The sequence below is a fragment of the Aegilops tauschii genome, chromosome 2, assembly GCF_002575655.3.
Source record: "Aegilops tauschii subsp. strangulata cultivar AL8/78 chromosome 2, Aet v6.0, whole genome shotgun sequence".
In the NCBI taxonomy this organism is placed as follows: Eukaryota; Viridiplantae; Streptophyta; class Magnoliopsida; order Poales; family Poaceae; genus Aegilops; species Aegilops tauschii.
The window spans coordinates 530,204,175-530,276,263 of NC_053036.3; the positions used below are offsets into that span (position 1 = coordinate 530,204,175).

Consider the following 72,089-nt stretch of genomic DNA (forward strand, 5'->3'; position numbering starts at 1 on the left):
CAACTTTCATGTACAAAGTATTTTCATCCGAGTAACGAATTATTTTATATTAATTTTTAAAGTTTTAAATCATTTTCTAGAATTAACAGATTATTTCAATTCGAAATTGCATTTATGACGTCATCATGACATCAGCAGTTAACTCTGACCGTTAACTGGTCAAGCTAACACGTGGGTCCCACTATCATTAACTGAGATTATCTAAAATAGCTTAATTAGTTTAATTAGTGATTAGGTTAATCTAATCAGGATTAATTAAGTTAATTAATTTAGTTAACTAATTAATTAATTAATTAATTTTTATTTTATTTATTTTTTAATCTTTTTTAATGTTCTAGGGGCGGGGCCCCACTGTCATTGACCCAGAGGGGGGGCCTTAACGGGCGCCGGGTACGGGGCGCAGCCCGAGCGGGCGCACGCCCAGGGGCGGGCGAACCCGGCCGGCGGCGAGCGGGCGCAAGGGCAGCGGTGGCTGGAGCGATGATAGGGGAAGGCGGCACCGGCGCGGGGCGCGCGAGGGGATGCTGTGGGAGGCGGGAGCGGCGGCAGCAAGGATGGTCGAGCGGCGGTAGGGGCGTAGTGGGCGCGCGGGTCGCGGACAAGGCGGGGAGCACGCGAGCGAGCGCGGGCCGGCCACGACAGGCGGGCGTGGGGCGAGGGGCGGGGTGCGGCCACTAGCGGCAGGAGCGCGGGTCGGCGCGGTTCGGTTCTCCCGATCCCGATCTGGATCGGGGAGGGGAGAGAGTCGTTGGGGAGTGGGGGAGCGAGGTGGGTCGTGGGTTAGGGTTTCGGGTGTGGGGGATAAGGGAGTGGGGGGCGACCGGTTGGGCCTGGCCTGGCTAGCAGCTGGGCCGACTGGCCCAGTGGGGGGAGGGTTCTCTTTTTCATTTTTTTGTTAGTTTTGGTTTTCCCTTTTGTTTATTTTTATTTTCTATTTATTTGTTTTCTTTTAGTCTTTAATGTATTTTTGTTTAACTGAAATACAAAACAAACTTCTAAATTAGTATTATCTTTAAACCCACTGCCACAAAAAGTTTGACCCCTAATTAAGATGTTTTAATATTTTATAATTTATAAAAGGCATTTAATTAATGTTTTAGCTGTTGTTTAATTACCTGAGTGCATTTAACTATCTTATAAAAATGTGGTTTCTCCACCAATATTACTTATGAATTATTTGTCACATTTAGAACATTTTAGTTTTGTCTTTTGAAAACTTTAACTGTTTGACTTGATTTTAAATTTGAAATTTGAACGGGATTTGAATCATCGCAAGATTAACAACAGTAATCGTGGTGACATGGCATCATTAGCGGAGGGTTACTGTAGCTTGAATATTCGGGCGTCACACTTTCAGTATTAAATCATCATACAATGTATGAATCTTGTTCTCCTCATCAACTAATAACTCAAGTGTCTTGGCTTCTCTGCTGACCCTCACCATAGCAGCTATAGCATCTGCATTGTCCACACATACTAGGCCATCCCCTATGTCTTTCCCTAGCAAAATCCAATACACTGATTTGAGGATCTGTGGGGTGATAGTCCATCCTTGTCAGCCACAAACCTAGGGACGCCCCCGAGCTTGTGGCGCCCCTGGCGGGCCTTCGGGGCCCATCTTCTCCTATATATGATGCCATTTGCCCAAGAAAAAAATTAGAAGCAAGGTTTCGGGACGAAGCGCCGCCGTCTCGAGGCGGAACCTGGGTAGGAGCACTTTTGCTCTCTGGCGGAGAGATTCTACTAGGGAAACTTCCCTTCGGGAGGGGGAAATCGAAGCCATCGTCATCACTAACGATCCTCTCATCATGGGAGGGCCAATTTTCATCAACATCTTCACCAGCATCATTTCACCTAAAACCCTAGTTCATCTCTTGTATTCAATCTTAGTCTCAAAACATCAGATTGGTACATGTGGGTTGCTAGTAGTGTTCATTACATCTCGTAGTTGATGCTTGTCGGTTTATTTGGTGGAAAATCATATGTTCAGATCCTTGATGTTATTCAATACCCCTCCGATCTTGAGAATGAATATGATTTGTGAGTAGTTACGTTTGTTCTTGAGGACATGGGAGAAGTCTTGTCATAAGTAATCATGTGAATTTGGCATTCATTCGATATTTTGATGATATGTATGTTGTTGTTTCCCTTAGTGGTGTTATGTGAACGTCGACTACATGACACTTCACCATCTTTGGGCATAAGGGAAGGCATTGTGGAGTAGTTATTAAATGATGGGTTGCTAGAGTGACAAAAGCTTAAACCCTAGTTTATGCTCTATTCCGTAAGGGGCTGATTTGGATCCATATTTTCCATGCTATGTTTAGATTTATCTTAATTCTTCTTTCATAGTTGCAGATGCTTGCGAGAGGGGGTAATCATAAGTGGGAGGCTTGTTCAAGTAAGAACATCGCCCAAGCACCGGTCCACCCACATATCAAATTATCAAAGTAACGAACGCGAATCAAACAAACATGATGAAAGTGACTAGATGAAATTCCCATGTGTTCTCAAGAACGCTTTGCTTATTATAAGAAACCGTTCCGGTCTGGCCTTCGCTACAAAAAGGATTGAGCTACCTTGCTGCACCTCTGTTACCATTACTACTGTTTGCTCGTTACAAATTACCTTGCTATCAAACTATCTGTTACCGACAATTTCAGTGCCTGCAGATAATACCTTGCTGAAAACCACTTGGCATTTCCTTCTGCTCCTTGTTGGGTTCGACACTCTTACTTACCGAAAGGACTACAATTGATCCCCTATACTTGTGGGTCATCAACTACTCATGAACTACACAATCCAATTAAAGACATGAAGTGCAAATATTCATAACTGACAATATGCACATCATATTCAGTCTAATATTCAAACTAAAGTATGCACTGAATATCACCTAAAAGACCACCCTTTCATCACATAGCAATAGTAAAATTTCATACTTTCAGCATATTACAGTGGGAATAAAACTACAATCCATTCACCAACATACATAATGATCCCAGCATTACCTCTGAAACTTATATATGCAGTCCCCAACAATGACATCTCTAAAACTCCCCCTCCCCATAATCTCTAAAACTTTCCCAACATAATCACATCAACACATGGCATCTTATTCCCCTCGATTTGATGCCTTCTAAATATCATGTTGTTCCCCTCCATCATCACATCTAAGAATCCCCTCCCATTGCCCTGGACTGACTGCGCCTTTACACCCCAAATCCCCAAATCGGCATCATAGAAACCCTAGCCTAACTCATGCAAACAAGTTCCTCCTTCCTACTACTAGGGATGTGCACAAGATACCCTAGCCTAACTCATTCAGTCAATCCAAAATTGTGCAGAATTGCTACATGATCATCACAACCTCAAAACCTAACCGGAAGGGGGGGGACAGGGGAAACAGAGGAGCGGGCCAGACCAGATGCTTACCATATTCAGGAGGGAACTCGTCGGGTTCCCTAAGCCGCGGCTCCATGGCGCCCTCTGTTGCCGTCGATCAGGTCCACGATGGCGTCGCCCTGGTTCGCCTTGGCAACATCGAGGAGGAGGACAGAAAGAAAGGAAGGTTTTGGAAGGGGTTTGCATCGGGGGCGTCGACGGGGGGTTATCTACAAAGCTACCGTACGAACAGCTCTCGACGGGTGACCTAAAATGCCACAAACACAAAGGGGGATTCTGCAAAAGCAACATCGAGGAGGAGGACAGAAAGAAATGAAGGTTTTGGAAGGGGTTTGCATCGGGGCGTCGACGGGGGGTTATCTACAAAGCTACCGTACGAACAACGCTCAAGGGGTGACCTAAAATGCCCAAACACAAAGGGGGTTTCTGCAAAAGCGCACTTCGGGCCCGACACTGTGCACCTGGCGCGCCACGTGGTCAGTTAGAACTGGTTTATATGAAATTGTTACAACAGTATAGTTGGAGGGGCACTTTTGTGGGGTTTTTTAGTTCTTGTATCAATCTGTTCCCACCACCACAAGTTTGTGTACCAATAGTTGTATTATTATTTTTGTGGGGAAAATGGAGATTTCATTAACTCAAGAAGACTTCTCGGCCTCAGATATGTTTATAATGCAGTCTAAACCCGATCGCAACCAGACAACCGTGCGCGGGGTACTACGTCCATATGCGGCGAGCGCGTGATTATCCTGTGACCTATTAATAAGAGAAAAGGAAATCTCTCTTGAATCAGCAGCCGCTATTATATGTATCTCCTCTACTAGCGCTCGGACCTCTACTTGTGCTTGGACTTGTGAGCCATTCACTGACCGCGCCAATAGCATCGAGACCTGCTGCACCCGTTGACTGGACAAAGCTCCGGTCAGTATTAAGCTTTGCCAATAGTGGCATTAACTCAAGAAAAAAATACCACCGCATGCAAAGATTGCCCACTTTCCTTCTCTTTCATCTATGACTTTAAAAAATTGAATTTTCAAAGTTTCAGAATATATTAAACTTTCAAAAAGTACAATCTCTCAGTAATTCAACTTCTATAAATTTTATAACTTTTGGGAACATCAAATTTCTAGCAATTTCAAACTTGCAGAAGTTATGAGTTTTCGAATTTTCATATTTTAGAAATTGAGGATCTGCTTTCAAAAACTAAAAGCATATTTTAAGAAAGTCGCCTCTTAGAACTTGGAGATTTTTGAATAATCTAAATTTTCAGACGGGATATGAGGGATGGATAAGAACAAGGAAACGCCCCTAAAGAAAAGAATAAGGAATGAATAAATTTCCCCTTTAAAAAAGAGTGGATGGGAGGTATTCACGGAGAGAGAAAAGGAGGGGATGGTGGTGCACGCACTGATCAGGCGAGAGAAAAGCTGAGAGAGGATGGAGAAACCACATGCGCGAGTGGGGCGCTACCACCGTCCCGACTGCAGCATGCCTCCTCAGGCCCCAAGGATCAAATTCGCCTGACCACTGATCATCATGACAATGCGAATTTCTTCATCCACTCACAGGATTTGCCGCATCTGGTACCTCGGCCACCTTGCCATGTTGAGGCAGTAGCCGGTAGGTGCAACCAGCCAATGTGAACGACAGTGCACAGACGCCCTTCAGCCCTTGACAGCAGCGTTCGCCAAATCAAGTCGCAAGAAGATCGTCGCCACTCGCCACCACCCACCTCATCTAGCCTCCCCCGGTGAGACCAGTTAAACTAAACCACCAGCCGGGCACCTAGCCGTCGGAAGGAGAGAGCCATGTCAGAGCTTGCGGCGGGCGCCGTGAGCTCACTGCTGTCCGTCATCCGCAGCGAGGCCCTGCTACTGGGTGGCGTCCGAGATGACGTGCAGTTTATCAAGGAGGAGATGGAGAGCATGAAGAGCTTCCTGGCGCACCTGGCCAGGTGGGCACCCCCCGGCGGCGAGCATGACGAGCAGGTGCGCACCTGGATGAACCAGGTGCGGCTGCTTGCCCAGGACTGCAACAACTGCATCGACCTCTACCTCTACCGGGGGAACCCGGATGTCCACCGCGCCAGAGGCGGACTCCGGCGCTACCTCTGGTGGGCAACCTGGTTCCTGCACAAGTTGGTTGCGCAGCACCGTGCTGCCGAGCAGCTGCGCCGGCTCAAGGAGCGGGCACGTGACGTCGGTGAGCGGCGGTTGAGGTATGGTGTGGAGGTCCCCGCGAAGTCAGGGGAGGGGCAATCGTCTCGGACGGCAGCAGCGACGACAAAGCAGACTGCTACACAAGGTAGCTATGCTGCTGGGGACGGCGACGAGGACGAAGATGGTGACTATCAACTCGTGGGGGCAATGGCGACCAACGGTCATTCTGGTCGAAGAGCCTTCATTGAGCCTCGCACTTTGGACGACTACGCGAAGGCAAAGCTATGGGAGTGGATACATGGAATCCCTTTAGGCGCCGGCGAAACTTTGTCCATGGTGATTGTGGCACCGTACACACATCAGGACCTCCTCGCTCTTGTACAAGAAATGTGGGTTTTGCCGCCGCCGGACGTCGTCTACCATCGCATTCTCTTGGTTGACATCCCGGCCGTGCACCCGGATTTTGTGCGGCTACGCCCCAAGGAAGTTCTCTTCTACATTCTGCGTGAACTCAAGCATGCTAAATCCCACCAGCCCAAACCCCAGGAGCAACGCACAGAAGGCGAAGTGGAGGAGAAGAATCTTGACCCCTGGGAAGTTTACATAAGAAGATTGCAAATTTATAGTGAAAAGAAGAGGGCTATTGCGCTTCTTAAAATCAAGGAGAATATCAAAGAGATGAAGGTTTACGAAAAACTTGAGAAAATCAAAAGTGATATTCAAGGTCGAGTGCTGAGGGGCGACAGACTTTCAAAGGGCGACAAGCTGCAGGGGGAGTTTGACCAGCTGGACCTAGATGTACTCCTTGAGCTGATGCTCCACGCAGCTGTTGATGCGTCTCAACAAGGCCAAGGGAAGAAGAAAGACATGCATAGATTACCACCATGGGACAACAACAATATCATCGTCAAGAAGCTTAAGGAGCATATGGAAGTAGAGGAAAATGACAAGGTAGAAGAGGAAGAAGCAGTCAAGCACATGGGGGTGGAACAAGGAGAAGAAGACACAGCCAAGCATAGGGAAGAGGAAGGAGGAGAAGTAACATGCACGCATATGGAGGAGGGGGGAGAAGTAACCATACATACAGAGGAAGGGAAAGGAGAAGTAACCATACATAGGGAGGAGGGGGAGGAAGGAGGTGGTGGAGGAGAAACAACAAAGCATCTGGAGGAGGGGGAAGGAGAAGTAACCATACACAGGGAGAAAGAGGAAGGGGGAGGAGGACAAACATCTAAGCATATGGAGGGGAAAGGAGGAGGAATCGAAAGTCAGCAAACGCCATGGATTCACCTCGACGAGGCACAATATGCACAGATCTTGCGGAAGTTGTTCCCCAAGAGCAGCGGCAGCAAGCCCCTGCAGGCTCAAGACGGATCGTTGGGCAAACAAGCTACAAAGACCACAACAGCTATACTGGGTGAGGATCAAATCAAACAAATGATCCATGATGCAAAGGAAGACATCTTACGGGAGCTGCAGGAAGGCAAAAATGACAATAGTGAAGCGACAGCCGAACCTGGTGTTCCGGATCAAAGCCCAGAAACTATTTCTGAAAAAATCGGTCAGATGATGGACAAAATAAAACATGAATTCAAAGAGCAGCTCAAGATCAAAGGACTTGTGGATGAGATTAAACGTAACTTGAATTATGTTCCGGAGTGGAATAATTATGAAGGTCCTCTGTTTATCCTCAAAGTTGATGAGCTGATGGATGTTTCCACATGGGAGGATACCAGAAAGGCTTTGAGCCTGCTAAACTGCAGCGCCGATCTAATGATCGTCAACCCCACAAAGGACATCCAGCTGGCTAAAGAATATTGCTATCCACCGCGGGAACCTATAGACTATTCTCTTGAAGGCCTCTATCATGATACAGTGCTCGAGCTTACTAGCCAACAGAAGAATGAAGACAACTACAACCCCCAAATTTTTCGTGATATCTTGTACGAGTGTGAGCCACATGAATTCTGCATGAAGATCTTCACTCATGCTTTGTATGCAAACCCCAAGAGGAGCAATGAGGAGTTACTCAAGCTGCACAGCACCCTGCGGGCTTTGCCAACATCATTCCACAACATCGCTAAGGTGATGTTCAAGTTCTCTTACAATGATCTGCCGAAAGAATACAAGTCATGCTTGTTATACCTAGCTATCTTCCCTCCGGGATACAAGATTAGACGGTCAACCTTGATCACACGGTGGGTTGCAGAAGGGCTGACATCCAAGGAAGATTGGCCCAGTTCTGTGTGTCAGGCCAACCGATGTTTTGACGCACTTGTTGACCGGTGCCTTGTTTATCCTGCTGATATTGGTGCCACGGGAAATGTAAAGAGCTGCGTCGTAGGTGATCCAGTTCATGGATTCATTACCGCCATCGCCAGAAAACAACACATGGTGGAGACACGCCTGTCACATCACTTGGCTCGCCACTTCTCCATTTTCAATGAAATACAACTCCGCAGCTCTGATAAAATTGACAAATTCTTCCAGGGGATCTCTAAATCACCTCGAGTATCCCTGCTCAAGGTGCTAGATCTAGAAGGTTGTCCTTACCTTGTTGGGAAGAACCAGCGGTACCTCAAGGACATCTGCAGCAAGATGTTACTGCTCAAGTATCTCAGCCTCAGGAGAACATGTATTACCCAGCTACCTCGTGAAATCAACAACCTCCATGAGCTAGAGGTATTGGATATCCGAGAAACTAAGGTGCCTCCACATGCAACAACAAATATCCTGTTGTTGAAGCTGAAGCGTCTGCTTGCGGGTCACATTGACCAGAATACAAGCAATTTTGGCTCTAGTGGTCAGATTCCTCGTAGGATCGACAAAATGGTTAACATGGAGGTACTATCTAATGTCAAGGCCCAGCAGAGTCATGATTTAAAAGAAGTTGGAAAGCTATGGCAACTGAGGAAGCTAGGTGTGGTTATCGATGATAAGGATAGTCACCTCAGGAATTTTCTTCAGACGATCAGTGACCTACATGAGTGCCTCTGTTCTCTGTCAGTCACTACTATTCCGGCAGCCACACCACACGAGGGTACTCCTTCCAGTGCAGAGTTACCAGGTGGCATTGCCTCTCTCTTAGAAAACCATCCCAAGATTCTTGAGAGTCTAAGCATCAGGGGAGCCACACAGAAGGGGCGTCTTCTTCCATTATTCATAAAAGGTGATAAAAACAAACTTGCCAAGGTAACTCTGGGTAGCACCCTGCTGAGCCAAGATGATCTGGTAGACCTTGCCAAGCTGCCCAAGTTACAGTTTATCAGGCTCCAACACATTGCATGCACCGAGCCCATGCTCAACTTCAAGAAGGGTGAATTCAGTTGCCTCAAGTACCTTGTTGTTGAGGGCTCGGACTTGACTGATATCACTTTTGAGGATGGAGCAGCCCCTGAGATCGAGAAGATGGTTTTGTCTTTCACCACCACAGGTTCTATTTCTGGAATTGACCGGCTTCCAAAACTGAAAGAGCTTGAGTTGAACGACAGCTTCTGCGGCAGTTTGCTATCTTCATTTGACAAGGCCGCACACATAGCCAAGCTGACTCTCCGTGGTACATTGCTAGAGCAAGATGCTCTACAAATACTCGCCAAGAAACCAAGTATACGCACTCTGGTGCTCTTGGATAAGTCTTTTAGCGGAGGACAGAACGAGATTACATTAAAAAAAGATGAGTTTTTATGGCTCAACGTTCTTGTTGTTGACTGCTCAGCGATCACCAAGATCGTCTTCATCTGTGGTTCTGCTCCTAGGCTCGAGAAGATTGTCTGGTCATCTTTCACAACTCTCTCCGGCATTGACAAACTTCCTAGATTGAAGGAGCTCGAGTTAAACGGTGGCCAGGTTCCTGATGAGGTGAGAGAGGCCATTGAAAAACATAAAAACAAGCCTAGTCTTAAACTCAATGGCCCAGAAACCCAAGACTAAGCAAAAGGAGATGAACAAGAGGATGACGACGATGCTGCAACATTCTCTTTCTGCTGGAAGAAACAGGTTTGACACCGGAAGGGCCTCTACTTTGGTCCCATGTGTGGTTTGCGTGTGCTCGTGTAGTGTGGATTGCTGTTCTGCTTGTCTGTTAATTTTTCTTTGTGCTGGACATGAACTTAAAACTGAGTATGTCCATTTACTTGCTCTACATGAGTGCCTTGTGACTCTGATCGAGCATAAATGGTTGTATCTTTGCTTGGATTTAAATGTGTTTGGCTTTCCTCTGTATCGAACATCATATGCATTCGTGTACGGTCTCATGTAATAAGTGTGATGTTTGTGCACACATTTGACTTCTTATTAATGTAAACTTGTAAAGTGTGATATCAATATGCTATGATTTGGGTTGTGCAACTCAAAGATGAACTGGTGCGTGTCATGATACAGTTACCTGTAATGCAGGCATTGGTCGCTTCAAACCAGCTGAGTAGCCGCTGCACTAATGCCTGCCTAGGTACTCGACGCAGAACTTTATGCAGATTAAGCATGTGTTATCCACCATCTGTCTGCATCTTCCGATTGCCGGGCAAGCATTAGCACCCCAGGAAGAATGGAAATTGTTTTCAGCTTGTAGTCAGCCGGCTACTGCAATTCCAGAAAAAAAAACATCTTGTAAAACGATGTACAGCGGTGGAAAGGAGGAGCACCAGCACTTACCAATCCACTTGAGAAGTGCAAACGCATGGAGCAACCACGGTTCTTATTCATTTCCTCATGTAAGAAATCAAATGGAAGCATGTCGCCTGCAGGAACAGAAGCACCCATATCAGGCTGCTGCCCTTATCCCTCTTGAGATCAGCAGATCGGAAGGAGTTGGCGGAGGCGCAGTGCGCCCCCATCTTGCCTTGAATCCGTCCGCGAACGACGACGAGCAGAAAAACACGATCGACGTCACCGACGGCTTGTCCTTCCCCTTCTTCGTCGGTACTGGGCGATCTCGTCGATTCCGATCTAGGCCACGACGAAGGAGAGGCAGGACCAGCAATGGCGAAGGGAATCGGAGGGCACGGCGAGGGTGCAGCCGCGTCTGGCGGCAGCCGCCGAGCATGGAACAGGGAGAGAGAGGAGAGTGGGGGAATTTATTTCATTTTGCCCCTTGCTTACAAACATGGCTGTGTTTCTGCCGCTGGATCGAGGGCTCGAGGCTGAACGGCGACCAGCTTTTATTATTATTATTATTAGAAAAGGAGGAAGACCTCTCTTTTTTTTGCGGGTGGAGAAGAAAACCTCCGGCCTCTGCATCTGGATGATGCATGCAGCCACTTTATTAATTATTTTAAAAAAACTTACAAAGTCTGAAGCCACCGTCTAAACAACATCTATCGCTATTCCTATCCAGTTGATGAAGAGATGCTGATAGTCCGAGCCTAATACCAAACAGACCTCGCAGCCAAGCCTAACATCTAAAACTTGAGGTCCCAACCAAGCCACTTGCCGGGTATGGGACACACACCGGTTCGAAGCGCTCTCAGAGGCTGCCGCCGCCAACTGCCACCACTTCATCTTCAGAATTATACTGAAACATCAACCTTATCCGGTCTAGCTGTCGTCGACGCCACCATGACGCTAGACAACGCCACCGTCCTGCGCTCGTCCATCAACACACGCCTAGCAACGAGACCCCATTGCTCCATGTCGCTGAGACCCGCCGTTGTCGACGTGTCATATGCAACACCGCTCCTCCTTCGTGAACACCACCTGCTGCCACTGGTCCCATCCCCTCCACCTGTAGTTTCTCTGCACTCCCAACCGAGCCCCAGTGCCCCGGACGACACCTCCAGGAAGGTCATGACGCAAACAGCGCCTCTGCCGCCAGATCCGAAGAGGATTGAAGGTTCTCACCCGGTCATGGATCGGGGTGGGTAGATTGGGCCCTTAGCTGTGCCTTCATGAAGGATAAGCGGCGCCCATGGGCGCCGCCGCTGCCGGGCCGGCCAGACCGGCCAAGGTTTTCCCCGGACCCAAAGTACACCACCAGGGCTCACCATCATCGGAGCCTGCAGCCGCAAACCACTGGGACGACAAGAGAGGCAGCAGGAGAAAGAGGAACCTCCAGATCTGACGCAACGGAGCACCGCGCCACGGCCGGACTCCACCAACGGCCCGCCGCCCACGCGGTCGAGCACGCAGACGTCGCCAGCTGCCAGACGACGCGGCGTCAAGGTCGCCGCCCAAGGATCTGCACGCCACCGATGCGATACTCCGGCCCGCAGGCCGACGGGATCGATCCGGGCGCCGAGATCCCCAACGCCATCGTCCTTGGCGCCCGCGTGGGCTTTGTCGGCGGCCGTCTTCGGTGGCGGCGAGGGAGGGAAGGGGGGCGAGGGGAAGCGACACAGCAAAAGATCTGATCACCCTCGAGTCGACCAGCAACTAGCTAGTACTAGATGGGAATACGCGTTTTGCCAAGTACTAGGCCGAACCCCTCAGCAAAAGGCACAAATTTGACCTCGAGGCGAAACTATTTCACAAAGTGAAATGTTTTTGAAAATATTTCACCCAGTTGACCTTTAATGTGTAGCGCCTGACAGCTAGGCGATGCACTCTACTATGCAGCGCCTAACACTCAGGCGCCACACCTGTGCAGCGCGCAACAGGAGTGCAGCGCCTAGCTGTCAGGCTTTGCACAAAAGGGTCAGTGGTGTGAAATATTTTCAGAAACAGTTCAGTTTGTGAAATACTTTCGCTTTGAGGTTAAATTTGTCAATTTTGCCGAACCCCTCCCCCGCTCTGCATCTTCGTTGAAGGAATGCGCCCAAGCTGAACTTTCTCTAAGAGCATCTTCAACAGCCGCCGAACGCGCCGCGCGCTAAAACCTACTTTGCCGTGCGCCCATTGCCTGGTTTGGCGCGGCGGGCAGCGCTGGCTCCAGCGGCCGCGCTAAAATGCAGCACGAGAGCGCAGCTCCAGCAGCGCGCGTGACTCGCACAAACAACACATGCATTTCAAATAGAAGCAAAAATGATCAAACTATAACAAAATAAATCAACAATAAATAGTTCAAATTCGTTATTACAACCCAAACAAATAGTTTATCATTCAGTACAACAAATAGTGCAATAAACACAACAAATAGTTCATGAACAATACAATGTCGAACGCACAAATCATGCTCTTTGTCGTCTATGCCATGCCCACCACTCCTCAATGAGATCCTTCTGAAGATCATTGTGCGTTGCGGGACGCCGAATGGCATGATAGGAGGCAACAAAACGGGCCACCCTTTCAGCCCTCCGTCGCACTCGCACGGGATGTCCCAAGAGCTCATACTGTGAGTAGTTTAAATCTTGGCCACACTCATTCTCGATGATCATGTTGTGCATGATCACACAAGCGTGCATGATGTACCAAAGCATTTTTTGATCCCAAAATCTAGCCGGTCCTCTCACAATAGCAAATTAGGCTTGCAAAATCCCAAAAGCTCTCTCCACATCTTTTCTAGCCGCCGCCTGAGCACTGTAGAAATCAAGATTTTTCTTACCTTCCGGCTTTTCCAACAGCTTCACGAAGGTTTGCCACTTTGGATAGATGCCATCCGCTAGATAATAGCCATAGTTGTATGTACGGCCATTTGCTACAAACTGCACCGGTGGCAACTCATCATTTGCAATCTTACTCATCAGTGGTGACCAGTTGACAACTTGATGTCATTCAAAGATCCAGGCATTCCAAAGAATGCATGCCAAATCCAAGTCTCTTGATCAGCCACCGCTTCAAGGATTATAGTGGAACCCTTTTTTGCCCGTGGAATTGCCCATGCCATGCCTTTGGACAATTTTTCCAACTCCAATGCATGCAATCTATTGAACCAAGCATGCCAGGAAAGCCGCGAGCTTTGTTCATCGCCAATAGCCTTGCGGCGCCTTCAGCATTGGGAGATCTCAAATACTCCTCGCCAAACACTTGCACAATTCCGACTGCGAAGCGCTTGACACACATGATGGCTTGGCTCTCACCCATAGCCAAGTGATCATCAACTAGATCAGCCGGGATACCGTATGCCAACATACGCAAAGCGACTGTCACCTTCTGAAAGGTGCTATGCCCGAGCTCTCCGGCGGCATTCCTCCTTTGCTGAAAAAACCGGTCATGGCTCGCTAGTTTCTCTGCAATGCGCCTAAACAACTCGGTGCTCATCCTAAACCGGCGAAGAAAGTACGACTCCGGGTATGTGGAATTCTCCACAAAATAGTGCCTCATCAATCTGTTATGGGCATCGATCCTATCCCTCCAAATTTTCTGCCGACCCATAACCGAACCACCGTGCTTCGGTTTTTTATTGATATGCATAGCTAGGACCATTGCAAGATCCTCCTCCTCTTCCATATCAAATTCTTCTTTGGAAGAATCATACGACGAACTCATCTACAATGTTCAATACTATGCTAAAAACTAGAATCAACATGCACCAAATTCATGACGTTTGAGCAATACATACCTTGCAGGCGTTTTGTCGAACACCTTGCGGGCGCTGAGCGGCAGCGAGCGCTGTTCGTCGGAGACGGACGCGCGTGAGGGGCGACGGGACTAGAAGGGGGGCGGAGAAGCCGCTGTGGCGCGGGGATAGGCCGGGGAAGCACCGGAACGGTCGCTGGGTGGTGCGGGCAGCGGCGGCGGTGCGGCTGGATGGTGGGTTAGAAGTTGCGAGTGGGCGCGCGAGAGTCCAGCGCGCGAGAGCTGACGCAGCAAGTAAGCGGCGTGTGATCCCGTTTCGGCCCGCGCGCTGAACTAGATATGCCGCGCGCGCTGTTTTTGCGGGCCCGCTGGAGCCACTATACTGGTTGCGCGCGCTAAAACGGGCAATTTTACGGCACGACGCTAGTTTGGCGTGGCTGTTGGAGATGCTCTAACAGGCACAATACACTGAAACTGAAAGAAAATATTTCTTATACTATATCATTGCCACTTTCTTCTAGTACTAGATAATTGCCACCACCCATACCCATCAAGCCGGTCCACTGAAGAATAGGAGTAGTACATATTGCTACACGACAGAGCTAATCCGTCCCACCCATGTCTAATTACAGTCTTCTACACATATATACAGAGGCTTGCCTTGATGCTAGTAGAACTTTGTACCGCGGAATTCCTAAACGGTAGAGGTCCCAGAGCAAAAAGAATCCGGCGACCCGTCAGGCGGCGTCGCAGTTGACGTCCTCGGGCTCGCCCACGTTGTAGTAGAGGGTGGACTGCCTGCCGTCGAACTTGGAGACGACGTTGTGCGCCGTGAGGCCGCAGTAGCACTTCCTCAGCCGCTGGATGCAGATGTCCATGATCTTCTGGAACATGTGGTCCTCCTGGATGAAGGGCTGCTTCACGAACTCCTCCAGCGGCATCCACTGCACCAATTAAAGGCACGATATATATAGACGCTTCAGTAAAGCAAAGATACTCCGGACCAAAGATTGTATCGATGAACTTCTTTTCAGGTGTAGTTTTGAAGATGGTGGTGTACCTTTGCTGCCTGAATCTCTGTTTCGTCGATCTTGATCGCGCTCGACAGAGGCCTCAGCATGCAGATGAAGAACAGGTCCGACTTCTGAAACGCCACGTTGTGCGCGTGCCTGTCATTGTTTTACGGTTTCAGTGGTGAGTGAGACAACATTCAGGGTATCATAACAGTTTCAGAGTTACTGCGGTCAGGTGGATGAGTGTTTACCTGAAGGCGACCACATCCACGAATTCAGTGTCAACCTGCACCGATCACCAGAAGAACAACACATTCAGAACCAATCCTCGCGAAAAAGTATATCCAAGTGCTCGGTTTCTTTCTTACCCCTGTTTCTTCCTGGACCTCCCTGATGGCTCCCGTATATATTTCTTCTGACTGCAAGAGGAAGAAGAACAATTGCTTCAGTAACAGCGACATACCATGAATTACCGCCGTTGTATCGCCAACGATCTTCAGTGCGTCCTTACCTCCTGAATAAACCCCGTGGGGAGTTTCCAGACGCCATCCAACGCCCAGCCCCGATACTTCTCTTGCACCACTAGGACCTGTCAGGTTGTTCAGGGAGATGCCATTAGACACACGAACTTCCTCAGTTATTATCCCTTCTGACCGAAACCATTACTAGCACTGCGCGCGCGAGACCTACCTCCATTTGATCGTTGATCACGAAGCCCCCGACGCCGACCTGATGAGAAGCGTTCGCTGGGAGCAGAGACGGCTCGTCGGGGATCCAGTACGTCAGCATCAAGTAGGCCTCCTCCGCGTGGTGGTACTTGAATCCTTCCTGCACAAAGATTTAGGGAAATAGCATCAGTTCAGTGAAGTACGGATATTTTATCACCAGGTTCAGACAACTGATTTCAGTGGCTAGTAAAGAGGAAGAGCAATACAACTACAGAAGTATTCTTACCTTGACTGCTATGGGAACAAACTCAGATCGGTCCACTGGCAATTTCAGCCACACCCCTTTCTTTCCCTGCAGCAAGAATCACGGCGCATGTAAATAACAGAACCAAGTGACAGTGAGTTGCTGATGCATTTCAGTATCGCAGTGAACAGTTCATAAATTACTGAACTGGAGTATTTCAAACCCCCATTTTTTGTCCCTCTCGATGTGTGCACGTACCACGGACTGCCAGTAGGAGAGGGACGCCGCGAGCGACCGGGCGAAGGCGGCCTCGTCGGACGGCAGCCTGTCGGCGTCGACGACGACCCCGCCGTACTCGTCCTCGGAGGCCTCCAGCACGAAGTTGTTCTCCAGGGTGGTCCACCAATGGTGGCCGGTGGAGTCGGGCAAGTTGACGCCCATCCACTCGGGCTCGCTCCGGAACAGCTTCCTCCGCGCCGCCGACCTCACCCCGCTCAGCATCCGGCCGATGGAGTAGGACGCGCTCACCCCGTGCTCTGCACAGCAGCAACACAGCGAGTGAGCTCACGCGATTCAGGCATAAAACTACGCACATAGGCGGTGACTGGCTGACGGAGTGACAGATAGGAGCCGGCCGTACCTCTGGATGAGCTGGAGCAGTTGAAGAACCTCATGGTGTTTCCGGCGCTGCCGCGGCGGCGCCCGCCCGCCGTCGAGCAGAGGGCGGCGGCGGCCGTGTCGACCAAGCTGCAGCTCTCCATCGCTGGCAAGTGGTGGCTCGACCAATCCCTTCCCTCCGGACTGAGATCAAAGACAAAGCGCCACCCAAGTTGCAGTGCTATCACGAGCGATGCTACCGTTGCGCGTGTGAGTATGAACTGATACGGCGTGCGTGCCTTGCGATGTCCGAGGGCGAATGGCTGAGCTCCACAGAGCGGCCGAGGAGCTTATAAAAATATCGGCCCAGGGGGGTCCACGTCACTGTCACGGGGATAAGGGGCCACGCCGATGGCATGGGGATATTCGCGCGCCGGCTCAGAGTTACCGCCCTGCGGCACAAGGCAGATAGATGGCCTCACTCTAATCCGATTGTTATCATTAGGAGTAGTTCCTTCGCAGTTACAACTACGGAAGAGAACAAAAGCACGGTGTACTAAACTAACTTGACGACAGTGTGCAGGAGAAAAGACATGGAGAAGCAGAACCCAGAGTGCCAGACGCATGTGGGTGCTGAAAATGCTGTCTGGCCGGTGGTGGACGGGTGGGTGTGACGAGGACCCGCAATGCGGGACGCATCAACTAACATAAGCAATGCCGTGATCACTGGCTAATCGCTCGTCACGCCTGTGGTGTCAGCTTTATTGATTGATTTATTTTAGTGGTCGCAATTAGTTAGGTCTCCGTGGGACGCGCGCCCCGTTCCTGTCTGCCTCTGTCTGTGCCGCGTGACTGGGCTCCGCGTCGGAGGGATTGAACTCGAGCTGAACGAACTAGTGCAAATTTCCTCATCCAGATATCCTCATCATGATTGTCTCGGTCATGATGGTGTCCTCCTTGGCTCGCAACTCGTCAGAGACAACTGATTTTTTAGATATTTTATTTTCTTCAAGCAACAGTCTGAAGAAAAGCAGCAGAAGATTTTTCTCCCTTCGTAGCGATATAGAGTGCAACCGGTTTGGCTGGTTCGCGCGTTCCGCACGTGACGGATAGCGCCGTGGCCGTGTGTTCGGGCGGGGAACTCGTTGGGTTTGGATTGGGCGGATTACGTGGAGACAGGTGGTGCCGCGCGGCCTGCGGGGCACACGAAAGGTACGGAAACTCTGGACGGGTCTAGAAGGCGACGCCGGCGCCGTGAACGCGCGCTCGCCAACGCGGCAACACGTGGGAACGGCCCGGGCTGCTCCGGGAACGGAGGAGCAGGCCGCCGCCTTAGACGCGTCGCCCGCGCGCGTCTCCGGCGGCCATGCGCGCGACGTGCCGAGCGCTGCTGGACCGTCGGGTCCGGGTCGGCTCAGTCTACTAGTGGGCGCTGTGTGCGTTGCGGGCTCCGAGTTCCCATGCATGCATGAGCCGAGGTGGCTGCGCTGCGAGCCACAGACCTCGGTGGTGTTCTGTTTCAGCCCGTCGTTGCTGCATGCCGCCTGCAGGGGCCACCGTGTTCTTATGGATCACGAGCATGCTTTTTTGCTTTTTTTCTTTTCTTTTACGGTTTCTACTTTCCTGTTTTGTTAATGCCACAATGCCATGCTCCCTGCCTCCCTCCATTCCGTTCTGTTTACTATCTGGACGGTTGTATGGATATTACTTTATCTATAAAGCGGGGTAAAAGACTAATTCAAGGAGATGAATAGAGCGGGGACTTCTTCTGCCCCTCAGGTTAAAACGATGAACATGATATACGTTACCCATATCCCTAAGAGGGAGCACAAACGCGCACTCAGGGACGTCTACACGATAGAGCCAGTCGCCCCAAAATTCAACCCATGGTCGTCCTGTCCGATCATCTTCGATCGCAGGGACCATCCAACCAGTATCCGTCATGGCGGTTCAGCCGCATTGGTCCTCGACCCAATCATTGATGGATTCCACCTTACGCGCGTCCTCATGGACGGTGGCAGCAGCCTCAACCTGCTCTATCAGGACACAGTCCGCAAAATGGGCATCGATCCATCAAGGATCAAGCCCACAAAACTACCTTTAAAGGAGTAATACCAGGCGTAGAGGCCCGCTGCACGGGTTCAATCACATTGGAAGTTGTCTTCGGATCCCCGGACAACTTCCGAAGTGAAGACTTGATCTTCGACATCATCCCCTCCCTCAGTGGCTATCACGCACTGCTCGGACGAACTGCATTCGCTCGATTCAATGCGGTGCCACACTATGCTTATCTCAAACCTAAGATGCCCGGACCACGCGGTGTCATAACAGTCAATGGAAACATGGAGCGCTCCCTCCGTACTGAGGAGCACACCGCGGCCCTGGCAGCAGAAGTACAGAGCAGCCTTATCAAGTAGAACCTTAATTCGGCGGCCAAGCTCCCGGACACTGTCAAACGAGTCCGGACTACTCTGCAGTAGGACAGTCCAGCTCGTCAGGAGCTCGACTAGCAATTCGGCCTCCGTCTCAGTCCCGACCAAATGGCGGCGTACGTACCGCGCGTACATAACTACACACTCAAAATACCATGGGCATAGACAGAGGCGTAACTTGATTGTGGTCCATCATACGGCTCCCACACATACTTTTCCTTTTCCTTTTTACTAATTTTTAGTCTTTTCTTTCACAGGCCCCTCCCAACGGCCTGATAATCAGTCCTTTGGAAGGATAGATATACCAAGGCAGCAAGCAGTACAGACGTGTGGGAGAATCTCTAGATGTCCTTCTTGACGATCATTCTACCTGTTTTCAGGACCCGCACGCAGCTCCCCCTTGGTCCTGGCATGTTAAATAGCCAGGTGGCTTATCGCTCTATTTGTAAAAATACGCTTGGACGTATTAATCAAACTATAATGGAAACAGTTTGCGGCCCAACTTACGTGGCATTAGCTTACTACTTGATTTTATTTTGCTATTCTTATCGATTGCACCCGTACACTTTGGTACGCTTTAATTCGCCAGGGGCTTCATTTATGCTCCATACTACGGCAACAAAGTCCGAACACTTTTTATAGTACAGTTCGGCACCCCGAATTATAGCATTATATGCATTGGCTCCGAATCATGTCTTTGGTCAATAGTTGGGTTGCCCGGCTCCTGTGCTTGCTATCTTACGTTCCGTCCTATCGGCTAGGGTAGTAAAGGGAGAACTACTGCGATTGTGTTTCTGGTTTATCCAAGCAAACACCTCAGTAGAGAAAGCCGAAAACTGACTTTCATGATATGGCAAGAGTTGGTCAGCTATTCGGAGGTTCAAAATCTTTTGCGATTTTTTTCGCATTACGCGATGAATCGGCCTCCATCCTGTCAGGTGGTTACAGCACCCTAGTTCAGATTAAATACTAACTAGGAGCTGCGTCTACATTTTTATTGTCAAACTCCTATGGCTAAGTGAGGGTGATAAAGCCACATAGTCCAATTGCCTGGTTCGTTGCGCTACACACCCCCTTCAAGGACCAAACTATTGGATCAAGAGTGTTTAGATTCCATCCTGAACACCCCCGTACTATCTACGTGGGGGTTGAAGCCGACGACTGGCCAACCCTCAAATTTAACAAAATGGCCGCACAGGAGGTAAAATTTTCAAACAACAAACATTATATTACATAATAGCTTTGTTTCATAATATAGGAAGGGATAACATGAATGACTTCATTCAAAGATAATGTCTTTTGAACACTGGCCCTCTACAATGCGGGATCCCTTGAGGACATCATCAAAATACCGCTCGGGCGTGCGGTGCTCCTTACCCGCGGGCGGTCCCTTGTTCGCGAGCTTCACAGCGTCCATCTTCACCCAATCCGTCTTGACACGGGCGAAGGCCATCCGCGCACCTTCGATGCAGACCGACCGCTTGATGGCATCAAGCCGAGGGCAGGCATTGACCAGCCGCTTCACGAGCCCGAAGTAGCTGCCGGGTATGGCTTTGGCAGGCCACAAACGGATTATCAAATCCTTCATGGCCAGTTCAGCCACCCTATGCAGTTCGGTCAGCTGTTTCAGCTGATCGCTAAAGGGCACCGGATGCTCTGGCGCAAGGTATTGCGACCAGAACAGCTTCTCCTTTGAGCTCCCCTCTTCGGCTTGGAAGAATTCCGCAGCGTCGACAACACTACGCGGCAGATCCGCAAACGCCCCTAGAGAACTCCAAATCCGGGTCAGTAAGAGGAACCTTTTCTTCACATACTTGCTCTGCATAATAAAGGCCTTACCCGCCGTGATTTTTCTGGCCTCCTGGATTTCCTGGAGGGTGCCCTGGGCTTCAACCCGGGCATCGTGTGCGCTTTGGTGGGCCTTGGCAAGTTCGGACTCTTGATCCGCAATATTGCGCTCCAAGGACTCGCATTTCTTTACGGCGTCCTGGAGCTCCTGCTGGACCACACCAACCCTGGCCTCGTGTTTCTCGCGAGCGGCTTGTTCCTTTGCCGCTCTCTCCTGGGCTTCGGCCATCGCCTTCTTGAGGGTCTCCACCTCGGCCGCCGCTCCTATAAAATATCATGGCACTATGGTCAACACACATCATTCATCCTTTCTGAATCTACACAAGGTCATTGCATACCTTGGTGGTCCTCCAGCTGCCTTTTTACATGGCCGAGCTCTTCCTCGGTCCGCTCCAGACTCCGCTTCAGTCCGGAGACCTCAGCAACATGAGAGGTCACAGCCAGCAAAGACGCCTGCTTATCCACATAGACACATATGGTTAGTCTCCTGCGAAACTTATTTGGTCCTCTGTCTGGATTTTCTTTTCGAACACCGGACAGTGTCTCAGGGGCTACTGTCTATACTATGACATTCCTTTTGCATAAATTGCGTTTCATACCTCAAAGCCTGTTAGAAGGCTTGTGCAGGCTTCGGCCAGTCCACTCTTCGCGGACTGAATCCTCTCAATCACCGTACCCATAAGGATACGGTGTTCCTCGACAATGGAAGCACTTCGCAGCGCTTCCAGTAGAGTGTCCGGTGCCTCTGTATGGACAGAGGTGACCGGTGGATTCGGTGCACCTCCTTCTTTCGAAGAAGGCTGCTTGCCTGATTCCGGAGCCGTATAGGTCTCCGGAATTGTATTCGGCTGGGGGCCGAATTGGATCCCATCACCAGTCTCCATGGGGATTTGCTCCACCATGTGTCCGGCGACTGAGGTTTCACCCTCTGGCGCCACCCTGACGGCCTCCTGCGCCTCTCCCTGGCCGGGGGAGGTCCTTCGGGACAGCACCTCGGCGTCGCCTGTGGCCTTGGGAGAGGAGGCCACTGGCAGTGACCCGCTGTCCATTACCTTCGGATCCAGCGAACCCCCCGAAGATGAGGATCGCTGGGAGCTGTCATGGGCCGGACTGCAGCGCATGATTCAACATGTTAAAACTATGAAGTAAAGGAGCTGGATATGTGTGTGCGTCTTTGAGTACTTACGATTCGGCCAGGGGCTTATCCCTGGGGCGCCACTCGGAGCTGTTGTCGATGTCCCACGCGGAGTTGTCCGCAAGGGAAACCTTCCCCTTCTTGGACGCCTCTGCCTCCAGATGCGTGGAGGCCGCCCTTTTCATCCTTTCCCCCTCAGGGGGAGAGTTGCTTTATTCCTCCTCCTCCTCGTCCTCGGCGGCAGAGGAGTGGGTCTCGGCGTCTTCGGACGTCGCGTCCGAAGTGCCCTTAGGGCGGAGGCCACTTCTGGTCTCCTTGACCTTCTTATTGGCCTTCTTCTCCGACGCTTGGTAGGGCGCCGAAACCAGCATCTACGTCAGAAGTGGGATTGCTGGGTTTTCGGGTAGCGGAGCCGGACACTGAATCCGCTCCGCCTTCTTTTGTTGGAAATATGCCCTAGAGGCAATAATAAAAGGTTATTATTATATTTCTTTGTTCATGATAATTGTCTATTATTCATGCTATAATTGTATTGTCCGGAAATCGTAATACATGTGTGAATACATAGACCACAACGTGTCCCTAGTAAGCCTCTAGTTGACTAGCTCGTTGATCAACAGATAGTCATGGTTTCCTGACTATGGACATTTGATGTCATTGATAACGGGATCACATCATTAGGAGAATGATGTGATGGACAAGACCCAATCCTAAGCATAGCATAAAAGATCGTGTAGTTTCGTTTGCTAGAGCTTTCCCAATGTCAAGTATCTTTTCCTTAGACCATGAGATCGTGCAACTCCCGGATACCGTAGGAGTGCTTTGGGTGTGCCAAACATCACAACGTAACTGGGTGACTATAAACGTGCACTACGGGTATCTCCGAAAGTGTCTGTTGGGTTGGCACGGATCGAGACTGGGATTTGTCACTCCGTGTGACGGAGAGGTATCTCTGGGCCCACTCGGTAATGCATCATCATAATGAGCTCAATGTGACTAAGGCGTTAGTCACGGGATCATGCATTGCGGTACGAGTAAAGAGACTTGCCGGTAACGAGATTGAACAAGGTATTGGGATACCGACGATCGAATCTCGGGCAAGTAGCATACCGATTGACAAAGGGAATTGCATACGGATTGATTGAATCCTCGACACCGTGGTTCATCCGATGAGATCATCGTGGAACATGTGGGAGCCAACATGGGTATCCAGATCCCGCTGTTGGTTATTGACCGGAGAGGCGTCTCGGTCATGTTTGCATGTCTCCCGAACCCGTAGGGTCTACACACTTAAGGTCCGGTGACGCTAGGGTTGTAGAGATATATGTATGCGGAAACCCGAAAGTTGTTCGGAGTCCCGGATGAGATCCCGGACGTCACGAGAGGTTCCGGAATGGTCCGGAGGTGGAGAATTATATATAGGAAGTCAAGTTTCGGCCACCGGGAAAGTTTCGGGGGTTACCGGTATTGTACCGGGACCACCGGAAGGGTCCCGGGGGTCCACCGGGTGGGGCCACCTATCCCGGAGGGCCCCATGGGCTGAAAGTGGAAGGGAACCAGCCCCTAGTGGGCTGGGCGCCCCCCCCATGGGCCTCCCCCCATGCGCCTAGGGTTGGGAACCCTAGGGTGGGGGGACTTTCCCCTTGCCTTGGGGGGCAAGCAACCCCTTTCCACCCCTTGGCCGCCGCCCCCCCAACCCTAGATGGGTTTTGTCCGGCCCCCCTCCCAAGGGGGCCTATATAAAGGGGGGGAGGGGGGCAGCAACCTACAGCCTTGGGCGCCTCCCTCCTCCCCTGCAACACCTCTCTCTCTCTCTCGCAGAAGCTCGGCGAAGCCCTGCCGGAGACCCGCTACATCCACCACCATGCCGTCGTGCTGTTGGATCTCCATCAACCTCTCCTTCCCCCTTGCTGGATCAAGAAGGAGGAGACGTCGCTGCACCGTACGTGTGTTGAACGTGGAGGTGCCGTCCGTTCGGCACTCGGTCATCGGTGATTTGGATCACGGCGAGTACGACTCCGTCATCCACGTTCATTGGAACGCTTCCGCTCGCGATCTACAAGGGTATGTAGATGCACTCCTTTCCCCTCGTTGCTAGTAGACTCCATAGATGCATCTTGGTGAGCGTAGGAAAATTTTAAAATTATGCTACGATTCCCAACAGTGGCATCATGAGCCAGGTCTATGCGTAGTTACTATGCACGAGAAGAACACAAAGAAGTTGTGGGCGTTGAGTTTGCCAATTCTTCTTGCCGCTACTAGTCTTTTCTTGTTTCGGCGGTATTGTAGGATGAAGTGGCCCGGACCGACCTTACACGTACACTTACGTGAGACAGGTTCCACCGACCGACATGCACTAGATGCATAAGGTGGCTAGCGGGTGTCTGTCTCTCCTACTTTAGTCGGAACGGATTCGATGAAAAGGGTCCTTATGAAGGGTAAATAGAAATTGGCAAATCACGTTGTGGTCATACGTAGGTAAGAAACGTTCTTGCTAGAAACCTACAAACCACGTAAAAACTTGCAACAACAATTAGAGGACGTCTAACTTGTTTTTGCAGCAAGTGCTATGTGATGTGATATGGCCAGAAGATGTGATGAATGATATATGTGATGTATGAGATTGATCATATTCTTGTAATAGGAATCACGACTTGCATGTCGATGAGTATGACAACCGGCAGGAGCCATAGGAGTTGTCTTTATCATTTTGCATGACCTGCGTGTCATTGAATAACGCCATGTAAATTACTTTACTTTGTTGCTAAATGCGTTAGCCATAGAAGTAGAAGTAATCGTTGGTGTGACGACTTCATGAAGACACAATGATGGAGATCATGATGATGGAGATCATGGTGTCATGCCGGTGACGAAGATGATCATGGTGCCCCGAAGATGGAGATCAAAGGAGCATAATGATATTGTCCATATCATGTCACTATTTGATTGCATGTGATGTTTATCATGTTTTTGCATCTTATTTGCTTAGAACGACGGTAGTAAGTACGATGATCCCTTATAATAATTTCAAGAAAGTGTTCACCCTAACTGTGCACCGTTGCGAAGGTTCGTTGTTTCGAAGCACCACGTGATGATCGGGTGTGATAGATTCTAACGTTCGAATACAACGGGTGTTGACGAGCCTAGCATGTACAGACATGGCCTCGGAACACACGCAATACACTTAGGTTGACTTGACGAGCCTAGCATGTACAGACATGGCCTCGGAACACGAAGGACCGAAAGGTCGAGCATGAGTCGTATAGAAGATACGATCAACATGGAGATGTTCACCGATCTTGACTAGTCCGTCTCACGTGATGATCGGACACGGCCTAGTTAAACTCGGATCATGTTTCACTTAGATGACTAGAGGGATGTCTATCTGAGTGGGAGTTCATTAAATAATTTGATTAGATGAACTCAATTATCATGAACTTAGTCTAAAATCTTTACACTATGTCTTGTAGATCAAATGGCCAACGTTGTCCTCAATTTCAACGCGTTCCTAGAGAAAACCAAGCTGAAAGATGATGGCAGCAACTATACGGACTGGGTCCGGAACCTGAGGCTCATCCTCATAGTAGCCAAGAAAGATTATGTCTTAGAAGCACCGCTAGGTGATGCACCAATCCCACAGAACCAAGACGTTATGAACGCTTGGCAATCACGTGCTGATGATTACTCCCTCGTTCAGTGCGGCATGCTTTACAGCTTAGAACCGGGTCTCCAAAAGCGTTTTGAGAAACATGGAGCATATGAGATGTTCGAGGAGCTGAAACTAGTTTTTCAAGCTCATGCCCGGGTCGAGAGATATGATGTCTCCGACAAGTTCTTCAGCTGTAAAATGGAGGAGAACAGTTCTGTTAGTGAGCACATACTCAGAATGTCTGGGTTGCACAACCGCTTGTCTCAGCTGGGAGTTAATCTCCCGGATGACGCGGTCATTGACAGAATCCTCCAGTCGCTTCCACCAAGCTACAAGAGCTTTGTGATGAACTACAATATGCAGGGGATGGAAAAGACCATTCCTGAAGTATATTCAATGCTGAAATCAGCGGAAGGGGAGATCAAAAAAGAACATCAAGTGTTGATGGTGAATAAAACCACTAAGTTCAAGAAGGGCAAGGGTAAGAAGAACTTCAAAAAGGACGGCAAGGGAGTTGCCGCGCCCGGTAAACCAGTTACTGGGAAGAAGTCAAAGAATGGACCCAAGCCCGGGACTGAGTGCTTTTATTGCAAGGGAAGTGGTCACTGGAAGCGGAACTGCCCCAAATATTTAGCGGACAAGAAGAAGGCCGGCAACACCCAAGGTATATGTGATATACAAGTAATTGATGTGTACCTTACCAGTACTCGTAGTAGCTCCTGGGTATTTGATACCGGTGCGGTTGCTCATATTTGTAACTCAAAGCAGGAACTACGGAATAAACGGAGACTGGCAAAGGACGAGGTGACGATGCGCGTCGGGAATGGTTCCAAGGTCGATGTGATCGCCGTCGGCACGCTACCTCTGCATCTACCCACGGGATTAGTTTTAAACCTCAATAATTGTTATTTAGTGCCAGCTTTGAGCATGAACATTGTGTCTGGATCTCGTTTAATTCGAGATGGCTACTCATTTAAATCCGAGAATAATGGTTGTTCTATTTATTTGAGAGATATGTTTTATGGTCATGCCCCGCTGGTCAATGGTTTATTTTTGATGAATCTCGAACGTGATGTTACACATGTTCATAGTGTGAATACCAAAAGATGTAAAGTTGATAACAATAGTCCCACATACTTGTGGCACTGCCGCCTTGGTCACATTGGTGTCAAGCGCATGAAGAAGCTCCATGCAGATGGACTTTTGGAGTCTCTTGATTACGAATCATTTGACACGTGCGAATCATGCCTCATGGGTAAGATGACCAAGACTCTGTTCTCCGGAACAATGGAGCGAGCAACCAACTTATTGGAAATCATACATACCGATGTGTGTGGTCCAATGAGTGTTGAGGCTCGCGGAGGATATCGTTATGTTCTCACTCTCACTGATGATTTAAGTAGATATGGATATGTCTACCTGATGAAACACAAGTCTGAAACCTTTGAAAAGTTCAAAGAATTTCAGAGTGAGGTTGAGAATCAACGTGACAGGAGAATAAAATTCCTACGATCAGATCGTGGTGGAGAATATTTAAGTCACGAGTTTGGTGCACACTTAAGGAAATATGGAATAGTTTCACAACTCACGCCGCCTGGAACACCTCAGAGAAATGGTGTGTCCGAACGTCGTAATCGCACTCTATTGGATATGGTGCGATCTATGATGTCTCTTACCGATTTACCGCTCTCATTTTGGGGCTATGCTTTAGAGACTGCCGCATTCACTTTAAATAGGGCTCCGTCGAAATCCGTTGAGACGACACCGTATGAATTATGGTTTGGTAAGAAACCTAAGCTGTCGTTTCTAAAAGTTTGGGGATGCGATGGTTATGTCAAGAAACTTCAACCTGAAAAGCTCGAACCCAAGTCGGAAAAATGCGTCTTCATAGGATACCCTAAGGAAACTATTGGGTATACCTTCTACCTCAGATCCGAAGGCAAGATCTTCGTTGCCAAGAACGGGTCCTTTCTGGAGAAGGAGTTTCTCTCGAAAGAATTGAGTGGGAGGAAAGTGGAACTTGATGAGGTGATAGTCACCCCTTCCGAACCGGAAAGTAGCGCAGCGCGGGAAAATGTTCCTGTGGTGCCTACACCGACTGGGGAGGAAGTTAATGATGATGATCATGAAGCTTCAGATCAAGTTACTGAACTTCGTAGGTCCACAAGGACACGTTCCGCACCAGAGTGGTACGGCAACCCTGTCCTGGAAATCATGTTGTTAGACAACGGTGAACCTTCGAACTATGAAGAAGCGATGGCGGGCCCGGATTCCGACAAATGGCTAGAAGCCATGAAATCCGAGATAGAATCCATGTATGAAAACAAAGTATGGACTTTGACTGACTTGCCCGATGAGCGGCGAGCCATAGAAAACAAATGGATCTTTAAGAAGAAGACGGACGCGGATGGTAATGTGACCATCTACAAAGCTCGACTTGTCGCTAAGGGTTATCGACAAGTTCAAGGGGTTGACTACGATGAGACTTTCTCACCCGTAGCGAAGCTGAAGTCCGTCCGAATCATGTTAGCAATTGCCGCATACTATGATTATGAGATATGGCAGATGGACGTCAAAACGGCATTCCTTAACGGCTTCCTTAAGGAAGAGTTGTATATGATGCAACCGGAAGGTTTTGTCGATCCTAAGAATGCTAACAAAGTGTGCAAGCTCCAGCGCTCAATCTATGGGCTGGTGCAAGCATCTCGGAGTTGGAACATTCGCTTTGATGAGATGATCAAAGCGTTTGGGTTTACACAGACTTATGGAGAAGCCTGTGTTTACAAGAAAGTGAGTGGGAGCTCCGTAGCATTTCTCATATTATATGTGGATGACATACTATTGATGGGAAATGATATAGAATTCTTGGAAAGTATAAAGGCCTATTTGAATAAGTGTTTTTCAATGAAGGACCTTGGAGAAGCTGCTTATATATTAGGCATCAAGATCTATAGAGATAGATCAAGACGCCTCATTGGTCTTTCACAGAGTACATACCTTGACAAGATATTGAAGAAGTTCAGTATGGATCAGTCCAAGAAGGGGTTCTTGCCTGTATTGCAAGGTGTGCAATTGAGCACGGCTCAATGCCCGACCACGGCAGAAGATATAGAAGAGATGAGTGTCATCCCCTATGCCTCGGCCATAGGGTCTATTATGTATGCCATGTTGTGTACCAGACCTGATGTAAACCTTGCCGTAAGTTTGGTAGGAAGGTACCAAAGTAATCCCGGCAAGGAACACTGGACAGCGGTCAAGAATATCCTGAAGTACCTGAAGAGGACTAAGGATATGTTTCTCGTTTATGGAGGTGACGAAGAGCTCGTCGTAAAGGGTTACGTCGACGCTAGCTTCGACACAGATCTGGATGACTCGAAGTCACAGACCGGATACGTGTATATTTTGAATGGAGGAGCAGTAAGCTGGTGCAGTTGCAAGCAAAGCGTTGTGGCGGGATCTACATGTGAAGCGGAGTACATGGCAGCCTCGGAGGCAGCACAGGAAGCAGTCTGGATGAAGGAGTTCATTACCGACCTAGGGGTGATTCCCAATGCGTCGGGCCCAATGACTCTCTTCTGTGACAACACTGGAGCTATTGCCCTTGCGAAGGAGCCCAGGTTTCACAGGAAGACCAGGCATATCAAGCGTCGCTTCAACTCCATTCGTGAAAGTGTTCAAAATGGAGACATAGATATTTGTAAAGTACATACGGACCTGAATGTAGCAGATCCGGTTACTAAACCTCTCCCTAGGGCAAAACATGATCAACACCAGGATGCAATGGGTGTTCGATTCATCACAATGTAACTAGATTATTGACTCTAGTGCAAGTGGGGACTGTTGGAAATATGCCCTAGAGGCAATAATAAAAGGTTATTATTATATTTCTTTGTTCATGATAATTGTCTATTATTCATGCTATAATTGTATCGTCCGGAAATCGTAATACATGTGTGAATACATAGACCACAACGTGTCCCTAGTAAGCCTCTAGTTGACTAGCTCGTTGATCAACAGATAGTCATGGTTTCCTGACTATGGACATTGGATGTCATTGATAACGGGATCACATCATTAGGAGAATGATGTGATGGACAAGACCCAATCCTAAGCATAGCATAAAAGATCGTGTAGTTTCGTTTGCTGGAGCTTTTCCAATGTCAAGTATCTTTTCCTTAGACCATGAGATCGTGCAACTCCCGGATACCGTAGGAGTGCTTTGGGTGTGCCAAACGTCACAACGTAACTGGGTGACTATAAAGGTGCACTACGGGTATCTCCGAAAGTGTCTGTTGGGTTGGCACGGATCGAGACTGGGATTTGTCACTCCGTGTGACGGAGAGGTATCTCTGGGCCCACTTGGTAATGCATCATCATAATGAGCTCAATGTGACTAAGGCGTTAGTCACGGGATCATGCATTGTGGTACGAGTAAAGAGACTTGCCGGTAACGAGATTGAACAAGGTATTGGGATACCGACGATCGAATCTCGGGCAAGTAACATACCGATTGACAAAGGGAATTGCATACGGATTGATTGAATCCTCGACACCGTGGTTCATCCAATGAGATCATCGTGGAACATGTGGGAGCCAACATGGGTATCCAAATCCCGCTGTTGGTTATTGACCGGAGAGGCGTCTCGGTCATGTCTGCATGTCTCCCGAACCCGTAGGGTCTACACACCTAAGGTCCGGTGACGCTAGGGTTGTAGAGATATATTTATGCGGAAACCCGAAAGTTGTTCGGAGTCCCGGATGAGATCCCGGACGTCACGAGAGGTTCCGGAATGGTCCGGAGGTGAAGAATTATATATAGGAAGTCAAGTTTCGGCCACCGGGAAAGTTTCGGGGGTTACCGGTATTGTACCGGGACCACCGGAAGGGTCCCGGGGGTCCACCGGGTGGGGCCACCTATCCCGGAGGGCCCCATGGGCTGAAAGTGGAAGGGAACCAGCCCCTAGTGGGCTGGGCGCCCCCCCCATGGGCCTCCCCCCATGCGCCTAGGGTTGGGAACCCTAGGGTGGGGGGACTTTCCCCTTGCCTTGGGGGGGCAAGCAACCCCTTTCCACCCCTTGGCCGCCGCCCCCCCCAACCCTACATGGGTTTTGGCCGGCCCCCCCTCCCAAGGGGGCCTATATAAAGGGGGGAGGGAGGGCATCAACCTACAGCCTTGGGCGCCTCCCTCCTCCCCTGCAACACCTCTCTCTCTCTCGCAGAAGCTCGGCGAAGCCCTGCCGGAGACCCGCTACATCCACCACCACGCCGTCGTGCTGTTGGATCTCCATCAACCTCTCCTTCCCCCTTGCTGAATCAAGAAGGAGGAGACATCGCTGCACCGTACGTGTGTTGAACGCGGAGGTGCCGTCCGTTCGGCACTCGGTCATCGGTGATTTGGATCACGGCGAGTACGACTCCGTCATCCACGTTCATTGGAACGCTTCCGCTCGCGATCTACAAGGGTATGTAGATGCACTCCTTTCCCCTCGTTGCTAGTAGACTCCATAGATGCATCTTGGTGAGCGTAGGAAAATTTTAAAATTATGCTACGATTCCCAACATCTTTGTCCAGCCCTGAAAAAACAAATAGGGAAGCTTAGGCGTCTCCCTTGAGTATGTAAGTAAAGGATACACCTTGAAATACGAAAAACTTACCAGACTGGCGAGATGGGCCAGGTTGTGCCCACGGTCCTCGGTCATCGCCGGCCACGTCTCGTTGGCCTTAAAGAGAACCTTCCAGATGTCTTCGTGCGTAGTGCCTAAGAACTGCTGCAAGGTCTGGTGCTCGGCCGGATCGAACTCCCACAAATGGCAAGTCCGGCTTTGACATGGAAGGATCCGGCGAACAAGCATCACCTGGATCACATTGACAAGCTTGATGTTCTTATCTATCATAATCCTGATGCGCGTCTGAAGCGCTGTCAGCTCGTTCGACGAGGACCAGTCCAGGCCCTTCTCTAGCCAGGAGGTGAGCCGCATCGGGGCTCCGGACTGGAATTCGGGAACCGCATCCCAGGTGGCGTCGCGAGGCTCTGTGACGTAGAACCACTGTTGTTGCCACCTTTTGACGATCTCCACGAAGGTACCTTTGGGCCATGTGACGTTGGGCATCTTGCTCACCATGGCGCCTCCGCACTCTACATGTTGACCACCCACCACCTTCGGCTTCACATTGAAGATCTTTAACCACAATCCGAAGTGGGGTGGGATGCGGAGGAAGGCCTCGCACACGATAATAAATGCCGAGATATTGAGGAAGGAGTTGGGGGCCAGATCGTGGAAATCCAGCCCGTAGTAGAACATGAGTCCGCGGACGAATGGGTGGAGAGGGAATCCCAATCCATGGACAAAGTGGGGGATGAATACCACCCTCTCATGGGGCTCCAGGGTGGGGATGATCTGCCCCTTTGCTAGAAGCCGGTGGGCGATTTCTTGGGCTAAGTACCCGGCCTCCCGAAGCTTGGTGATGTCCTTCTCCTTGACGGAGGAAACCATCCACTTGCCCTGTGCTCCAGATCTGGACATGGATGGAGTGCTTTTTTGAGGCGGAAAGGATGAGAGCTTGGGCGCTGGAGCTCGAGAATGGATGGGCAGAGAGAAAGAAGGCCTGGGTGAAAAGGTGAAATCCTTATCCCTTTATAAAGGCTGCGAATATCAAGCGCCTCCCCACTCGCCTTAAAACTCGCCTATTCCCCAAGGCCCGTGCAGACGGCGCGGTTGGATCACCCACGCCCATATTGATGAGAATCCCGCAATAAGGGGACATGATCTCTGCTTCGACAAGACGTGCCAATAAAACCGCATCTTAAAACGTGGACTGGGAGGCTAAAAAACAAACGGTTCGAAATAATGACCGGGCGGCGACGTGATGTCACGCTACAAAAGTTGTTAGTAGATTGAACTCGTGAAATATTATACTCTCTACGAGTGTGTGTGGAACTTGTTTTGCAGAGCCGGACACGTTTGCTGTATTCGAAGGCTGTTTTGGAGTATCCGGAGGAGGAACCCGCCTTGCAATGCCGAAGACAATCTGCGCGTCGGACACATCTTCATTGAAGCCTGGTTCAGGGGCTACTGAGGGAGTCCAGGATTAAGGGGTGCTCGGGCATATGGCCTATATGACGTGGGCCGGACTGATGGGCTATGAAGATACAAGACATAAGACTTCTTCCCGTGTCCGGATGGGACTCTCCTTTGCGTGGATGGCAAGCTTTGCGTTCGGATATGTAGATTCCTTCCTCTGTAAACTGACTTTGTACAACCCTAGTCCCCTCCGGTGTCTATATAAACCGGAGAGTTTAGTCCGTAGAGGCAATCATAATCATATTAGCTAGACTTCTAGGGTTTAGCCATTACGATCTCGTGGTAGATCAACTCTTGTAATCCTCATATTCATCAAGATCAATCAAGCAGGAAGTAGGGTATTACCTCCATTAAGAGGGCCCGAACTTGGGTAAACATCGTGTCCCCCGCCTCCTCTTACCATCAACCTTAGACGCACAGTTCGGGAGCCCCTACCCGAGATCCGCCGGTTTTGACACCGACACCCGTGCCGCTGAGCAAGTGAATACAATGTGGGTACTCGTCTCCGGGACATTACAAAGTGCTCACAAGCCATTGCCCGGTCTGTGTCGCTTAAGTACCTCTGTCCCAGAGGGTAAGCTGTCACGCAACAGCTGCCACACGAAGATTTTGATTTTTAACGGCACTGGTGCCTTACACAGTGGGGATGGCCAATGTATTGCCGGCGATCGGCATAGCGCTTGGTATGCCTGATACGTCTCCAACGTATCTATAATTTTTTATTGTTCCATGCTATATTATATTCTGTTTTGAATGTTTAATGGGCTTTATTATGCACTTTTATATTATTTTTGGGACTAACCTATTAACCGGAGGCCCAGCCCAAATTGCTGTTTTTTTGCCTATTTCAGTGTTTCGCAGAAAAAGAATATCAAAAGGAGTCCAAACGGAATGAAACCTTCGGGAACGTGATTTTCGGAACAAACGTGATCCAGAGGACTTGGAGTCTACGCCAAGAAATCACCGAGGAGAGCACGAGGCAGGGGGGCGCGCCTAGCCCCCAGGCGCGCCCTCCACCCTCGTGGGGCCCATGTTGCTCCACCGACGTACTTCTTCCTCCTATATATACCTACGTACCCCCAAACCATCAGAGGCAACCACGAAAACCTAATTCCACCGCCGTGTAACGCCCGGATAGTTATGCTACAGTAATCCCAAGCTATGATGCCATGTCACCGCATTTACTGTTGTTAACCTTGCGTTGATTCAATCACTTTCGGTTTCGATTTTCAAAATTAAATCAAATGGCAAAAGTAAATAAAAGAAAAGGAGAAATGAAACAAAAAATAGAAGGGGCCGCAAGCCCCCTGCCCACTGGGGCCTCGGCCAACCGGCCCAACCCAGCTGGCCGGCCCAGCCGCCTCCCCTTAACCCTCTCCCGATCCACACCGAACCCTAGCCCTATCCCCTCGTCCACCCCACAACCCCCACTCCCCCGCACGATCCCCCACTCCCCTCGATCTCTCCCACGCCTCTCTCCCCTTCCCCCATCTAGATCGGGGAAGAGGAGCCAGATCCCGCGCCGCTCTGCGCCCCTGACGCCGCTGCCCTTCCCCGGCGCCACCTCGCCGAGCGCCGCCCCGCTCCGCGTCGCCTCGCCTCCTCACCTCTCCCTCGTCGGCTCCGTCGAGCCTCGCCAACCCGTTCGACTACAACGGGGGTGAGCCCCATCCGCCCTCCTCTCTCTGCCCCCTACGCATCGCCGTCGCCGCCGTTCACGCTCACTGCCCGATGGCCACGCCCGCACCTCGCCCGCGCGTCCCGCATGCCCCGGCCAGCTGCCGCCCCGCGCTCTGACCGAGCCCGCCTCGTCGCGCGCACAGCTCCCCACCGTCTGCTCCGGCCATGCTCCCGGTCGATCCGGCCTTCCCCGCGCGCGCCCGCAAGTGCCTCCCCCCACTCGCGTCTGCCGTTGCTGGCACCGCCCGCTGTGACCGCAAGTCGCGCCCGCCGCCGGCGAACGCCCTCGCCGGCCACGCGCCCCGCTCACCTGCCGCAGCTCCCGCGGCCGGCCGCGCCCCCTAGCTGCGCGCCAGGCCCTAGGCCGCGCCGCGCCAGTGCCTCTGCTGCCTCGTCGAGGCCATGGCCTCCCCCGTGCCCGGGTTCGCCCCTCTTCGGGTGCACGCACGCCCGCACCCGTGCGCCCGCTAAGCCACTGGGCCTATGAAAGAAGGGGCCCACGCCCCAGTAGTTAACAAAAAAACAAGAAAACAAATTAAAATTAGTTAAAATAATTAAATATTAATTAATTAATTAATTAACGAGTTATTTAACTTAATTAATCATGACAATTAAACCTGCTTAATTAAACTAGACAATGACAATTGGGCCCCACTGCCCCTTTGAACAGTCAACCCGGTCAGAGTGGACTGTTGACCCTGCTGACGTCATGCTGATGTAGTAAACTTATTTTCGTTTTAAATTTAAATTGCAGAATGTCTTTAAAACTTCGGAAAATCATAGGAATTAAACCGTAGCTCGGGTCGAAAAAACTTTCTACATCAAAGTTGCTCAGATCGACGAGACGAATCCGAATACGCGATCCGTTCATCCGCCACACGTCCCTAGCATAGCGAACATGCAACTTTCCCCCTCCGTTTCATCTGTCCGAAAAATGCAAACTTCGGGAAAACTTTCCCGGATGTTTCCCCCCTTCCACGGTACCGCGTAGCACCGCGGTAGAACACCTCTAGCACCGCTTATTGTCTTGTCATGCATCTGTTTGCTCTGTATTTACTATTTCTTCCCCCTCTTCTCTCCGGTAGACCCCGAGACTGCCGCTGATGCCGCTGTGATCGACTACGTCGACGACGATCCCTTCTTCTTGTCTGAGCAACCAGGCAAGCCCCCCCCCCTTTGATCATCCCGATATCGTCCATTCCATTCTCTCATGCTTGCATTAGATTTTGCTACTGTTATTGATTGCTCCTATTCTGATGCATAGCCTGCTTTTGTAACCTGCTTATTGTTACCTACCTGCTTGTCCTAAATTGCTTAGTATAGGTTGGATAGTGATCCATCAGTGATCTCCACCTTGTCCATATTGCCCCTGCTTCATCATCGACGACTCGAGCTACATGATCGACGACCAGAACCCGACACCGCACATCACATCACGCCCCTTTTGTTGCTCGACTCTGCAGAGCTACTATCGAGTGCCGAGGGTGATCCCTCATAACGCACTCCTGATGATAATTCTGTAGTGTAGCTATTCGGTCGTGGTCATCGAGGGTGATTTCCTCTTTCACCATTCCCGATACGGCTCTGTCGTGCAACACCTCAAGTGTGAACCTCGAGGGTGGTCCCTCTTACGTTCACCTTGATGATTACATTGAGTGGAATCCTCCGGGGGTGATTCCTCAGGTTTTCCCCTTGATGTCTGGACACACGGTTACCTTGACTTTACTTGAGACCTTGGTGGAAGTCGGGCGGGCCCAGAGAGCACCCGCAAGATGGTTACGAGGCGCGGCCGGGAAGTCAGGTAGCCCTCGAGTGGGCTGGGCTTGCCCTTGCCGTATTTCCTCGAGACGGGGCGACGGGGTCACATTATCGTGAGTATCTGCTCGTCTCCGCAAGCTAATAATACACTATGGTTTGGGTATTTGTTCTGAGTTGGCCTCTGGCCTTTACGCACTAACCACCACGCGAGAATAGTTATGGGCCTCGACATCGCAGTATCAGCCAAAGCTTTGTCAGACATCCAGTTCAGCATTGCGGCACGGCTGGGCTAGCACCCCAGAGGTGGTGCCTAGGTCCGCCCTGCACGTAACGACCCGGAGTGCTACGGGCGATGGGCCCAGACCCCAGAGTGCTTAGGATGTAGACCGGCGGGGACCTCTCTGCTGAGCCTAGGTAGGGCTACGATGTGTTGATCTTCCGAGGCCGGGCATTGACCCCAGAAAGGTGTGTCCAGCCAGAGTGATCGAGCGTGTTGGAAAACGTGGTGCACCCCTGCAGGGAAGATCTTTATTCGAATACCATGTCCACGGTAATGGACGTTCAGACTTATATCTTGATCTAATACAACTAGAAATGGATACTTAAGTTATGTGGCTCCGGGATTGCTTTCTCGCAGGGAGTCGAGGAAGGATCTCTGGGCATTATTGTTACAACATGCTTGTTAATTAAACTGCTATTCTTTACTCTTCTTTATGCTGCAAGATGCTTAGAGCTGCTTGAAGATGCTAGTCTTCGATAGGCTAGGACTCCCCCCTATTCTGGCATTCTGCAGTTCAGTCAACAGATACAGCCCTTTCATTTGATACCAATGCATACTTAGTTTAGATCTGATGCTTGCGAGTACTTTGGATGAGTACTCACGGTTGCCTTCCTTCCCCCTTTCCCCTTCTTTCTTCTTTCTGGTTGTTGCAACCAGATGGTGGATCCCTGAAGCCAGATGCCACCGCCGACAGATACTACTACATGGAGGCCACCGAAGACCAGGAGTAGTTAGGAGGTCCCAGGTAGGAGGCCTTGTCTCTTCGATCGTGTTGCTTTTGTGCTAGCCTTCTTAAGGCATCCTTGTCTAACTTATGTCTGTACTCAGATATTGTTGCTTCCGTTGACTCTTGTGTATCGAGCTTGTATTCGAGCCCTCGAGGCCCCTCGCTTGTAATATGAAGCTTGTATTATTTCATTTTGTGTCTAGAGTTGTGTTGTGATATCTTCCCGTGAGTCCCTGATCTTGATCGTACACATTTGCGTGTATGATTAGTGTATGGTCGAATCGGGGGCGTCACAACTTGGTATCAGAGCCGACTGCCTGTAGGAATCCCCTTTCCAACTCCTTGGCCGAAGTTGAGTCTAGTCTTTGAAAACTATTTTACTAACATGGCTGTGCGGCTTACGGGCCCACGTCGCCATTGGGTGGTATTAGGATATTTTACTCCTCGTCTATACTCTGAGACTCTCATCTCTCTTCTATTCGGGTTAAATGATTTTACTAACTCTAACAATAGGATCTCGTGATCACATCCATCCGGAGATTCGTCTTACGCCTTTCTTGAATTGTGGGCCAGGATCTGCTTCACATTTTTCACGGGCCGCGGGATCCTTTTATCGAGGGCACCTTGCGTCGTCCCCTGCAGATTCCTCGCTCTAGTGGTTTTCTCCGACGTTGATGTAGCCTTTGCTATGTCCCGTTGTTGTATCCTTCCATCGCGTGCCAGCGTGCCGCCTAGTACGTCTAGGATGATTCTCTTGTCCGAACTCATACTAACAACGTGTAAATGGCTCTGTAGATGTATATGTATGTCTTTAATGACTACTGCTTTGTACATACTACGCCTTTGCTCATTGTTCAAGTTACATCATGAATGACTCCATACACCTGCTCCACCCCTTGTTAAACTGCTCCCTGATGTTTTTAGCACGATGGCTGACGATCCTCCACCTCCACCCTATATTGCCGCAATGATGCAGCAGTTTGAGCTGAATCGTCAGTTTATGACTGGGGTAATGGCCCAGTTTCCAAACCAGAATGTTCATCAACAACCTGCCCCAATAACACTGCCAGAATTTGTGCGCCTCAATCCGTCCATTTTCCGCAACTCCACCAATCCTATGGATGCTGATGATTGGCTTCGTGACATCATGTTTGAGATGGAGTCACCTAATGTTGCCCCTGCTAGTTATGTCACCTTTGCAACATTTCACCTGAAGGGTTCAGCTGCTCAATGGTGGGAAAGCCACAGGGGTATGCTGCCTGCAGAGACTGTAACCACTTGGCAGGAATTTCAGTTAGCCTTTCGTGCACGGCACATTCCTCGAGGTCAGATGGACCAGAAGAAGAAGGAGTTCCGCAAACTCTCACAGGGCACAATGACTGTGGATAAATATCAGAGGAAATTCCTTGAATTATCTCGCTATGCTACAAATGACGTCTGCACTGACGCTCGCAAGCAGGAGAAATTCCGTGAAGGACTGCGTCCCGATATAAAGCTCACACTTGTTGCTCATGATTGCGCAGACTTTGCGACGCTTGTCAGCCAAGCTTTCCGAACTGAAACTGGTCTGACTGAGTACCAGGAGTCGCTCAAGCGTACTCGATATGTTGGCCCATCCTCGAGTCAGCCTGCTCAGAAACGTCGAGTCTGGATCCCACACCATGTTCATCACCGACCTGCTCCAACACCAAGGCCGTCTTATGTTGCACCTCGTCTGCCTCCGCCACCGAGACAGCTAACAATTCAAGGTGGACAGTCCAATGTTGTAGGTCCTCCTCATAATTATGGTTTATGCCGCAAGTGTGGACAGCTAGGGCACCTTGCTATGAACTGCCGCCAGGGTCAACCCCAAAATGCTTCACATCCTCTTGTTGGCCATGGGAAGGGCCGTCGAAACCACCCTATCAGAAATTGTAGTGCCAGACCGCCTGCTATGACTGGTGGTCAAGTCACCCATGTCAAAATTGAAGAAGCTCGTGAGTCCCCAACAATCGTGATGGGTACCCTTCGCGTTAATTCAGTGCCAGCTTCCGTTCTCTTTGATTCAGGAGCATCGCATGCTTTTGTGTCCCAACAATTTGCTCAGTCACATGAGTTATATATGGAAAAATTACCAACTCCTTTAGCGGTTCAATCTCCGAGATCCAAGTGGCAAACCACAATGATAAGCCCTCGCAACCAAATCGAGATTGGAGGTCTACTTTTTCCGGCTTCTCTCATTGTACTCGGACCTTCCAACATAGACATCATTCTTGGTATGGACTGGTTGACAGCCCATAATGCTAAGATCGATTGTGCCGCCAAGATAGTCCAGCTCACTCACCCTTCTGGTCAGTTGATCAACTACTCAACTCAGATGATCCAGGATGCCGAGAATCAGATATATGTTTTGAATGCATTGAATGCTTCACCTCTCGAGGGAATAGAGAACATTCCAGTCGTTCGTGATTTTGAAGGTGTCTTTCCAGGAATACTGATACGTCTCCAATGTATCTATAATTTTTGATTGCTCCATGCTATATTATCTTCTGTTTTGGACATTATTGGGCTTTATTATTCACTTTTATATTTTTTGGGGACTAACCTATTAACCGGAGGCCTAGCCTAGAATTGCTGTTTTTTTGCCTATTTCAGAGTTTTGCAGAAAAACAATATCAAACGGAGTCCAAACGGAATGAAACCTTCGGGAACGTGATTTTCGGAACGAACATGATCCAGAGGACTTGGACCCTACGACAAGAAACAAAAGAGGAGGCCACGAGGTCACCTACCCCCCCCAGGCGCGCCCTCCACCCTCGTGGGCCCCCTGTTGCTCCACTGATGTACTCCTTCCTCCTATATATACCTACGTACCCCCAAACGACCAGATATGGAGCCAAAAACCTAATTCCACCTCCACAACCTTCTGTACCCACGAGATCCCATCTTGGGGCCTGTTCCGGAGCTCCGCCGGAGGGGGCATCGATCACGGAGGGCTTCTACATCAACACCATAGCCTCTCCGATGATGTGTGAGTAGTTTACCTCAGACCTTCGGGTCCATAGTTATTAGATAGATGGCTTCTTCTCTCTTTTTGGATCTCAATACAATGTTCTCCCCCTCTCTCATGGAGAACTATTCGATGTAATCTTCTTTTGCGGTGTGTTTGTTGAGACCGATGAATTGTGGGTTTATGATCAAGTTTATCTATGAACAATATTTGAATCTTCTCTGAATTCTTTTATGTATGATAGGTTATCTTTGCAAGTCTCTTCAAATTATCAGTTTGGTTTGGCCTACTAGATTGGTTTTTCTTGCAATGGGAGAAGTGCTTAGCTTTGGGTTCAATCTTGCGGTGTCCTTTCCCAGTGACAGTAGGGGCAGCAAGGCACGTATTGTATTGTTGCCATCGAGGATAACAAGATGGTTTTTTTATCATATTACATGAATTTATCCCTCTACATCATGTCATCTTGCTTAAGGCGTTACTCTGTTCTTATGAAATTAATACTCTAGATGCATGCTGGATAGCGGTCGATGTGTGGAGTAATAGTAGTAGATGCAGGCAGGAGTCGGTCTACTTGTCTCGGACGTGATGCCTATATACATGATCATACCTAGATATTCTCATAACTATGCTCAATTTTGTCAATTGCTCAACAGTAATTTGTTCACCCACCGTAAAATACTTATGCTCTTGAGAGAAGCCACTAGTGAAACCTATGGCCCCGGGTCTATCTTCATCATATTAATCTTCCAACACTTAGTTATTTCCGTTGCTTTTTTACTTTGCTTTTATTTTACTTTGCATCTTTATCATAAAAATACCAAGAATATTATCCTATCATATCTATCAGATCTCACTCTCGTAAGTGACCGTGTAGGGATTGACAACCCCTTATCGCGTTGGTTGCGAGGATTTATTTGTTTTGTGTAGGTGCGAGGGACTCACGCGTAGCCTCCTACTGGATTGATACCTTGGTTCTCAAAAACTGAGAGAAATACTTGCGCTACTTTGCTGCGTCACCCTTTCCTCTTCAAGGGAAAACCAACGCAGTGCTCAAGAGGTAGCAAATACCCCCTGCTAGAGCTGTCGAATTCATCATAGACTTGAAGCCGGGCACTACTCCTATTGCCAAACGGCCATACAAGATGCCGCCGCATGAACTCCTTGAGCTTAAGGAGGAAATCGACAAATCTCTTCACAAGGGATTCATTCGTCCTAGTTCCTCTGCTTGGGGAGCACCTTCTCTGTTTGTCAAGAAGAAGGATGGTACGAATCGTTTGGTCCAAGATTACCGACCTATCAACCAAGCAACAATTCAGAACAAGTATCCGCTTCCCAGGATCAACGACCTGTATGATCAACTTGCTGGTTCCTCAGTATTCTCTAAGCTTGATTTGAGGTTGGGTTACCACCAGATACGTGTTCGTGAAGAAGATATTCCCAAAACCGCCTTCGTAACTCGCTATGGTTCATACGAGTACACCATCATGTCTTTCGGCTTAACCAATGCTCCAGCAACGTTCTCCCGATTAATGAACTATATATTCATGGAATACCTCGACAAGTTTGTCGTGGTCTATCTGGATGATATCCTTGTATATTCCAAGAATAAAGAAGAACATGCTGAACACCTTCGACTTATTCTGGAAAAGCTTCGAGAACATCAACTATATGCTAAGTATTCCAAGTGTGAATTCTGGCTTCCTGAAGTGACCTATCTTGGGCATGTCATCTCCAAGGATGGTATTGCCGTCAACCCCGAGCGAGTTCAGGCTATTCTCGATTGGACTCCTCCGAAGAATGTCAAACAAGTCAGAAGTTTTCTCGGACTCGCCAGCTATTGCCGTCGATTTGTCAAGAACTTCTCCAAGATCGCGAAGCCCCTGACTAGTCTGCTTCACAAAGGCGTCAAGTTCGATTGGACAGAAAAGTGTCAGGAAAGTTTCCAAGCACTCAAAGACAAACTGACTTCTGCCCCTGTGCTTGCTCCTCCCGATACTAAGAAGGATTTCGTCATTTACTGCGATGCTTCACGACAAGGATTAGGTTGTGTCCTAATGCAAGAGCGTCGAGTGATTGCTTATGCCTCTCGTAAGTTGCGCCCTCACGAAGAGAACTACCCAATTCATGACCTCGAGCTTGCTGCTGTCATACATGCACTAAAATAGTGGCGACATTACCTTCTTGGTAATCGTTGCGAGATCTTCACCGACCACCAAAGTCTGAAGTACCTGTTTACTCAGCCAGATTTGAACCTCCGTCAGCAGAGATGGATGGAGATCGTAGCAGACTTTGACATGGGTATTTCTTATACACCAAGCAAGGCTAATGTAATGGCTGATGCTTTGAGCCGCAAGTCATATTGCAATCACCTCGAGGTTCGAAAAGTTCAGCCTTCGCTTGTTGAAGAATTCAGAAAGCTGAACCTCCATATTGTTCCTCCGGGTGCACTCGCTCCCACTCCTAAGGAGTTTCGCAAGATGAACCTCCGAGTTGTTTCCCGGGGTTCTCTCAATACCCTAGCTGTCGAATCAGATCTCTTGGACTCCATCAAGAGAATGCAGGGATATGACTCTCAAGTTCAGAAGATTAAACGTTACCTCGCAGAAGGAAAGCCCTCATTCTTCACTGTTGCTGATGATGGCACTTTGTACTTCAAAGGCCGCCTAGTGGTGCCGTGTAAGGAGAAAAACCTGGATATGACTAAGGAGGTTATGAAAGAAGCTCATGACACTCCATTGTCTATACATCCCGGTAGTACCAAGATGTACCAAGACATTCGACAGAGATTCTGGTGGTCAAATATGAAGCAAGACATTGCTTGTTATGTTGCTGAATGTGACGTTTGCCGTCGTATCAATGCAGAACATCAAAGGCCTGCTGGAACTCTGCAACCTATCTCTATTCCGGAATGGAAATGGGACCATGTTGAAATGGACTTCGTCACTGGATTTCCCAAATCGCAGAAAGCTAATGATGCCATTCTTGTTATCATTGACCGGCTTTCCAAAGTTGCACACTTTCTGGCCGTCAAAGAAACGATCACTGCTAGTCAGCTGGCAACTCTCTATATGTCCAGAATTGTTTCACTCCACGGTATCCCTTTCGTTATCAGCTCAGACCGTGGCAGCTTATTCACTTCAAGATTCTGGGCAAGTTTCCAAGAAGCTATGGGAACTCATCTATCTTTCAGCACTGCTTTTCACCCTCAGTCTCGGGGACAAGTTGAATGCGTCAATCAAGTTCTCGAAGACATGCTTCGAGCTTGTGTCATTTCCTTTGGCAAGAAATGGGAAGAATCTCTACCGTATGCTGAGTTCTCCTACAACAATAGCTTTCAAGCTAGTCTGCAGATGGCTCCCTTCGAAGTGTTATATGGACGAAAGTGTTGAACCCCTCTGAACTGGTCAGAAACTGGGGAACGTCCACTCTTCGGTCCGGATATTATCCAATACGCCGAAGAACAAGTCCGCGTCGTTTGCGAGAATCTCAAGGCTGCTCAGTCACGTCAAAAGAGTAATTATGACCGTCATCATAAAGACATGGTCTATCAACCTGGTGAAAAGGCTTATCTTCGGGTCACACCAATGAAGGGTGCACACCGCTTCGGGATCAAGGGAAAGCTAGCTCCTCGCTATATTGGTCCTTTCACTATTCTCGAAAGGCGTGGAAAAGTGGCATACCAGTTGGAACTATCATCGAACCTTTCTCAGGTTGACGATGTGTTCCACGTGTCACAACTCCGCCGCTGCTTCAAGGACCAATCCGAGCAGTGGATCATGAAGTGCTCGAGTTGCAATAGGACCTCTCCTATAAAGAGCATCCGGTCCGCATTCTCGACCAAGCTGAACGTCACACACGTCAGAAGGTGATCAAGTTCCTCAAGGTCCAATGGTCGCATCACTCTGAAGACGAAGCCTCCCCACTCGCCGTGAAAAGGTGAAATCCTTATCCCTTAATAAAGGCTGCGAATATCAAGCGCCTCCCCACTCGCCTTAAAACTTGCCTATTCCCCAAGGGTCGTGCAGACGGCGCGGTTGGATCACCCACGCCCATATTGATGAGAATCCCGCAATAAGGGGACATGATCTCTGCTTCGACAAGACGTGCCAATAAAACCGCATCTTAAAACGTGGAGCAGGAGGCTAAAAAACAAACGGTTTGAAATAATGACCGGGCGGCGACGTGATGTCACACTGCAAAAGTTGTCAGTAGATTGAACTCGTGAAATATTATTCTCTCTACGAGTGTGTGGAACTTGTTTTGCAGAGCCGGACACGTTTGCTGTATTCGAAGGCTGTTTTGGAGTATCCGGAGGAGGAACCCGCCTTGCAATGCCGAAGACAATCTGCGCGCTGGACACATCTTCATTGAAGCCTGGTTCAGGGGCTACTGAGGGAGTCCTGGATTAAGGGGTGCTCAGGCATCCGGCCTATATGACATGGGCCGGACTGATGGGCTACGAAGATACAAGACATAAGACTTCTTCCCATGTCCGGATGGGACTCTCCTTTGCGTGGATGGCAAGCTTTGCGTTCGGATATGTAGATTCCTTCCTCTGTAAACTGACTTTGTACAACCCTAGTCCCCACCGGTGTCTATATAAACCAGAGAGTTTAGTCCGTAGAAGCAATCATAATCATATCTGCTAGACTTCTAGGGTTTAGCCATTACGATCTCATGGTAGATCAACTCTTGTAATCCTCATATTCATCAAGATCAATCAAGCAGGAAGTAGGGTATTACCTCCATTAAGAGGGTCCGAACCTGGGTAAACATCGTGTCCCCCGCCTCCTGTTACCATCGACCTTAGACGCACAGTTCGGGACCCCCTACCCGAGATCCGCCGGTTTTGACACCGACACCCGTGCCACCGAGAAAGTGAATACAATGTGGGTACTCGTCTCCGGGACATTACAAAGTGCTCACAAGCCATTGCCCGGTCTGTGTCGCTTAAGTACCTCTGTCCAAGAGGGTAAGCTGTCACGCAACAGCTGCCACACGAAGATTTTGATTTTTAACGGCACTTGTGCCTTACACAGTGGGGATGGCCAATGTATTGCCGGCGATCGGCATAGCGCTTGGTATGCCTGATACGTCTCCAACGTATCTATAATTTTTTATTATTCCATGCTATATTATATTCTGTTTTGGATGTTTAATGGGCTTTATTATACACTTTTATATTATTTTTGGGACTAACCAATTAACCGGAGGCCCAACCCAAATTGCTGTTTTTTGCCTATTTCAGTGTTTCGCAGAAAAAGAATATCAAACGGAGTCCAAACGGAATGAAACCTTCGGGAACGTGATTTTCGGAACAAACGTGATCCAGAGGACTTGGAGTCTATGCCAAGCAATCAACGAGGAGAGCACGAGGTAGGGGGGCGCGCCTACCCCCCTAGGCGCGCCCTCCACCCTCGTGGGGCCCACGTTGCTCCACCGACGTACTTCTTCCTCCTATATATACCTACGTACCCCCAAACCATTAGAGGCATCCACGAAAACCTAATTCCACCGCCGTGTAACGCCCGGATAGTTATGCTACAGTAATCCCAAGCTATGATGCCATGTCACCGCATTTACTGTTGTTAACCTTAAGTTGATTCAATCACTTTCGGTTTCGATTTTCAAACTTAAATCAAACGGCAAAAGTAAATAAAGAAAAGGAGAAATCAAACAAAAAATAGAAGGGGCCGCAAGCCCCCTGCCCACCGGGGCCTCGGCCAACCGGCCCAACCCAGCTGGCCGGCCCAGCCGCCTCCCCTTAAGCCAACCCTAGCCCTATCCCCTCGTCCACCCCACAACCCCCACTCCCCCGCACGATCTCCCCCACTCCCCTCGATCTCTCCCATGCCTCTCTCCCCTTCCCCCATCTGGATCGGGGAAGAGGAGCCAGATCCTGCGCCGCTCCGCGCCCCTGACGCCGCTGCCCTTCCCAGGCGCCACCTCGCTGAGCGCTGCCCCGCCCCGCTCCGCGTCGCCTCGCCTCCTCACCTCTCCCTCGTCGGCTCCGTCGAGCCTCGCCGACCCGTTCGACTACAACGGGGGTGAGCCCCATCCGCCCTCCTCTCTCTGCCCCCTACGCATCGCCGTCGCCGCCGTTCATGCTCACTGCCCGGTGGCCACGCCCGCACCTCGCCCGCGCGTCCCGCGTGCCCTGGCCTGCTGCCGCCCCGCGCTCCGACCGAGCCCGCCTCATCGCGCGCACAGCTCCCCACCGTCTGCTCCGGCCGCGCTCCCGGTCGCTCCGGCCTTCCCCGCGCGCGCCCGCAAGCACCTCCCCCACTCGCGTCTGTCGTTGCTGGCGCCGCCCGCTGTGACCGCAAGCCGCGCCCGCCGCCGGCGAACGCCCTCGCCGCCACGCGCCCCGCTCACCTGCCGCAGCTCCCGCGGCCGACCGCGCCCCCTGGCCGTGCGCCAGGCCCTAGGCCGCGCCGCGCCGGTGCCTCTGCTGCCTCGTCGAGGCCATGGCCTTCCCCGTGCCCGGGTTCGCCCCTCTTCGGGTGCACGCACGCCCGCACCCGTGCGCCCGCTAAGCCACTGGGCCTATGACAGAAGGGGCCCACGCCCCAGTAGTTAACAAAAAAACAAGAAAACGAAATTAAAATTAGTTAAAATAATTAAATATTAATTAATTAATTAACGAGAACCTGCTTAATTAAACTAGACAATGACAATTGGGCCCCACTGCCCCTTTGACCAGTCAACCCGGTCAGAGTTGACTGTTGACCCTGCTGACATCATGATGACGTCATGCTGATGCAGTAAACTTATTTTCATTTTAAATTTAACTTGCAGAATGTCTTTAAAACTTCGGAAAATCATAGGAATTAAACCGTAGCTCGGATCGAAAAAACTTTCTACATCAAAGTTGCTCAGATCGACGAGACGAATCCGAATACGCGATCCGTTCGTCCGCCACACATCCCTAGCATAGCGAACATGCAACTTTCCCCCTCCGTTTCATCTGTCCGAAAAATGCAAACTTCGGGAAAACTTTCCCGGATGTTTCCCCCCTTCCACGGTACCGCGTAGCACCGCGGTAGAACACCTCTAGCACCGCTTATTGTCTTGTCATGCATCTGTTTGCTCTGTATTTACTGTTTCTTCCCCCTCTTCTCTCCGGTAGACCCCGAGACTGCCGCTGATGCCGCTGTGATCGACTACGTCGACGACGACCCCTTCTTCTTGTCTGAGCAACCAGGCAAGCCCCCACTTTGATCATCCTGATATCGCCCTTTCCATTATCTCATGCTTGCATTAGATTTTGCTACTGTTATTGATTGCTCCTATTCTGATGCATAGCCTGCTTTTGTAACCTGCTTATTGTTACCTACCTGCTTGTCCAAAACTGCTTAGTATAGGTTGGATAGTGATCCATCAATGACCTCCACCATGTCCTTGTTGCCCCTGCTTCATCATCGACGACTCGAGCTACATGATCGACGACCAGAGCCCGACACCGCACATCACATCACGCCCCTTTTGTTGCTCGACTCTACAGAGCTACTATCGAGTGCCGAGGGTGATCCCTCATAACGCACTCCTGATGATAATTCTGTAGTGTAGCTATTCGGTCGTGGTCATCGGGTGATTTCCTCTTTCACCATTCCCGATACGGCTCTGTCGTGCAACACCTCAAGTGTGAACCTCGAGGGTGGTCCCTCTTACATTCACCTTGATGATTACATTGAGTGGAATCCTCCGGGGGTGATTCCTCGGGTTTTCCCCTTGATGTCTGGACACACGGTTACCTTGACTTTACTTGAGACCTTGGTGGAAGTCGGGCGGGCCCGGAGAGCACCCGCAAGATGTTTACGAGGCGCGGCCGGGAAGTCAGGCAGCCCTCGAGTGGGCTGGGCTTGCCCTTGCCGTATTTCCTCGAGACGGGGTGACGGGGTCACATTATCGTGAGTCTCTGCTCGTCTCCGCAAGCTAATAATACACTGTGGTTTGGGTATTTGTTCTGAGTTGGCCTCTGGACTTTACGCACTAACCACCATGCGAGAATAGTTATGGGCCTCGACGTCGCAGTATCAGCCAAAGCTTTGTCAGACGTCCAGCTCAGCATTGCTGCACGGCTGGGCCGGCACCCCAGAGGTGGTGCCTAGGTCCACCCTGCATGTAACGACCCGGAGTGCTACGGGCGATGGGCCCAGACCCCGGAGTGCTTAGGATGTAGACCGGCGGGGACCTCTGTGGTGAGCCTAGGTAGGGCTACGACGTGTTGATCTTCCGAGGCCGGGCATTGACCCCAGAAAGGTGTGTCCGGCCAGAGTGATCGAGCGTGTTGGAAAACGTGGTGCACCCCTGCAGGGAAGATCGTTATTCGAATACCGTGTCCACGGTAATGGACGTTCAGACTTATATCTTGATCTCATACAACTAGAAATGGATACTTAAGTTATGTGGCTCCGGGATTGCTTTCTCGCAGGGAGTCGAGGAAGGATCTCTCGGCATTATTGTTACAACATGCTTGATAATTAAACTGCTATTCTTTCCTCTTCTTTATGCTGCAAGATGCTTGGAGATGCTTGAAGATGCTAGTCTTCGATAGGCTAGGACTTCCCCCCTATTCTGGCATTCTGCAGTTCAGTCAACAGATACAGCCCTTTCATTTGATACCAAGGCATACTTAGTTTAGATCTGATGCTTGCGAGTACTTTGGATGAGTACTCACGGTTGCCTTCCTTCCCCTTTTCCCCTTCTTTCTTCTTTCTGGTTGTTGCAACCAGATGGTGGATCCCTGAAGCCAGATGCCACCGCCGACGGATACTACTACATGGAGGCCACCGAAGACCAGGAGTAGTTAGGAGGTCCCAGGCAGGAGGCCTTGTCTCTTCGATCGTGTTGCTTTTGTGCTAGCCTTCTTAAGGCATCCTTGTCTAACTTATGTCTATACTCAGATATTGTTGCTTCCGCTGACTCTCGTGTATCAAGCTTGTATTCGAGCCCTCGAGGCCCCTAGCTTGTAATATGAAGCTTGTATTATTTCATTTTGTGTCTAGAGTTGTGTTGTGATATAGTCCCGTGAGTCCCTGATCTTGATCGTACACAGTTTCGTGTATGATTAGTGTACGGTCGAATCGGGGGCATCACACCGCAACCTTCTGTACCCGTGAGATCCCATCTTGGGGCCTTTTCCGGCGTCCTGCCGGAGGGGGCATTGATCATGGTGGGCTTCTACATCAACACCATAGCCTCTCCGATGATGTGTGAGTAGTTTACCTCAGACCTTCGTGTCCATAGTTATTACCTAGATGGTTTCTTCTCTCTCTTTGGATCTCAATACAAAGTTCTCCGCGATTCTCTTGGAGATCTATTCGATGTAATCTTCTTTTGCGGTGTGTTTGTCGGGACCGATGAATTGTGGGTTTATGATCAAGTTTATCTATGAACAATATTTGAATCTTCTCTGAATTCTTTTATGTATGATTGGTTATCTTTGCAAGTCTATTTGAATTATCAGTTTGGTTTGGCCTACTAGATTGATCTTTCTTGCAATGGGAAAAGTGCTTAGCTTTGGGTTCAATCTTGCGGTGTCCTTTCCCAGTGACAGCAGGGGCAGCAAGGCACGTATTGTATTGTTGCCATCGAGGATAACAAGATGGGGTTTATATCATATTGCATGAGTTTATCCCTCTACATCATGTCATCATACTTAAAGCGTTACTCCGTTCTTATGAACTTAATACTCTAGATGCATGCTGGATAGCGATCGATGTGTGGAGTAATAGTAGTAGATGCAGGCAGGAGTCAGTCTACTTGTCGCGGACGTGATGCCTATATACATGATCACACCTAGATATTATCATAACTATGCTCAATTCTATCAATTGCTCGACTGTAATTTGTTCACCCACCGTAATACTTATGCTCTTGAGAGAAGCCACTAGTGAAACCTATGGCCCCCGGGTCTATTCTCCATCACATTAATCTTCCAACACTTAGCTATTTTTATTGTCGTTTATTTTACTTTGCATCTTTATCATAAAAATACCAAAAATATTATCTTATCATATCTATTAGATCTCACTCTCGTAAGTGACCGTGAAGAGATTGACAACCCCTTTATCGCGTTGGTTGCGAGGTTCTTATTTGTTCGTGTATGTGCGAGGGACTTGAGCATGGTCTCCTACTGGATTGATACCTTGGTTCTCAAAAACCGAGAGAAATACTTACGCTACTTTACTGCATCACCCTTTCCTCTTCAAGGGAAAACCAACGCAGTGCTCAAGAGGTAGCAAGAAGGATTTCTGGCACCGTTGCCGGGGAGATTCGCGCCAAGTCAAGTCAACTCAAGACATACCAAGTACCCATCACAAACTCTTATCCCTCGCATTACATTATTTGCCATTTGCTTCTGATTTTCCTCTCCCCCACTTCACCCTTGCTGTTTTATTCGCCCTCTCTTTCTGTTCGCCTCTTTTTCGCTTGCCTCTTGTTTGCTCGTGTGTTGGATTGCTTGCTTGTCACTATGGCTCAAGACAATACCAAATTGTGTGACTTTACCAATACCAACAACAATGATTTTCTTAGCACTCTGATTGCTCCTCTTACCGATGCTGAGTCTTGTGAAATTAATGCTGCTTTGTTGAATCTTGTCATGAAAGATCAATTCGCCGGCCTTCCTAGTGAAGATGCCGCTACCCATCTAAATAGCTTTGTTGATTTGTGTGATATGCAAAAGAAGAAAGATGTGGACAATGATATTGTTAAATTGAAGCTATTTCCTTTTTCGCTTAGAGATCATGCTAAAGCTTGGTTTTCGTCTTTGCCTAAAAATAGTATTGATTCATGGAATAAGTGCAAAGATGCTTTTATCTCTAAGTATTTTCCTCCCGCTAAAATCATCTCTCTTAGAAACGATATCATGAATTTTAAGCAACTTGATCATGAACATGTTGCACAAGCTTGGGAGAGGATGAAATTAATGATACGTAATTGCCCTACACATGGTTTGAATCTTTGGATGATTATACAAACATTTTATGCCGGATTGAATTTTGCTTCTAGAAATCTTTTATATTTGGCCGCAGGAGGCACTTTTATGGAAATCACTTTAGGAGAAGCTACTAAACTCCTAGATAATATTATGGTTAATTATTCTCAATGGGACAATGAAAGATCTACTAATAAAAAAGTGCATGCGATAGAAGAAATTAATGTTTTGAGTGGAAAGATGGATGAAATTATGAAATTATTTGCTACTAAAAGTGTTTCTTCTGATCCTAATGATATGCCTTTGTCTACTTTGATTGAGAATAATAATGAATCTATGGATGTGAATTTTGTTGGTAGGAATAATTTTGGTAACATCGCGTATAGAGGAAACTTTAATCCTAGGCCATTCCCTAGTAATTCCTCTAATAATTATGGTAATTCCTACAACAATTCTTATGGAAATTTTAATAAGATGCCTTCTAAATTTGAGACTAGTGTTAAGGAGTTTATGAATTCACAAAAGAATTTTAATGCTTTGCTTGAAGAAAAATTGCTTAAAGTTGATGAATTGGCTAGGAACGTTGATAGAATTTCTCTTGATGTTGATTCTTTGAAACTTAGATCTATTCCACCTAAGCATGATATCAATGAGTCTCTCGAAGCCATGAGAATTTCCATTGGTGAGTGCAAAGAAAGAACCGCTAGGATGCGTGCTAAGAAAGATTGCTTTGTGAAAGCGTGTTCTTCTAATTTTTATGAGAATAAAGATGAAGATCTAAAAGTTATTGATGTGTCTCCTATTAAATCTTTGTTTTGCAATATGAACCTTGATAATGATGGGACTCAATATGAGCCACCTTTACTTAGAAGGCGTTCCAAAAATTTGGAGTTTTTAGATCTTGATGCAAAAATTGGTAAAAGTGGGATTGAAGAGGTCAAAACTTTAGAAATCAATGAACCCACTATTTTGGAATTAAAGGAATTTAATTATGATAATTTCTCTTTGATAGATTGTATTTCCTTGTTGCAATCTGTGCTAAATTCTCCTCATGCTTATGGTCAACATCAAGCTTTTACCAAACATATCGTTGATGCTTTAATGCAATCTTATGAAGAAAAACTTGAGTTGGAAGTTTCTATCCCTAGAAAACTTTATGATGAATGGAACCTACTATTAAAATTAAAATTAAAGATCATGAATGCTATGCTTTGTGTGATTTGGGTGCTAGTGTTTCCACAATTCCAAAAACTTTGTGTGATTTGTTAGGTTTCCGTGAATTTGATAATTGTTCCTTGAACTTGCACCTTGCGGATTCCACTATTAAAAAACTTACGGGAAGAATTAATGATGTTCTTATTGTTGCAAATAGGAATTATGTGCCCATAGATTTTATTGTTCTTGATATAGATTGCAATCCTTCATGTCCTATTATTCTTGGTAGACCTTTTCTTAGAACGATTGGTGCAATTATTGATATGAAGGAAGGGAATATAAGATTCCAATTTCCGTTAAGGAAAGGCATGTAACACTTCCCTAGAAATAAAATAAAATTACCTTATGAATCTATTATGAGAGCCACTTATGGATTGCCTACCAAAGATGGCAATACCTAGATCTATCCGTGTTTTTATGCCTAGCTAGGGGCGTTAAACGATAGCGCTTGTTGGGAGACAACCCAATTTTATTTTAGTTTTTTGCTTTTTGCTTCTGTTTAGGAATAAATATTTGGTCTAGCCTCTGGTTAGATTTGTTTTTATGTTTTAATTAGTGTTTGTGCCAAATTAAACCTATAGGATTTTCTTGGATGATAGTTATTTGATCTTGCTGAAAATTCCAGAAACTTTCTGTTCACGAAAACAATTGTAAAAAATTACCAGAACGTGATATAATATTGATTCCAATTGCGGCAGATCAATAAAAAAATTATTTAGGTCGTCCTATTTTGTCTGAATTTTTAGAGTTCCAGAAGTTTGCGTTAGTTACAGATTACTACAGACAGTTCTGTTTTTGACAGATTCTGTTTTTCGTGTGTTGTTTGCTTATTTTGATGAATCTATGGCTAGTAAAATAGTTTATCAACCATAGAGAAGTTGGAATACATTAGGTTTAACACCAATATAAATAAAGAATGAGTTCATTACAGTACCTTCAAGTGGTGTTTTGTTTTCTTTCGCTAACGGAGCTCACGAGATTTTCTGTTAAGTTTTGTGTTGTGAAGTTTTCAAGTTTTGGGTAAAAGATTTGATGGATTATGGAACAAGGAGTGGCAAGAGCCTAAGCTTGGGGATTCCCATGGCACCCCAAGATAATCTAAGGACACCTAAAAGCCAAAGCTTGGGGATGCCCCGGAAGGCATCCCCTCTTTCGTCTTCATCCATCGGTAACTTTACTTGGAGCTATATTTTTATTCACCACATGATATGTGTTTTGCTTGGAGCGTTTTGTATGATTTGAGTCTTTGTTTTTTAGTTTGCCACAATCATCCTTGCTGTACACACCTTTTGAGAGAGACACACTTGAGTTGGAATTTGTTAGAATACTCTATGTGCTTCACTTATATCTTTTGAGCTATGTAGTTTTTGATCTAGTGCTTCACTTATATCTTTTAGAGCACGGTGGTGGATTTGTTTTATAGAAACTATTGTTCTCTCATGCTTCACTTATATTATTTTGAGAGTCCTACAAAACAGCGTAGTAATTTGCTTTAATTATGATAGGCATTCAAGATTACTAAAAAAATTCTTATGAGTGTGTTGAATACTATGAGACGTTTGATGCTTGATAATTGTTTTGAGATATGAAGATGGTAATATTAGAGTCATGCTAGTTGAGTAGTTGTGAATTTGAGAAATACTTGTGTTAAAGTTTGTGATTGTCGTAGCATGCACGTATGGTGAACCGTTATGTGATGAAGTCGGAGCATGATTTATTTATTGATTGTTTTCCTTATGAGTGGCGGTCGGGGACGAGCGATGGTCTTTTCCTACCAATCTATCCCCCTAGGAGCATGCGCGTAATAGTTTGCTTTGATAACTTGTAGATTTTTGCAGCAAGTATATGTGTTCTTTATGACTAATGTTGATTCCATGGATTATACGCACTCTCATCCTTCCACAATTGCTAGCCTCTCTAATACCGCGCACTTTTCACCGGTATCATACACCCACCATATACCTTCCTCAAAACAGCCACCATACCTATCATGGCATTTCCATAGCCATTCCGAGATATATTGCGATGTAACTTACCACCGTTCCGTTTGCTATGACACGCTCCATCATTGTCATATTGCTTTGCATGATGATGTAGTTGACATCGTATTTGTGGCAAAGCCACCGTTCATAATTTTTATACATGTCACTCTTGATTCATTGCATATCCCGGTACTCCGCCGGAGGCACCCACATAGAGTCATATTTTGTTCTAAGTATTGAGTTGTAATTCTTGAGTTGTAAAGAAAATAAAAGTGTGATGATCATCATTATTAGAGCATTGTCCCAAGTGAGGAAAGGATGATGGAGACTATGATTTCCCCATAAGTCGGGATGAGACTCCGGACTAAAAAAAGAAAGGCCATAAAAAAAGAAGAGAAAAGGCCAAAGACAAAAAATTGAGAGAAAAAGAGAGAAGGGACAATGCTACTATCCTTTTACCACACTCGTGCTTCAAAGTAGCACCATGATCTTCATGATAGAGAGTCTCCTATGATATCACTTTCATATACTAGTGGGAAATTTTCACTATAGAACTTGGCTTGTATATTCCAATGATGGGCTTCCTCAAAATGCCCTAGGTCTTCTTGAGCAAGTAAGTTGGATGCACACCCACTTAGTTTCTTTTGTTGAGCTTTCATATACTTATAGCTCTAGTGCATCCGTTGCATGGCAATCCCTACTCACTCACATTGATATCCATTGATGGGCATCTCCATAGCCCGTTGATACGCCTAATTGATGTGAGACTATCTTCTCCCTTTTTTGTCTTCTCCACAACCACCATTCTATTCCACATATAGTGCTATGTCCATGGCTCACGCTCATGTATTGCGTGAAGATTGAAAAGTTTGAGAACACCAAAAGTATGAAACAATTGCTTGGCTTGTCATCGGGGTTGTGCATGATTAAATACTTTGTGTGATGAAGATAGAGCATAGCCAGACTATATGATTTTGTAGGGATAACTTTCTTTGGCCATGTTATTTTGAGAAGACATAATTGCTTAGTTAGTATGCTTGAAGTATTATTATTATTTTTATGTCAATATTAAAAAATTTTCTTGAATCTTTCGGATCTGAACATTTATACCACAATTAAGAAAATTACATTGAAAATTATGCCAAGTAGCATTCCACATCAAAAATTATGTCTTTATCATTTACCTACTCGAGGACGAGAAGGAATTAAGCTTGGGGATGCTTGATACGTCTCCAACATATCTATAATTTTTTATTGTTCCATGCTATATTATATTCTGTTTTGGATGTTTAATGGTCTTTATTATACACTTTTATATTATTTTTGGGACTAACCTATTAACTGGAGGCCCAGCCCAAATTGCTGTTTTTTGCCTATTTCAGTGTTTCGCAGAAAAAGAATATCAAACGGAGTCCAAACGGAATGAAACCTTCGCGAACGTGATTTTCAGAACAAACGTGATCCAGAGGACTTGGAGTCTACGTCAAGCAATCAACGAGGAGAGCACAAGGCAGGGGGCGCGCCTACCCCCCCCCCCCCCCCCCCCGCGGCGCGCCCTCCACCCTCGTGGAGCCCTTGTTGCTCCACCGACGTACTTCTTCCTCCTATATATACCTACGTACCCCCAAACCATCAGAGGCATCCACGAAAACCTAATTCCACCGCCGCAACCTTCTGTACCCGTGAGATCCCATCTTGGGGCCTCTTCCGGCGTCCTGCCAGAGGGGGCATTGATCAGGGAGGGCTTCTACATCAACACCATAGCCTCTCCGATGATGTGTGAGTAGTTTATCTCAGACCTTCGGGTCCATAGTTATTAGCTAGATGGTTTCTTCTCTCTCTTTGGATCTCAATAGAAAGTTCTCCTCGATTCTCTTGGAGATCTATTCGATGTAATCTTCTTTTGCGGCGTGTTTGTCGGGACCGATGAATTGTGGGTTTATGATCAAGTTTATCTATGAACAATATTTGAATCTTCTCTGAAATATTTTATGTATGATTGGTTATCTTTGCAAGTCTCTTCGAATTATCAGTTTGGTTTGGCCTACTAGATTGATCTTTCTTGCAATGGGAGAAGTGCTTAGTTTTGGGTTCAATCTTGTGGTGTCCTTTCCCAGTGACAGCAGTGGAAGCAAGGCACATATTGTATTGTTGCCATCGAGGATAACAAGATGGGGTTTATATCATATTGCATGAGTTTATCCATCTACATCATGTCATCATACTTAAAGCGTTACTCCGTTCTTATGAACTTAATACTCTAGATGCATGCTGGATAGCGGTCGATGTGTGGAGTAATAGTAGTAGATGCAGGCAGGAGTCGGTCTACTTGTCGCGGACGTGATGCCTATATACATGATCATACCTAGATATTCTCATAACTATGCTCAATTCTATCAATTGCTCGACAGTAATTTGTTCACCCACCGTAATACTTATGCTCTTGAGAGAAGCCACTAGTGAAACCTATGGCCCCCGGGTCTATTCTCCATCACATTAATCTTCCAACACTTAGCTATTTTTATTGCCGTTTATTTTACTTTGCATCTTTATCATAAAAATACCAAAAAAATATCTTATCATATCTATCAGATCTCACTCTCGTAAGTGACCGTGAAGGGATTGACAACCCCTTTATCGCGTTGGTTGCGAGGTTCTTATTTGTCTGTATAGGTGTGAGGGACTTGAGCGTGGTCTCCTACTGGATTGATACCTTGGTTCTCAAAAACTGAGGGGAAATACTTACGCTACTTTACTGCATCACCCTTTTCTCTTCAAGGGAAAACTAACACAGTGCTCAAGAGGTAGCAATGCCGAACTAACGAAAAACTCACCCGAAGGGGAGAGACTCCAGGAGATGCTGTCAGGCGACTGAGACAACGCCAGCGGGACGCCCTCCCTCAGCCTATCCCATTGTAGCACCTCGTCCTGACCAAATGAGCGACGAAACGCGCTGTTCCACTGTCCATCCAGACAGGCCGCGGAGACTAGGATAACCGGGTTAACGCAGATCGCGAAGAGCCTAGGAAAGCTCATGCGCAACGGCTCCTCGCCCAGCCAGGGTCAAGCAAAAATTGGGTGTTATTCCCATTACCCACAGAAAAGGTGACGCCCAGATGTATCTCCTCCTTTATTTTCTGGATAGACGTCCAGAATTGAGACCCAGCCAAGCGTGAGCAGGCAAGAGCAGCTCACCCCGCAGGTATTTAGCCGGAATAAGCCGCAGCCACAAACCCCCCTCACCCCGAAGGATCAACCAAACTCACCGCAAACATGAGCGCAACATTCATGTGGCAGGCTGCCGTGATACCTAGCCCACCCCTATCCTTGGGCAAGCAGATATCCGCCCACTTGACCATGTGGTATTTTGGGATGTCTAGCTACGAGGGCTTCAACCTCCCGGCAGTACATGAGGTCGTGCTTGTTGAATAGGTGCAACCGGGTACCACCAGCATGTCTCTTGCTTGGAGCCTCTAGTCCTCCTCTTGCGATTGAGGACATCACGAACGCCGTCGGTACAAGCGAGTGTGGAGGCCCCGACAGGGAGGCGGGGCATGGAGCGACGTTCTCCTGCCTCGTCGCATGAAGGAGTCGCCGACCATGGTGACAACGAGGGCACCGCGACACATCAAGGGCAAAGATCGACGCTCCTGGTTGCTGGCCGGTGGCAGACGATGTCTACTAGCCCGTCAATCTCCTGGAGGAAGGGTGAACGCGCATGGTTGCAGCGCCGCCGTTTGAGCTGCCTCGTCATCATCTAACTAGCGACATGCGTGTCAGTATGGGCGCGACCCTTGGCGGCGTTGTGCCCTTTGAAGGGAAAACGTCCGTCGCGTCATGACAGCGTGTCATGCAAGAGAAATCCGTTGCGGTCGTTGCGCTCGTGGGCATGGTGATGAAGACTGGGTTGAAGGAGATACGAAGCCTTAACCCCTACTCAGCGCTAGTTGTCGACGAGTGAACGTCGATATCGAAGATCTTTGAGACAAATTTGAGTTGTTCGACTTTGTTTATCCAGGTTTGAACCACCGAGAAGGTGTAACACTATAAGTCCTGCATGATATTCTTGATGTGGTTGTGCGTGAGTGTTCTCTCTTACATGATCTAAAAAAAACATCCCCTATGGCCTTGGTTCCTCCCTGATATATCCCGGGGGAGACCACATCGGCATCTACCTCTTCCTAACAAATAAGACTTCAGCAAGCCACATGTTACTTCTGCCATCCGAAACAAGCAATGATATGGAGATTGTGTGACCAATCAAGGGCGTGACTGCATCTAAAAGAGCATGAGTTTCTTTCCCTTGAAGTAACCGTACATAGGCGGCGCGCGGCCAGATTTGGGATCAAAGACCTCATCATCATCATCAGATTTATCCTCATCCACATAGTCAGGATTGCGCCAGCGAGGCATGGGCACAGGCCACCTGCAGTTCAATTCAATGAAATAATTTGTCCAAAACTTAACCCCAGCTTAATATGCATCAGAATACCAACCTGTTTAACTTAGTTTTGTTATCTTCATCCATTTTCCAGAAAGGCGCTCCAGAGGGATCACTATCATTGCCAACTTCACCAAGTTCACTGTCAAACATACCAATAATAAGATTATGCTTCAGCAAGCTTCTTAAAATATTTAGAAAAGAACTTATGTGATATGTACTTGAATACCTTTTTGTCTCAAACGATGCTAGAATTTTGTAAATGTCCACCAATAACAGGAAAGGGGTCCCTATTCTCTTATCATAGAAGTTCATGCCAATAACATCCCCATCAAGACTAACAAGAGGGCCTCCAATCCCAGCCTAGCAAGTTGACATGAACAAGCTGTGATTTTTGTTTTCCAAATATATATTGCTAGCCCACTCGTTCCTACGCAACTATACTTCCCTTTTCCAGAAATACAAGGCGTATTTTGTCTGTCCAAATTCAAGCTTTGACCACTGATTAATCCAGTAGTATCTAGGTTTTGACAAAAAAATTGATTCATATTCCAAAGTACTTTCTCATGGCCATGTTAACTGCCAGCAAAATAATGCAGGGGCATTTACAGTCAAAGCTCGCTTTTGGACAATCAAAATATGCCTTGTAAAAAAACAGAGGAGTATTTATTATCACCACGAAAAAATAGGGAATAAAAAAATACAGGATTACCTTACTGATTTTACACGTGGAAGTTACGAGGAAATCGCAATCGAGTGTGCCTGTCCAGAAAACCAGATCCCCGCTAGTAGCCATTAACATGCCTGATTTGAAGCAACGCCCTACAGCTGCTACTTTAAAATAAAATCCTTTTTCCAACGAAGCAGAGTATTTGATGGACGAAGAGCAGGGTAATCCTTCACACTGACTAGAGCAACGTTGTAATGTAGACTATAATGTAGTAATTGTAGAAATTATAGGATGGATGGATATTGTGTTGTTGTATGTTATTGATCTGACACTCATAGGGGTATATATAGAGTACAACGTGCGGTGAGACTTGGAGTACAAGACATGTCATGGTATATTAAAACTAATTCTATCTTCATCTCTCCTTATCTCTAACTAAACACGTTTATATTCTAACATTCCCCCTCAGTCGTAGCGGGAGTGAAGCGGACGAGTACGATTGAATTTGAAGTCTTGTGCTTTCGTCGTCTTCTCTGCTGCGCCATCATCAACTGCGTCTCTGATGGGTCGGCACCTAGGGTGGTGACTGCGTCCCCTTCTGGTGCCTTCCTCTTGTCTCTCCTCTCTTTCCTCCCGCAGTCACAGCGGGAGTGGCGTGAACGCTGGTGACGACGCGGATGCTGTTGACTGGAGTTGTTGCCGATATGTTGCTGTAGACATAGCCATTAATGTCAATGTCGAGGTAGCCAATCATGGTGATGTAGCCATGGTCGAGGTAGTCGTGGTCGATGGTGTGGTCGTCATGGATGATGAGGCCGCACAAAGCCTGGAGGCGCAAAAAAAGCGCTATGACGGAGCTGCAGACGTGGACGATGCACCTTGCGGATGTCAGAGGGTGCCGTCGACGACGAGTCCGCCGGTTTTGCCAAGACCGGAGGAAACCCATCGAGCACACACCGGTTTTGCCAGAACCATGTGGCCGTGTAGGGTCGTCACTGTAGTGACGCCGTGTCGATGCAGTCGTGTTGTCGTGGATGACGCGGTCGATGCCGTCGTCGTGACGCGGTCATTGCCGTCGTCATGGTCGCGTCTTGCAGAAAAGTCTGTCAGAGGACGCTAGGTGTCCATCTTGTGGACAAGGCAGCGACGGTGTGTTGACGAAAATGTTGGTGAAGACCACGTTGATGAAGACCTTGGCGATGAAGTGTCGGCGATGGCGTCGCAGCGGCGTGTCGACGATAATGTGTCGCTTGAAGGCGTCCCTCGCGGCGACCAAGTGTCGATGCCGTGTCGCGCCCGAGAAGGCGTGTGGGTAATGCATGTCGATGTTGCTTCTCGTAGTGTGCTCGGCGATGATCTTGACTTGTAGTCTACAACTCGATGTCGTGGTTCGGCCCGGTGTAGTTCGGCTTGATACAGTGCAGATCGGTCGGTGTGGTCGTTTGCCTTGATGTAGATGACATGTCGGCGCGCAGAACGTCAATGGAGTCGGCGTAGCAGGCTTGGAGAAGGCTCGGACCTACGGCAGATCAGATCACGATGATCATGTCGATGCGTCTGCGTTTGCAGAAGTGGTCCTCGTATCGGCTCCGGCGCACACCGTGACCTCCAGTTTTGCCCATTGATGTTGCGTTTGCCCCACCGGGAGCACAACTCGGAACCAACCCATGTGGATCGGCATGGAGGAAGGCCGGTGTAGATGGCGTGTACGAACGCCTGGGGCTCGCATGGCCGCTGCTGTCGAGGGGCCCGCTGCAGGATGTACGAACATGCATGGCTATCTTGCCTCCGTTGGTGGATGCATACACCACGGATCGAGGTAGCTTGGAGGCTGGGGGTGTCTAGACGCGGATCGATGAAGTCGCGCTCCGTGGAGCCGTCTAGACGCGAGTCCCGACGGCGCGAGTCGATGTAGATTGGGCCGCGGTCCTGTTGCCCGCCTGGTGTCGACGTAATCCTACGCGGCCGACTGGTGACCGCCGATCATCGCCCGTGGTGTTGACGTAGATCGCGTTGGGAATGGGCAGAGACGCAGGGAACCGGAACCGCTGCTTGCATGCGTTAGCGCGGCCCGAGGGTTTGAAGAACTTTCGATCTTACACGCAACAATGGATCTGCACTGATTTTTCACAAAGATTGGAGGGTCCGATTGAGTTTATTTGGTGGCTAAAAGAACTAATCTACTGGATTTCAAAAATTGGAATTGATCTAATTGATTTGGTCTAAACTATGGAACCGACCTGATCTTTTGATCGATCGGGTGCCGCGCCCCGGGGAGAGGAGATTAATCTCCCCGTGGGCGGCGCGCTGCAGAAGTGGTGGAGAAAACCTAGGATCGGCGTCGTGAGACTAACCGCTCTGATACCATGTAGAAATTATAGGATGGATAGATATTGTGTTGTTGTATGTTATTGATCTGACCCTCATAGGGGTATATATAGAGTACAACGTGCGGTGAGACTTGGAGTACAAGACAAGTCATGGTATATTAAAACTAATTCTATCTTCATCTCTCCTTATCTCTAACTAAACACGTTTATATTCTAATAGTAATGTCCCTTCTCTATATTGGCTGTTAAGCAACACTTCAATCTGTAAATAATACAGTGATGAGACTTAAGCATCACCTTAAAAGAACAGCGGCCACAGAACAAGGAGCACCAACCCTCAAGTTTTCAACAATCTTGTTCTCATCACCAGAATTTCTAACCAAGCTTCCTGATGTCAAAATTATCGTAGATCCATTCCATTCAATAAAAAAACCCGTGCATGCAAAATACCTCTTTTCTCCTGCGTACCATGATTCTGGCTATTAGCTAGTTGTAATCAAACCAGAGATGAAATAGTAAATCGCACAATTCTGTAAAATCACCATTAAATGAAGCCAGTGCGACAACATTGCGATTTATGTTAGAAGCACTTTTAGTAAATTTTCTCCAGACACCTTCACCATGTATGTCGCCAAAAGTCTCTTCAAAAGTATCAACTAAAATCATGCCAGCTGGAGAAATATACATTGTAGAATAGTTGTTAGTGGTACATGGTTGCTGTAAAAGGTCAGCAAATTTAGAAGCAGTGACACACCTCCTAACATGGAGGATGGTAACTTAGGGTAACCCATGGAGTCTAGATCTAACTGCTCCTGGTTGAGTAAATCTCCATGTACTGCTGCAACAAGATCAAGTTGTCAGCACTAACATATGCTAATACTATATATGAAAAATAAATTCACATAAGTTCTCCACATGATTAGCATGTAACAATAGTTAAATCATGATAACAACCTGAGCAACAGCTAACGTTAGAAGCATGGATGAACATACCCAAGAATGTAGTGTACATAATACTAATGGATAAGATCTAACAATATAAGGGTACAAGTGAAAAGGCTAGACTAGTTGATATACAATAATACAAATGTAAACACTAGATTTGCAGCTTCTAAATAAATGCCATTGCAAACTGCAACAATTTGCAGAATACCACAATGTTGAGCAGTCCCGAGGAGTGCCTGTGTGCTCTCACCTTCTGGATGGCTGTTAGATTTCACACATGTGGGTCTTACTGCAAGAGTGACTAGTTGATTACTGACCAAAATGTAAAATGGACCAAACCAGTGCATTAATACGCAAAATGGTGCCAAAACGACCTACATGGGTAGAATCATAGGCAAGGAATAAGATAGATAGAGGACCCCAAGTCGTGTGAAAAATGACATGATCATAATGGACATTCCAATAAAACATAAAGTTTTCAACATTGGCACAAGAAAGGAAACATGACTAATCTTAGTACAAGAGAATTGTGAATCTGTGATACATCAGATATGCCAAAGGTTGGCAAATATTTTGGTTGAGCTGGCCAAGAAACAAGTTAATATTAAAAGTAAACACTGTGAACAGCAAAACGTAGATGCCAAATAGGCTAAGGAACAACAGTGGATGATCCAGATTGTTGCATGCATATGTTGTCTAGCACGCAAGAAGGCTTACCTTATTAGCTCTTTTATGAGAAGAGCTAACGTAGAATACAGCCAGTGAACACAAGGACATACATCGATAGACATACCTGTAAACCTCTGAAGTTTTTGGCCGTGCAAGACCAGTCTTCTTTTGCTGAGATATCCAGTAATCCTCCAGATGCTTGAGAATTGTGCCCCATGGTAGGAAAACGGCTCTTCTAGTAGTCAGAAAAAGGTTCATGCCAACAACCTTCCCATCAACAGAAAGAAGTGGCCCACCTTCCCAAGTCTAATAACAGAACAAAGGTGACAGGCAACAAGGGTTAAATTTGAACAAAGTGAAGTTGTATAGAACAACAGTTAAATAAAAATAAAAACCATTCTTATTGCCTCCATGCATAAATAAAATGCGCATATCGTCATAAAAGTGTACCTCTGAGATTTTACAATCAAGATCTTCAGCATCCTCAGATACCCTTGAATCACCATCCAATTCCACATTCTTGGCCATTATTTCACCAGAGACACCACGCCCTATAACTACTAATAGCTCACCATGGGGCCGAATTTCTAGTGCAGGTTGGAAAGATCCAACCTGAACATTTTCAAGGAAGGCATGGACATTGACAACAGCAAAGTTGCGATCTAAATCAAATTCAGCCATCCCCCCATATAAACTTCATTGCCTTCATGGCGCACTTCAATCTAGAAAAAGATAAGGCAAGAAATAAGCACACAATTACCAGAAGTAAGCAAATCATTAAAGGATGATTGTTAGCGCCAACCTTCAAGTCATCATGGTCTTTATTCGTACCATTGAGAGCTCTAACAAAACTTGCAGAAGTCAGAAACCTTGTATGGTAGCGCCCCTGGCGTTCAATAGCTATGCCCGAGCATGAAAATAAGACTGTGTCTCCTACAGAAGATCGCAATTTAAATCATTTATATCTGGTTGTGTTTCAATATATTTTGTTGGAAAACTGAGAATACTAAGCACATATAATCACCATTGCACAAAGTAATAGAGGCGACACTTCTAGACAAATATGATATTAGCCCATCACTAAGCCTGGACCGAACACCTTGATCACAGTCCCCAAGGAAACGACCTGGTTGAAGGAAATAAAACATTAAGGCAACTGTGAATAATCAATTAAAGCTCGAAAATGTGGTGTGTGTGTGGGGGGGGGGAGGAGTAGCAGAAAAGAGGAAGATCTACCATACTTGAGACCAATGATTCATTCTTGGAAGCTTTTCTACTCTTAGGAAAGCTTCTAGTGAGATGATCACCGCCTCTCTTAGCTTTCCGCATCTTTTTCAAGACTGGAGCAGAACTTTCTTTAAGAAAGTAAAACAATAGGGCAAAATGTGGGGTCATAAGTGGTGAAGCAACAGTATAAAACCATAACCGAGAAACTAATCAGGAACGCTAATAATGGCCTTATGTTAGGGTTGCTTGAGACACCAACAATGATAATTTTTTGGTTGGGGGCCCCAAAGAAGCTGGCCGAATAGCATCATTTCTTAGCTCAATTACCAACTATCAACTATAGCATGGAGTGCTGACATGAAAAGGCGTTTGCATTGTTACACCTGATGTCCAACTGTATTTTGCTCCCCCAAAACATACTGTAGGGTTTACCACAATCACAACTGAAGAAAAGAGCTCACTTATACCCCATCTTTTTTGGCGCAGGTTGTTAACCCTGGCAAATTTATTTCATTGATCATGGTTATTTTAGTATTTTGATCATGGCAAATTTAGTTAACAAATCATGACAAATTTTATTTTCTCGTTAATTAACCATGGCAAAAAAAATCATTTTCATCATGGTAAATTTAGTAATTGACCACTACAAATTTAGTTTATACATCATGGCAAATTATAGTTTCATGTATTTGCATGTTAAATTTACTTTAATTTCCAAGACGATGGCAAATTTTTAGTAGATCATCATGACAATTTGAGTTTACCATGGCAACTTTACAAGACGATGTCAAAATTTTCTTACCATGGCAAATTCACTAGACGTCGCACAGCAAATTCACAAACATGCCCATGGCAAGTTTCTTTTTTTCAAGCCGATGTCAAACTTTTTTTGCCATGGCAACTTTCTTTTTTCAAGACGATGTAAAACTTTTCTTACGATGGATTTTTTTAGTGAATTTGCCATGGCAAAATTCACTAGATGCCCCACGGCAAATTGACTAACATGCCCATGGCAAGTTTCTCTTTTCAAGCCGATGTCAAACTTTTTCTTCCCATGGCAACTTTCTTTTTTCAAGACGATGTCAAACTTTTATTACCATGGCAAATTTTTCATGCAAATTCACTAGATGTCCCACGGAAATTCACTAACATGCCCATGGCAAGTTTCTTTTTTCAAGCCGATGTCAAACTTTTCTTGCCATGGCAACTTTCTTTTTTCAAGACGATGTCAAACTTTTCTTACGATGGATTTTTTTAGTGAATTTGCCATGGCAAAATTCACTAGATGCCCCACGGCAAATTCACTAACATGCCCATGGCAAGTTTCTCTTTTTAAGCCGATGTCAAACTTTTTATTGCCATGTCAACTTTCTTTTTTCAAGACGATGTCAAACTTTTATTACCATGGCAAAAAAATTTAGCAATTTTTTCATGCAAATTCACTAGATGTCCCACGGAAAATTCACTAACATGCCCATGGCAAGTTTCTTTTTTCAAGCCGATGTCAAACTTTTCTTGCCATGGCAACTTTCTTATTTCAAGATGATGTCAAACGTCACTAGATGTCCCACGGCAAATTCACTAACATGCCCATGGCAAGTTTCTTTTTTCAAGCCGATGTCAAACTTTTCTTGCCATGGCTACTTTCTTTTTTCAAGACGATTTCAAACGTCACTAGATGCCCCACGGAAAATTCACTAACATGCCCATGGCAACTTTCTTCTTTCAAGACGATGTCAAACTTTTCTTACCACGGCAATTTTTTAGTGAATTTGCATGGCAGAATTCACTAGATGTCCCACGGAAAATTCACTAACATTCCCATGGCAAGTTTCTTTTCTTCAACCCGATGTCAAACTTTTCATGCCATGGCAACTTCTTTTTTCTAGACGATGTCAAACTTTTCTTACCGTGGCAATTTTTTTAGTGAATTTGCCATGGCAAATTTACGTAAATTCCCATGGCAATTTTTTATTTTTATTGCCATGGCAAGTTTTACTTGTTTTAGTTTTTATTTGCCATGGCTAATTTACCTTTATTAACATGGAAAATTTACCTAAATTCCCATGGCATTTTTAACTTTTATTGCCATGGCAAGATTTACTATTTATTTGACCTGTGTTAACATGGCTGATTTTACTTTTTTTGCCATGTCAAATATATGCAAATTTTAATATGATTTTGGTTATGATCATGGCAATTTTAACTATATGCACCATGACCATCTTTTCTTCCTTTTTGCAGCATGGCAAATTTCTTTTGCACGGGACCATGGCAAATTAAGTAACATTTTTGCCTTTGTTCAGATTCACCATCACAATTTTTGTACTAAATTTTCTTTTTTTATCGTGCATGTTTTATTTTGGTAACGTATTGAACGTAGCCATTTTTTGTGCGTCTCAGTTGGCAATTAATCACTCATTGTAAATCCTAATGCAGTATCATTGTCTGAATTTTCTGTATTATACAGTTTTTTCTCTACTAGTTTTACATCTGTCTAAATTTTCTCTATATTTTTGGTGCAAAGGGTTTTTTGTTTGGGCCAGGAAGCTAGTATTGGGCCTGTCTGGTCAAGCGTTCGTGCTCAGAGGCTGTTCCTATCGAACAGAACAGTTTGGTCGATGGCTACTCCCGTGCCGAACGATACGTTCGGGCTGGTGCCTCCCCAGACTGAACGTTCGGCCGTTATCGACGTCCTAATCCATTGCACAACTCTATATACTTCAAATTATTCTATTTCCTCCACCAAATTCGTGCAGATCTAAAGATAATCCAAGAAGGCAAGTTACCTTCTTTTTGGGCAGCACAAGAGGCTGACCAGCGTCAACTTGGGTGCCTTGGCTCGTCCCGTACTCCCAGGGGCTGCGGTTCAACGGCGGGATCTTGTACAGTCGGTGAACGTACGAGGCGGGGCAGACACCGTGAGGCTGGGCCGGCTCGTGGAAGGAAGGACGAGCCTCCACAGGCGACGAGGAGGGGCTGATTTTCAATGGCGGCGAGGTGGCTCGAGCGCCGGCGGCGGCGAAACCTTTTTATTTGATGGCAGGAGACGGCTCCAGAGTTGTTGAGGGTACGCTGGTTTCTCCAGTCCGTGGGAGGCCCAAATAAGGGGATCAGCGGCCTCATATTTTTTACCATTACAAATTAAATGTTTTTCTTCGCTCAAAAAAAATTAAATGTTTTCCATGACAAATTGTATTGTTTGACGATGGCAAGTTTAGTTGACGAGCAAGATAAATTCGTCTTAGTTTATTATTATTTAAAAAAAATCGAGCTTGCAAATTAAATTTTCCATCATCGCGCCAATATAAATTTCCATGCCTAAAAAGAAAAAGTTGGCCACCCTAAAATACTTGCAGACTGCTCCAATTGGCACAAGATGTCCCTTCAATCGCTTCGTGCATTTCCCCAGGAAGCCAAATAATTTGGCACACTTTCTTGCTAAACATGTTTATGATTTGAATTTGATGTATTGGTGGGATGATGACCCTCCTAACTTTCTTCTCCCGCATGTTTGAAGGATGTAACTATTTTAAACCAGCAATAAAGTGCCAAATGGATTCCCAAAAAAAACACGGGGATAAAAGTTGTAAAATTATTTTCCTGTTTGAGAGGAGAAAGCCGATTTTTGTTCGTTGTTGAACAAAGCCAGAGCTATGTCTTATCCGTATTGATTCCTAGCTTACAGGCGAAGCGACTATCAGACCGGCCAATTAGTGTAGGTCGCTCGCTGCTGCTTGTGTCCCTATAGGTTCGCTCTGCAAATGTTTTGTTTTCCTTCATTTCTACCGGCTCTCTTTGGTTTTTCTTTCTTCATCTTATTTTGTTTTTTCATCACTTTTCTTCGGGTTTTCTTCATTATATTTCAGTCTTCTTTGCTTTTTCACTGACTTTTTTTGGTTTTTCTCTCCTCGTAATTCTTTGATTTCTTTGTGTCTTTGTTTTTCTTTTTATTTATTCGTCGTTTTCTATCGGTTTTGTTTTTAAAAGCATGTCCATTTTTTTTCAAAATATGTACATTTTTAGCGCATACGTGAAACTTTTCTTTGACATGTGTTGGAAATTTTCTAAATATATGACGTATATTTTTTAAATACATGTTGTGGATACTTTTTCAAATACACGGTAACATTTTTTAAATATGCGATGTATATTTTTAATGATAATAAATAGTTTTTAAGCTACGTGGATTTTTTTCACATTGTATGAACATTTACTAAAATTTACGAACATATTTTTGAAACATGTGGATATTTCTTAAAATGTAAAGTACATTGTTTTAATGGAAATAAACATTTTCTAAACTACACAGAGATTTTTTTTAAATGTATAAACGTTTTCTTAAATGTAACATATTTTTAAATCATACAAAAAAATAGTTTTACATTATGCAAGCATTTTTTTCTATATTGTATAAACTATTTTGAAATGAAATCGCATACAAACTTTTGAATTTTGGAACATGTTTTAATTGTCATGACCATATTTATTGAAAGTTATCAACATTTTTTTAAAACTATGCTAACATTTTGTTATATCATGTCAATATTTTAAAAATTCATGATTTATTTTTTTTGTCAAATTTTCGTTTTGGAATACATGCATTTTAGATTCTTTTCAAAAATTTGAGCAATAGATAATAAACTAAAAGAACAAACGACTGGAAAAACAAAGGAGAAAAACTAACAAGCCTATGCAGGAACCTAGGCCGGCACAACAGTCTCGCGCTTGATTCACCCCGTGAACAAGCGGTCCCAAACAGGGCCATATTAGGTTAGCAAATTGCAGCCATCGGATTGGTACCGGATGGACCGGAGCTGAAACCTTTTTTTTTTTGCAAATGGGGAGATTTTATTGATTAGGTGGATTCACCCGTACAAAGTCTCACTACAATCTCACATGGCCCCGAACGCAATGAAATAGCAGTGCAAGGGGAAGAGCGAAGCGACCTAGTTTAGCTCTCTTTTTTTTTTAGGATCAGCTCAACTCTCTTTTAATGACAGCAAACGTATGGTCTCTACCAGAGGCAAGTAAGCGTCGAACCTCGCTGACGAGGGCCGAGACAGGCGACCGACTCGTAGAAGAGTCGCTGGTCATGGTAGCAGCGACAGTGCTATCCGTCTCCAGGATAAGGGGAAGCTGGTTACAAAGTGCTTCTGGGGCGCTGGAGCATATAATCAGGAAATGGCGGCAGCCTCACAAAATTACATGACCCTGTTCCTATCCGAGAACCATACCTGTACCCCCATTGCCATCCTTCTCCGAGAAAGCACCATCATCAAGTTTCGTCCACCCCGATGGCGGGGCTAGCCAACGGCTGGGTGGTCTTTTTCCTCAACATGTGATAGTGGCTTTGGCGTTGCATCAGTGTTTTTTTTTTTTTTTTTTTTTTGAAACGGAGCGTTGCATCACTGTTGATCACCATCTTGTTGCCTTTGCCAAAGTCTCCATCCTGACCCGTCTCCGTGCCACGACCACGAGGAATCGGTCGCATACCGCCACCGCCGGACCAGGTGCACCCGGGCTGTTTGGTGGCGTGAGCACGACTGTAGCGACGGAGTACTGATCATGCCGCACGCACAGCATGGAGTTGGGTCTCCAAGATAAAGGGAAGCTAACTACAATCTATACTTCAATATGCCGACGATACGATTCTCTTCATGGATCATTGACCTCGAGAAAACGAGAAATCTGAAATTAATTTTATCCGCATTCGAGCAACTCTCAGGTCTTAAGATCAATTTTCACAAAAGTGATTTGTTTTATTTTGGCGAGGCTCAAGACGACTCCCACCTATACGCCGAACTATTCGGATGCGGTTGGGCCAGTTTTCGATCACATATTTGGGGATACCGATAGATTATCAGAGACTCACAAATGCTGAATGGAAACACGTCGAAGAAAGACTGCAAAAAAGACTTAGCAGTTGGAAAGGTAAACTGCAGTCTCTGGATGGAAGATTGGTCTAAATTCAATACTAAGTAACATGGTACTATATATGATTTCCTTCTTCCAATTGCCAAAAAGAGTTTTACATAGATTGGATTATTTTCGATCAAGATTCTTTTGGTAAGGAGATAGCGAGAAAAAGAAATATCGACTGGCTAAATGGAGTTTGGTTTGCCGTCCCAAAGACCAAGGCGGGTTGGGCATTCATGACCTTGAGGTTAAGAATAGGGCCCTCCTCGGTAAATGGTTGTTTAAATTATTGACGAAAGATGGTGTATGGCAAACCCTCCTCGGAAGGAAATATGTGGGTTTTAAGGCGGTATCTCAAGTATACTGGAAGCCTGGGGATTCTCACTTTTGGGCAGGTCTGATGGCTAGGAAGAAATATTTCTTCTCCTATGGATCCTTCTCAATTAAGGACGGCTCGAAAATTAGATTCTGGGAGGATAAGTGGCTAGGAAATGCCACACTCCGAGAACAATATCCGGCTCTATACAACATTGTGCGTCACAAGGGTGATACTATCGCCACGGTAATGGAATCATTTCTGCCAAATGTGATGTTCAGAATAGATTTAATTGGACCCAGACTTCAATCATGGTACATCCTGCTCCAGCTATCGGGGGTTGGGTGCGACATATGCCAATGGATGGCTTATCATGGTGGGAGCGAGTAGAACGTCGTCGGTGCCTGGAAGCGGGATAAGGCGTAGACACGAACGCCGGCGCACTTTACCCAGGTTCGGGGCTCTCCTAGGAGATAACACCCCTAGTCCTGCTCTGCGGGGTCTCCGCATGATCACTAAGTCAATAGTGAGTACAATGGTGCTCCTGGAGCTGTATGCTAGAGGTAGGAGACGGCAAGGCTAGCTCTCTCCTTTCTCTATGGGTCGGTCTAGTTCTAGAAGGTTGGGAACCCTTTGCATGGGTGCCCCGGGGGGTTTATATAGGCCTACCCCCCAGGGGTACAATAGTAATCCGGCCGGGTGTGGGACCCGGCTGTCAGTCTCTCTGGTGGCCGGCTTCTCCGCCGGCTGCTAGGGCCCGCCGCCTGGTGGGCCCTGCCGACTGGTCTGGTACGGAGCCGACAGGCCGCCTCTGCCGCTCGCGGGTCTTGTCGGCTGCTGACTGTAGGGGAACGCGACAGAAAACGAAAATTTTCGGTATAGCGAGCACGCCCAGGACCACTATGGAGACTGCATACAAGGTTTGATCTGATCCGTACCGACTCGAAGCGCAGCGGAAGAAGAGTCGGTGCAGATCCCCGCAGCTAGGATTTACAACCTCCCAACCGCGAGGATGTACTCCTTCTCCGGACAGCCCTTCGGGAGGCGGTCGGATAGTCCCCCGGACAATGTCACGGACAGCCCTTCGGGAGGACCCTCGAAACTCGGACGGAGACTCGGACAACCCTTCGGGAGGACACTCGAACAGCCCCTCGGGCAAAAGATCGAAACTACAATCTCTCTACAAGGTTGCACACATACGGTGTCAGCTATCCGGCAGGGCTTCGCCGTCCAGAACTAGTTCCTGCCGGAACCTAGACAGCCTTACGGCTCTACGAAACTCTTTTCGTGGGAGGGAGAGAAGAAGCCAGATAATGCATGGCTTGTGTATGAGAGCAAGGGATGAGTTTTGGGCTGCCCACTCCTCCTCTATTTATAG

General features: G+C 47.3%; 2 protein-coding genes and 1 pseudogene across 2 annotated transcripts; 1 reads left to right on the top strand and 2 right to left on the bottom strand.

Moving 5' to 3' along the window:
• Positions 1–4,937: 4,937 nt before the first annotated feature.
• LOC109782718 (uncharacterized) lies at positions 4,938–9,885 on the top strand. The gene has a single exon (XM_020341336.4). The coding sequence runs from the start codon at positions 5,214–5,216 to the stop codon at positions 9,492–9,494; it is 4,281 nt and encodes a 1,426-aa protein (XP_020196925.1). The 5' UTR covers positions 4,938–5,213; the 3' UTR covers positions 9,495–9,885.
• Positions 9,886–14,427: 4,542 nt separating this feature from the next.
• Positions 14,428–16,837, bottom strand: LOC109782717 (nudix hydrolase 8). The gene is made up of 9 exons (XM_020341335.4): positions 16,518–16,837; positions 16,136–16,413; positions 15,920–15,985; positions 15,656–15,793; positions 15,477–15,554; positions 15,334–15,384; positions 15,217–15,251; positions 15,013–15,121; positions 14,428–14,896 (listed from the first exon to the last, which is right to left on the bottom strand). The coding sequence occupies exons 1-9, from the start codon at positions 16,636–16,638 to the stop codon at positions 14,690–14,692; spliced, it is 1,083 nt and encodes a 360-aa protein (XP_020196924.1). The 5' UTR covers positions 16,639–16,837; the 3' UTR covers positions 14,428–14,689.
• A 41,779-nt stretch (positions 16,838–58,616) lies between these two features.
• On the bottom strand, positions 58,617–64,578 carry LOC109782716 (uncharacterized; annotated as a pseudogene).
• Positions 64,579–72,089: the final 7,511 nt, after the last annotated feature.

What these genes read in the sequence shown, in the direction of transcription:
- LOC109782717 (XM_020341335.4), bottom strand. Translation starts at nt 16,638, where the DNA reads ATGGAGAGCTGCAGCTTGGTCGACACGGCCGCCGCCGCCCTCTGCTCG. An exon ending in TGATCAACGATCAAATGGAG is followed by an intron (nt 15,555 to 15,655) that starts GTAGGTCTCGCG and finishes ACAACCTGACAG; the next exon opens with GTCCTAGTGGTGCAAGAGAA. An exon ending in CCACGGGGTTTATTCAGGAG is followed by an intron (nt 15,385 to 15,476) that starts GTAAGGACGCAC and finishes TTCCTCTTGCAG; the next exon opens with TCAGAAGAAATATATACGGG.
- LOC109782718 (XM_020341336.4), top strand. Translation starts at nt 5,214, where the DNA reads ATGTCAGAGCTTGCGGCGGGCGCCGTGAGCTCACTGCTGTCCGTCATC.